The sequence below is a fragment of the Tasmannia lanceolata genome, unplaced genomic scaffold (assembly GCF_043159265.1).
Source record: "Tasmannia lanceolata isolate RefF3 unplaced genomic scaffold, GAP_Taslan_0.1 ptg000019l, whole genome shotgun sequence".
In the NCBI taxonomy this organism is placed as follows: domain Eukaryota; kingdom Viridiplantae; phylum Streptophyta; class Magnoliopsida; order Canellales; family Winteraceae; genus Tasmannia; species Tasmannia lanceolata.
In genome coordinates this window covers 13,312,362-13,365,662 of record NW_027518696.1, presented here as the reverse complement: position 1 = coordinate 13,365,662, position 53,301 = coordinate 13,312,362, and the positions used below count along the sequence as shown (strand labels likewise).

The 53,301-nt window shown below is 38.5% G+C and overlaps 2 protein-coding genes across 2 annotated transcripts; both read left to right on the top strand.

The window, feature by feature from the left end:
• Nucleotides 1–15,299: 15,299 nt before the first annotated feature.
• LOC143852843 (7-deoxyloganetin glucosyltransferase-like) lies at nucleotides 15,300–18,232 on the top strand. Its single transcript, XM_077362466.1, has 2 exons — nucleotides 15,300–15,995; nucleotides 17,111–18,232. Exons 1-2 carry the CDS (start codon nucleotides 15,482–15,484, stop codon nucleotides 18,031–18,033), a joined length of 1,437 nt encoding a protein of 478 aa, XP_077218581.1. The 5' UTR covers nucleotides 15,300–15,481; the 3' UTR covers nucleotides 18,034–18,232.
• Nucleotides 18,233–21,776: 3,544 nt separating this feature from the next.
• On the top strand, nucleotides 21,777–24,466 carry LOC143853451 (7-deoxyloganetin glucosyltransferase-like). Its single transcript, XM_077363217.1, has 2 exons — nucleotides 21,777–22,473; nucleotides 23,444–24,466. The coding sequence occupies exons 1-2, from the start codon at nucleotides 21,960–21,962 to the stop codon at nucleotides 24,319–24,321; spliced, it is 1,392 nt and encodes a 463-aa protein (XP_077219332.1). The 5' UTR covers nucleotides 21,777–21,959; the 3' UTR covers nucleotides 24,322–24,466.
• Nucleotides 24,467–53,301: the final 28,835 nt, after the last annotated feature.

Here is a 53,301-nt window from a genome sequence, read left to right as displayed (position 1 = left end):
ACTCAACTTTTCATGGGAAGTCTTTGCCTCTGAATAGATTGCATCTTCAAGATTTCAACCCAGCAAACCGCTACCCTTACTATCTGGTAAGTCAATCCCTTTGCTTGTTGACTTAGCAAGTGCATATCTCTAGGCCGCCCTTTCGGGTTTTCAACCTAGCGGGTCTTCAGACTCTCATTCTTTTGTTTTTCTTTTCATTGGTCTCGAACCTTTGCTTGTTTCACCAGAAAGACTTTCTAGGTGGGCTTGGGTTCAAAAGGGTTGAATACCTAAGGTTCTAAGGATTTGGACCGAATCTGGTCTAGCCAGACTACCTACGTACCTCAAAAATGGAGGATCAGGTCCGCGTAGTTCGCTCTGGGATTTTTCAAAGAATGGTTTAGCATTTAGCTTCAAAATTTTGAAAAGGGATTTTATCCCAAGGTTTGACCGAACTTGAATTAATCAAGTTGCCTACGTACCCCTGAAGAAATGGGGATCAGGTCCGACGTAGTTCGGGTACATAAATGCCCCGGGTTTATAATTTGTTTGAAAAGAAATGTTGGCTTTAAATTGTTGGCCCAAAGGGTTTACAAATGGATTTTAAAACATTAGGATTTTGGCTATAAAAGCTCAAACGATCAATGATGGCCTCCTGATGTATTTGATGTACAAGCTCGTTTGCTTAAGATTCAAAGACTTAGAATTTTCTAGGAGTCTGACGGCATGCCAAGCAAAACTTCAACCACTGTGCTCCGCTCCCATCTCAAAGATCTTGGTTATATGCTCTAGATTCCACAACTCCTTGTCTGAAAATCTTCTCTCAGTATCTCATCAGCTCTACAGGATGTCTGATGCTTATCTCTTTAAAATTTTACTCTTAAACTGGATGTCTAAAGCAGGTGAAGTCTTGCTTTGCTCAACAACAGGGCATTCCCCTGGTTTATCCTTATAGGATCAAGCAAGACTACCTCAAACCCTTATAAACAGGTTTATCAATTCTTTGCGCTCCTCAGGAGATAAAGTTTTGCCAATCCATCTTTCCCGAGTTTCGGATTTCGATACCACTATCAATGGCTTTGATTTCTTATTTAAGTGGCCATGCTCGACGTTCTTTCTCTCGTTTGACAATCTTTCAGATCTCGAGGTGAATTTCGTCTGCATTCTCATCCGAGAAGGGGGTCTTTAATTATTTAAGCATTAGATCCAAGAGTGAATCATAGAGTATCAAAGATATGAAATCAACCACTTTATAGAATTGAAGACTGTAAGTTCATTGATGATTTTTGACACGCCTCAATGGGCTCTTCATCAGTTCTGATAGAAAACAGAACACTGACTCTATATAAGAAAGACTGACAGATATGTCACTTTTTTTTTTAACATCTACATAACTGAACTTTTTCAACTTAGAGAGAAGAAAGTTGATGTACACTCAATGAAAGACAAATCTAAAAACACAGGACACTTCTTCAAAGGTAGTGAACTGACACTAAAAGTTTATAGGTGATACACCTTTTCTCATGATAATGATAACTATAAAGTTCAATCCCGGAGTAGGAATCCCAGAAAAGGCAATTCCGCAAGGTCTAGGTTAAATGGGGCAACAAAAGGCTTATGTTGACACTGTGGGTAAAACACTTGACTGCTGTATCGAATGAGTTCAGAAATGGTCGGTCTTTTGAAAGAATGGTCTTTCGCTAAACACAGACTGTTGACTTAGAAGCACACACACTAGATCAATAGTCATGGGATAAAGATTTTGAACAAATAGAGATAAGAGTATTCTTGAAACACACCAAAGGGTATTTTATTCTGAAAATCAAAGAAATACTGTCTATGAAGGTTAAAGAAAAATAGACAGTGATAATATGACCTACATCAACAGGGTCACAATGAATTCTCAATCCACACCTTTAAGTCTTTTTGAGTATAACTGCTCTTCTTTTGGGAATGAAAGAGTCAGGAACGATAAACATCCATGATCTAAATAAATTTCGATCTCAGCAATGATCATGCACTCAAAGAATACAGGTAAGATCAAACTTTTGCATTAATGTTTTTGATATGATCCAAGGGTAAAAGATATATGATAGGTAAACATGGATCAATGAAAAATCAATGGCTCAGATAATAAACCATGGCCATAAGAATGACAAAAGTAGGGTCAAGGACCAGATCTTAAATCTGAATGATGGATATCAACAACTGTATAATCAATATGATCAGAAATGATAGACCATGGTCATAAGGACAGCAAACGAGCTATCGGCCAGATCTCAAGACAAAACAGGTTGACAAATAAGGATCTAATCCTACTGAATGATGTATACATGGGAATCAAGACAAGGTAGATTGACTCCAAAGGATATCAATCATGCTTAACATGTTTTTGGATAAAATCCAGCAGCATAAAAGCTATACGAGGAGGTCAAGGTCCAGACTAAGTAAACCAACTCTAAAGAGTAGCAGTCATGCTCAAAATGTACTGCGAAAAATTCGACAGCATAACGGCTAAACAAGAAAGCCCATGGTAAGGTAAACTCATTGTTTAACTAACTCTAAGAAATAACGGTCATGCTCAAAATGTTCTGGATAAAATCCGACAGCATAACAACGCTAGACAAGAAAGTCAAGGTAAGGTAAACTCATGGTTTTCCTAACTCTAATAAACAGCCGTCATGCTCAAAAAAATATTCTGGATAAAATCCGGCAGCATGACAGCTATACAAGGGATCACCCTAGCTCAATCAAAGGTATATGAATGATGGTTACCAAAGAAAGGTGATCAACTGATGGACTAACCAAAGGTGAGAATATACAATAATAGGTCAAACCCTAAAATCAACAGATTAAGGACCAAACCTGGCCAAGGTAATGGCGGTAAAAAGCCACTGACCAGATCTAGATCTGAATAAGGAATGGATATAACCAACTGAAAGGAATAAGGAATCTCTGATTAAAAGAAGAACCCTAATATACATAATCAGTATATATAGGTATATACACATACACACAAATCCTAACCAGGGGCACCAGCCCTAATAAATCTAGCTGAGTCAAGAAAATCTCGACTCAAGACAGACTGATAAGTGTACTAGGACCGTGCTGTAGCCATGTAAAATGAGCTACCCTAGTTTACAAATGGGGCAAAGCTCCTAACTCTAGGCTCCACATGTGTGAGCAACACATGTTCGATCCTATATGAATGCAATATACTTATAAAAACACGGGTACTTCCTAGTTGGATTTCACTAGGTCAGTAAGTATATACATAATATATAAAAACAAAGTAGGGCTCCAGACTCAATCTAATGGGTACTATGCGTATGAAACATACTTAACATGTATAACACAAGTACACCTAGTGTTATACATAGTATGCTTCACTGCTCATCGGCTGCTGTAAACACAAGCACACCTAGTGTTTACGGCTGCAGCGCTGGCGCATAGCTTGGAAATAGATTCAACAGTACCATCAGGGTGTAATAACATCCCAGTCGGGTACGCATTGAATCTATCCCGTGGAGCCAATAATGAAAAACAATGAAAAACAATAATAAAAAAAATGACAATGCAATATATAGAAGGGCAACCGCTGCGAGGTCCACCTGGCCAGGTGCATAGTTACTTGTATACTGTGACATAGAGTCCAGTGTACGAACTATGTCCGTTTTACACACGAAGTGTCCAGGTGCTGAGTATACTACTGGTGCGGTGGCACTAGAAGGCGGGTATAGCCCTCACGGCTCCTACTCATAGTATCTCGAATAGGTCATCTGATAGTATATTCACAGCAAACCATAGCAGAAAGTAACCACAAAACAGATAATACATGCATGGTTGAAAGTGGTGTGTGAACCCTTGTTTTAATTATGCACCTATCTGGTGCCCCTGGATTCTAAGCGAAAAGGTTCCCATTTAAAATGATTTTAACCCAAATTTCTCCAAAGTTAGTAAAAATGGCATTTTAACAGAGTTAGGCAATGTTTCAAAAACTCCCCAGCAGAGTCGCCAGCCTGTAGACCCCGATCCGAGATAGGCGAGGGAACGAGTCCCCTAACACCCTCTGGATCATCCACGTGTGAAGGAGAGCTCTACCAGGGAACTCTCGAAACGGATGCCACCCTCATAGCATAGCACGAGTGGCGATGTAAAAAGAAAGAGATATGTCTTGATCCGGAACCGAGGCTCGAAACCGAGACATACCTAAAATAAACTCAGAGTCGCCATCCATGGATATGCCATGGAACTCTAAAATCAAATCCTCTGTGCAATGGATAACCATGAATATATATGGGTTCGTGCCTGGTTACGAATGGGGAAGGTCTGAGAGCACCCCCAATTCGTCCGAGTGCAAGCACTTGGTCTCTTATGCCATTTATTATTAACTCCAAAGAAGTTTGGGTAAAAATCATGTGAAATGGGAATAATCCCCAGGAGTCGTCTACCTAAGCATGCATTTCCTGAGGATAAAAATAATAAGCACACATAAAATAAAATGAAAGATGTGTCACCTAAGCATAGCTAGGTTATGGGTGACAAGCCTAATGGGTGTCTAAGTTCTGATGTGCAAACACATGCAAGCTATAGCTAAAGGTATAAGATCAGTACGATAAAGTAAGAAAACACATCGAAACATATAATAACAATACAACAAATCCTAAGACTCTAAATTATTAGCCCGAGTCCTCGGATGGTCTGGTATTCATCCAAAGAAGCCTACATATCCCCGCCTCCACGAGAATCAAGGCAACGTAATTCTTCGCGCCTATTATAAGCTATGATGCCTAAGACACCTAGCCCTCTATCCTAGACTCGATCTAAAAGACCGGACTAGTTATTAAAGTTTCTTGTACGATTATTTAAATTCCAGTGAATTGTGGATTTTAGGACACCCTATATGCCCTAACTAAATGCAGATTAGCCCTAAGCTAATGCAGGTGGTTCCTACAACCTATGTGTAACTAGGCTGTATTTCCTAAGGAAAACCAAAGGTGGACTAGCGTATCCTACTCTAGTCATCACTCGGCGATATGTATCGCCGACTGACCGGACGGAGGCGCTCCTATAACTCTAGGACAGACCCCTAACTCTAAAACAAACACACAGCAAACAAACAATCAAACAACCTATCAAAAGAAAAACCCTAACTCTAAAACTCTCTATCTAGGAGAAACTCCTAACTCTAGATGAAGATCTTTTGAAAACAAGATTTTAAAGGTTTTTGAAGAAGGTTTAAAACATTTATTTACAAAAAAGTTTGGCTGGACTTGGGATGTAAATCCCAAGCTGCGCTACATACCTCGTGGAAGAGGATCAAGCCAACGTAGTTCGAAACGAACTCTCCTAATTGCTACCTCTAAAACATTCAACACTTTAGATTTTTGATATTTTTTTTATGTTTTTGATGTTTTTAAAGTTTTTCCAATGTTTTTGAGTTTCAAATTTCTAATGTTTTTTGGGTTTTAAAGCTTTTCAAATGTTTTTGGATTTCGAATTTCTGATGTTTTTAGATTTTTAATTTCTGATTTCACCCTTTTGGTCAAAGACCTAAGGGAACACACAAAGCAAAACCCTAGGGCTAAACCCTAGGGCAAACAGGGGAAACCCCTAAACCAGGCAAGCTAACTATCAAAGATGACAAAAGGATCTAAGACCCAGAAGGTAAAGCTCCAATGAGACTGGGCAAGTCTCCAACAAACAAGAGTAATGACAACACTAAGGAGAAGCTCCTAAAAACAACTATAGAAAAAAAAGGGAAATGAGTCAAAGACTCTCTAATACTGCTATCTAAAGGACGAGTGAGTCAAAGACTCTCTAAAAGAAAAGGAATACGAGTCAAAGACTCTAACAATACCAATTAAAAGGATAAATGAGTCAAGGACTCTCTAAAAAAAATGGAAACACGAGTCAAAGACTCCAATAACACCAACTAAAGGATAAATGAGTCAAAGACTCTCTAAAAGAAATGCAAACACGAGTCAAAGACTCCACTAATACCAACTAAAGGATAGATGAGTCAAAGACTCTCTAAAAGAAAAGGAAATACGAGTCAAAGACTCTACTAACACCAACTAAAGGATAAATGAATCAGAGACTCCCTAAAAGAAAAGGAACATGAGTCAAAGACTCCACTAACACCAACTAAAGGATAAATGAGTCAGAGACTCCCTAAAAGAAAAGGAACAAGAATTTGCACATTTGGCAGAGGTAAAACACCCAGCCGGGCCGGACAGCTACTTAGCCCTAGGGTGCAACAAATGTGCGCCCAGTACCCCATAAGGGTAGGAGTATGAAGCAAAGCCGAGTATGGTGTTCTCCCAAAAACCAAACGACGCACAAAGAGGAGAACTAGCGAGAGAATGAGACCGGGCGGGTCTCCCAAACACACACAAAGATGGGCTCCAAGTAACCTTATCATTGCCCTTGCAAGGGGTAAGCAAGGCTAAGACAACTAATTGACCAAATTGGTCTCTAATTAACAGAGGAACAAATTGAGGTGCAACCTCAGAGAGGATTCTACAAATGAGGCAAAGCAGGCCTTCTAAAGGCTAATTACTTACAAAGCCAAGACAGATGACTCCCTAATAACATCAATAAAGATCAAATGAGTCAAAGACTCCCCCGATAACATCACCACACAAACGAATGATTCAAAGGCTCTCTAAATGAGGCAAGGCATGCCTCCTATGGGTACACCATTTATCAAAATCAAAGCAACCTCCTTGAGGTTAAGCTAAAAATGAGGCTTGCCTCCAAATGAGGATTTCCTAATGAGACAGAATATGCCTCCTAGTATAGGTTCTAGTATCTAAAGAAGTCTAGAAGACTGCGCTAGTCCACCAAGAGAGCAGAAAAGAGCTACTGGGCAATCTCAAATTTCCATTCAATTCTTATATAAACAAATCAAGTACTAAGCAAAGAAAGACTTATAACTAAAGAGTACACAACCTGTAATAATAGCAATCATAGCATGATAAACAACATTAATTAGCCCAGACCAGCCGCTAGGTAGCCTAATGAAGTAAAAACAATATCAAACACTTCAAAGCCAACCACAAACCCCAATACGGGGACTCCAATGAAATCAGATGATGCCAAAGTAATCATCTGATTTCCTACACGTATAATATTTCTACAAACCGCCTTGAAATCAGACGATATTCGTGTCAAGGACATCGAATAGTGCAGATCATCTGATTTCCTTCTTCAATTAAACCATTTATTTAAAATAAAAAAATAAGTATGATAAGCTTTCAAGATAGTCTCACCTGAACAGTCCATTCATCTTCAGAACCTAACTCAAAACTTAACATAAAAGAAGAATCTTAAATTTTCTACAAATTATACAAATGCATGCAATGATATTTCTGATTTTTATAAATTTTGGTGCATAACAGGGGGCATCAACTTGTGCAGATTCAAGTGCAAAAAAAACGGTGAGCCACAAAACACAAAGACGGGCTCCAAGTAACCTTATCATTGCCCAGAGAAGGGTTCTTTTAAAAAAAATGGTTAAAAGAAATCCAAAAGGTTGGGTAGGCCTACTAAACAAAAGAGGGGAGCGCTACTTGGATTGAGAGAGTCACCTAAAGATGGGCTTGGGCTATCGCCTTCATCGCCCTCATCTAAGCAAGCCTAACACTTCAAAAAGCTTCGTATCTTGAAGCCAAAGATGCGATCTTCTACTACTTTTTCAAGCCACAGGGAGGCCTCAACGACAAAGGCCAACTTCACAATACCCGAAGTGGCTTGCTAAATTCTTAACTCCTACTGGAGTAGTCGGTCTTAACAGAAGTGTAACAGAAGCAACTTCAACACCCCTTCTTTCTTTTTTTTACAAGGATTTTCATTCATCTATAAACTATCACCTATAACAATTCATTATTCTAACGGGTCACAACACTCATGATCATTCAATTAAACCAAAAGGAAAACAACAATATGAAAATCAGTAAAGCTCATAAAGCAATTAACTATAGTTGTGCTAGTATCATTTTCTAGAAACAAAAGCAACTAATGGCAACTAATGCAAATTAAAAAAACAGAATTAAAGCTGGACAACACACAGATGAACTGACATCGTTAAGATCTACACATCTTGAACAAGGGTACTAAATGAAACAAGCAATGGGAATAACAAGATTTTCACTATATTTTTTTTACTTGATCGGCATATTGATTTTGTAATTAAGGCTCAGTATGATCATCCAAATCTTTAGCTGTGCATAACAAAGTCCAAAATTGAAAATGAAATGAAGAACATATCATGAACAAAGCGCTAAGAATCAGCAAGGTCTAGCTTATACTATCAACCACAAGCATTAATTAACTCTAAATTAAATAGATCTTTAGGAATTAACTGGAACATCATAAATATTTCCTTTAATGACTGACCTTTACCACCGTTTGAGAAGAGTATACGATTAGATTTCAGATGACGATCTCATCGGAATTTTTAGGAGCTTGCAATGAAATCTGCTTGAGCAAATGAGATTCAGAGAATTTAAAAATGTCTATGATAGCAGATCACCAGATTCCAGCGAATCTAGCCTGAAAGAAAGATCTCAACCCTGTCCAAATCTCCTTATATAATCAATCTCCTCTCAGATCTGAGCTCTTGTAAGGTTCTTACAGAGATAAACTAAGACAACAGAAAATTCGAGCAAATAGGGTAAAAGAAGTGAATGATGCTCGAATTAGGGCTTAAATCTAACCGAAAAAAAAATCTAGATTTGGAATTTCCGAACAAAAAAAAAATCTAAGGCAGGGGAGAGAAACTCAATTTTAGATCTAACAGCAAAAGGTATGTATCTATGGTTTAGGTACGTAGATCTATGGTTTTTAGAGATAGAACGGATTTAGGGTTTCTAAGTGATAAGAAAACAGCGATATCTGCTACGAAGGATGAAGATAAGAAGAGATCTATAACGGTTGAGTGAACAAAAGGCTTGGCCAGATCTTAACAGAGATCAAACGGAGAAAAAGAGTTCTTACCAGAATTTTCGCAGATCCAACTGGAGAAGATGATAAGGTTTAGGTCGGTAGATTAGTCGGTGAGAAGAGAATGAAGGAGACGATCGGAAGCGGGTATGAGTCAGATGCCCGGCAGATTTGCCGGATTCCGGCTAGAAGCTCGCCGGAAGAGATGATCGGCCGGATCTCTCTCTCTCTCTCTCTTCTCTGTTTAGACGAGAATGAACAGTTTTTTCTCCCTTTTTCGATGATTTTTATATATATTTATATGATGGCTGTTGATATCGGCACTCCCCATTTGATGGGTGCGCAAACATTGATGGGCGCGCGAATCGAGCGCGACCTGAACGGGATTATGTACCCCCCTTCTTCATATAAATGATATATTTAACTCCCTTTTTCTCACGGACAACCCCCTTTCAGATGTTTCACCCTCCTTCTGGTCCGTATTGCGCTTACTCTCTTGACCTGTTCACTGAGCAAACGCGCTCGGATCTCGACGAAATTTTACGGAGACCTGAGGGAGACCTTAAGCTATCCCAGGGTTCAATTTGGGACCCCAGCTCACTGATTTGACGAGGTTTCGCACAAGCAACACGAACTTGGGTCCAGTCAAAATGGGGTGTCTACACCTATCTCTTCTCCCAACCTTCTCAAATGGTTATTGGATTGCCATTCACACCTAAAATCCGGGTTTTTTTAACACATCTTCCACCCATAAAAAATAATCGCATCTCCAAGTAATACCATCCTACGCATTATACAGATGTCAGTTCAACCTCTAAAATTGCCTACAAATAAAATATCACTGAAATCATCTTTACTTACGTTGAAATGACATGAGTAGAAGACCCGTTCTTGATTACCATGCACATTAGTCTCGGCTATTTTCAGAGTAGCTTTCTTCTTACATTTACATAGAAGCACGGGGACTCTGAACAGGGTTGACCTTCCATCACTATTGGAAGATGAAGCCATCAATTTCTTTTACCTAGTTGCAAAAAATAAATTAAATATTAGAAAATGAACCCTCATATAATAATTGTTCAGTACAAATTTTCCTTAAAAAATGAACCCTCAATTTCTAACAAATACAACCACTAACAATTGTTATGTACACATTTTCTTAAAAAAAATAAAATTCGTCTTTCATCTTTAATGTTTCAATGTAAACATTAATAGAGGCATTTGCTGAAGGGAACAATGCTTATAGAGGTACTTGATTGAAAAAAAAATGATAAAGAGAATTTATTAAACATCTTTAGAATGATGAAGTTTCTAGCATCATGATACCTCAACTTTATCTGGAAGCTTGACAACACCATTATGAGGGAAAAAAATCCATTCAAAAAATCCAATCCCATTACCAGAAAAAAACTCCATTAAAAAAATCCAATGGCATAAGCAAGAAAAAGAAATTCCAGCCATTTATACAGGCTTTAAATGAGTTGTTTTCAACTTTTTTTGCACAAAATAGCCCAACAATCCCCAAAATGGCTGAATAATCCACTGCCATAACCAGGATTTTCGAGGGATTGAAGAAAACCCATTTACAGATTTTCGAGGGATTGAAGAAAACCCATTTATAGATTTTCGAGGGATTTTCAGAAAACCCATTTATACATTTTGATTTTCAGAAAACCCATTTATAGATTTTAGAGGGATTTTCAGAAAACCCATTTATAGATTTTAGAGGGATTTCCAGAAAACCCATTTATACATTTTGATTTTCAGAAAACCCATTTATAGATTTTCGAGGGATTTTCAAAAAACCCATTTACAGATTTTCGAGGGATTGAAGAAAACCCATTTATAGATTTTCGAGGGATTGAAGAAAACCCATTTATACATTTTGATTTTCAGAAAACCCATTTATAGATTTTCGAGGGATTTTCAGAAAACCGAAACTCCATTTTCGAGGGATTTTCACAAAACCCATTTATACATTTTGATTTTCAGAAAACCCATTTATAGATTTTCGAGGGATTTTCAGAAAACCCATTTACAGATTTTCGAGGGATTGAAGAAAACCCATTTATACATTTTCGAGGGATTTTCAGAATAATATCCACCCATTTATACATTATAAAGGAAAAATTAAGAAACTTACAGAGAGAGAGAGAGAGAGAGAGAGAGAGAGAGAGAGAGAGAGCGGTCCGTCTCTGAGGGTGGAGATGATGGCTGCTTCGTCTCTGAGAGGGTGGAGAGAACGAGAGAGACACAGCTAGAGAGAGGCTGAGATGAGGGTTTTTCTCATTTGAGTTACAAAATGGGTTTTTGAACCGTATGGCTAAGAGAGAGGGTAGAGAGAACGAGAGAGACACAGCGAGAGAGAGGCTTCGATGAGGGTTTTTCTCATTTTGAGTTACAAAATGGGTTTTTCAACCGTATGGCTGAGATCAATTCCATTTTCATCGAACGGTGTTTTAAGCGGGAGGAGTAGAAAACGTTTCCTAAGGGGCGAGGTTTCTGAGTTACAACTAAGATAGCTTATCTGAGCAAGCCACTATAAATACACCATCTACCATGTTGTTTGACTCATCCAACCCGTTCATTCCATAGAGGCTGACATAGATAGGTTGCTCCTAGACCAACCCATATTTATAGAAAATGCCTTCTAGAGTTCCAACCACAATAGAACTCTATTTGGCTTAATTTATCCAAACTTAACTATAGATGAATTGGGCTTCACACTAACCATCTCTATCTCAATAGGGTTGAGATACACTGATTACCCTTACACCCTTTACTAATGTCAATTGATGACTCTAGTCATTTCACTCTTAAACCTCGCCCCCCCCCCCCCCCCCCCCCCACACACACACACACATATATATATATATATATATATATATATATATATGAGAATAGAGTTCCTAACGTGTCACCTCATATGGCTTATATGAGGTGGCGCTTTAAAACATAAGGGGCCCATTTTGTTTGGATGATCCAAAGCATTCATTTGATAGGCCCTCACATAGATAGGGTGTGCCCAAAAAATTAACTTCATAGGATCATCCTAACCCTTCCATTTGTGGAGGTTGAAATGGATGGGTATAAACCTCCATAAATCTGCCCATTTTTAACCTCCATAAATGGAAGGGTTAGAATGATCCTATGGACCTGATTTTTTGTAGGCACCATATCCATCTAAGGGCCTTTCAAATGAGTGGTTTGGATCACCCCAAAAATGTGGGCCCCTTATGTTTTGTGAGCGCCACCTCATATAAACTATATGAGGTGATACCTTAGGAACTCTATTCTCTCTCTCTCTCTCTCTATATATATATATATATATATATATATATATATATATATATATAGAGAGAGAGAGAGAGAGAGAGAGGCTCTGTTCACTTGTTTTCTAGCAGCAGGAAAAGAAAAGAAAGGAAAAGAATCTGACGTGGAAAACCGGAAAAGAAAGGAAAAGAAACTGTGAGAAAATTCATTTTGTGAGAAAATTCCATTGTTCACTTGGCCGAGAAAGGAAAAGAAAGTATGCAGGCAAAGTGGTTTTCTCAGGAAAGTGATTTTCTCACCCTTTTGGTGAGAAAATTTAGAGGGAAAGTGCAAGAAAGTTCGTTTTCCACGTCATTATTTATATTTTCCACCTGTGTAATTATGCTTTCCCGAGAAAATAAGTGAACGGCGGAAAATGTCAAATCATGTCCAATCACGGGAAAATTTGGCTTACTTTCTTCTCCTTTCCTTTCTCAAGAAGGCAAGGGAACAGAGCCTAAGGGAATTATTTGAATTTCTCTTAAAAATCTGTGAGAATTACACATCACTTTTTTTGACTTTTTTTAACAAAGGCACCCATTCAACCCACATATTTACAATCCTACCCCCTCCTTTATGCTTTCTAACAAAGGCACCCATTAAAGCCACATAATTTCAATCCTACCCCCTCCTTCATGCTTTTTAACAAAGGCACCCATGAAAGCCACATAATTTCAATCTTACCCCCCTCCTTTATGCTTTTTTAATAAAAAATCTATAGGGTGATCTTAACCATCCGATGTAAGAGGAACAACATATTATGGAAACCTCTATCGATTGGAAGGCTAGGATCAGCGTATGGAAATGATTTCTGGGGCACAACCTGTTGATGTTGTGTTCCATCACATGGGCGGCTTGGATCAACCTGAGATGTGGTCCGTACAGTTCTTGGGGCGGGCACGGGTCCAAGATTCGTGACCCGTAAATTTTTCCGGGTCATTTTGACCTGGCCCGTGTCACTCGGACCCTTACGAGTCGGGTCAAACCCTGCCATATTTTTCAAAATCTTTTTGATGGGCTCAGAAATTAATCTCTTCAAATATTTGAACTGGTCTATCCCCCGCAGTTGGTGGGCCCAAATATTAATTTCTTCAAATCTTTGAATGAGGTAGGCCCCACCTGTATTTTTCAAAATGAATTGTACGCACCGCCCCATGATCCAAACCCTCCATTTGATAATCATAGCCCTCCGATCTAACGAAAAACTGCATATTAGGGAAACCTCTATAGATTGGAGAGTTGTGATCATCCAATGGAAATGATTTTTGGGGCACGGCCTATTTCCATTGTGGCCCATCAATGAATGGTTTCGATCATCCTATGGTGTGGGTCGTGCATTAACATTAAGGCCAAATTGTAGGCCCACCCAGATTTTTCAAATAAAGTTTGCGGTCAACGCCATAGGGATCCAAGCCATCCATTTGATGGGCCGCGACGCAAATAGGTTGTGCCCCCAAAATCATTTCGATGGGATGATCGCAACCCTCTGGTCTATAAGGTTTCTGTCATATGCAGTCTCTCTATTATCTATCATGAGAAGCTAAATATAATGTTTTCCCACTCCCCGTGCATCACATGGGATGTCTCACTAGTGTGTGTGTGTATATATATATTACTCAAATGGTATTTATTTGATGTGTTTACTAAACGAGCTGAACCCGCACCCAACCAAGCTCGAGCCTGGCTCGGCTCGGCTAATTAAAAGCTCAGCTCGGGCTCGTTCGTTTATTAAAAGAGCCGAGCTCGAGCTTTGTTGAATTTTGGCGAGCCAAACACAAGCATATAGTATAAAGCTCGTCACGAACACGAGCCGATGCTCAAACTAAGCGAGCTGAGCCCGAACACACCAAAGTTCGGCTCGGCTCATTTGCAATCCTAATCAAGACAACCATTCTTTAATAATTGCACATACACAGCTTGTCTTCTTCTTTTTAATCAATTTGTGAGAGCTTTTTGGGAATTGTAAGAATGGTTGTGCTTGTGCTGATATCATTTCCCAATTTTGAGTGTATTAAAGATGTTTTTTCATGTTTCAATGTATTTAATTGTTTTTACTGAGTTTTTTGTTTCAATGCCGTACCCAACTTGAATTTTTCCCATCCCGTTTTTTTACTGAATCACATTTTGCCACCTATGTTTTTTTTAGGGTTTTGCTAACGAGTGGCCTAAGGGCACTTGTTAAGCATCATTTAATTGCCCTCGGAAAATTAAATTTACGCATTCTTTGAGGTAAAAAGTCTCAAAACATGTGTAAAAGTCTAACAGGTACTGTTTCTGCCTTCGTAAGGGTTTGGCTGCCCCTAAAACCGACCTTGGTTAGCTCGGTCCCAGAAATATTATGCACGGAAAAAGATGTTTGGAATTTAGGAACTGTATTGCTTAACAAGTGCCCTTAGGGCACTCTTTAGCAAAACCGTTTTTTTAATAGGTAACCTGTGGTTAAGGTGGACCCTTACCGGTGTATTAGAAAGAAAGAGGTATTACGATCAAGAGAAAAGGGCACCAACCTTATCCCTAGATTCAGTTTCTAAGATAGGGGAATACAAATGATCTTAGAAGAATCAACTGCTTCTTCATACCATGATGGCCCAATGATCTTAGAAACAGAAACTATTGAGATGGCCCAATTAATTGTTAAAATCATCCATGCATGATGCAAAGTAGCTCAACACGCAATTGGGACTTGAGTACTAGGATACATAAATTGGGATTTTTGGACCTTCGTCGGTAGCGAGTAGGGGACATTTTTTCTCTAAACCTCCTGCCATGGCTCGATTTTATTGTTTGCTTCACTTTCTTCATTGGGATCTTCCTCTTGTGAATTTTTTTGGGGACATTTTGTTCAAAGAAGATTTCTATGGTGCATGTATCCTCTTGATCTCAGTTATGCAAGAAAACAAGGAGAAGAGGACGAATCCCCATAAGATGCCAAAACACAGTGAAAATGACAAAACCATAGGTCATTTTCACTTTCGTCTTTATTTTATGAACGAGCTAATCTGGGTTAAAAGTGAAGGTTAACAACAACCACACTCCAATTTCGGTACAGATGGTAATGATAAGAACTTAGTTTGGGACAATCGTGTCTAGTTGTCATTTTCCTCGTCTCAAACGTATGGCTTTTACACCTTATCTCTTCTCCCCCCTTCTAACAAGAAGACGGCATAGTGGCCTACTCTTTAGTTATCTCTCTTGAATACTTTCTTTTTTTCATATTTCACAGACTCTTCTCTCAATCTGAAACATGGAATTGGAACCTCCTGTAACTGAAAAACAACATGTGATTTGCGTTCCATTCCCAGCACAAAGCCACATAAACGCCATGATGCAACTAGCCAAGCTCCTCAATTCAAAAGGCTTCTATGTCACCTTTGTCCTCACTGAGTTCTTCCACACACGTTTGATCAGATCTCGAGGCCCAGATTCCGTTAAAGGAACCGACGAATTCCGATTCGAAACGATAAATGATGGCATGGAGTCATCTGAAGAAGACACCACACAAGATATTCGGAAGCTCTGCTTTTCCACACAGAAGAATTGCCTCGCTCCATTTCGTAATATTGTAACGAAATTGAATCAGTCAGGGAACTTTCCTCGAGTTAATTGCATAGTCTCCGACGGGATCATGACGTTCACTCTACGAATTGCAGAAGAATATGGCATCCCTGGTGTCGTGTTTTGGCCCATCTCTGCTTGTAGTCTCATGGGGTTCATCCATTTTCCTGAGATGATCGAAAGAGGGATCCTTCCGCTCAAAGGTATCTTGTGATGATTTTGCCTTGTTGGAATTGAGAAATCTGCAAATTTAGGATGTTTGGTACCTAAACAATACACGAAACGCTCCATAGTGGATGGAATGCATTAGGCTAGGCCTTTTGCACCTATCCCATACCAGGTTGGGTTCCACCTGGTCCCATACCTTGGCATGAACACTTGACGTTGTTGCTGCCAATGTCCTATAAGCTCTCTCTCTCTCTCCAAACAATTATTAGTAGCTCATTTATAGTTTAATGTGTACCACATGAATGATTTAGATCAAATAGGAAACATTATAAGATCATGTGTCATGATTCATGTGATCATTTCTCTCTCATATATTATGTATGTTTTGGATTTGAGAACCGATTTTGAATCTAGAACTAATTATTGAACTCAAAATTATGTTTAGGCCCTGCTTGTTTTGGATTTTCATAATCCATTCTAGGTATGAAACTGATTATTGGACAGGAGAGGCCAAAAGTCCAAGTGGGGGCCACCATTTATCTCTTATACTTTGGTTTAGCACGGTCTGTATTCACGTACAATTAAGGTGGATTTTGCTTGAAGGATTGAATCGTCCAATAAAGGTAGATTTTGCTGATTTGAAGTAAATGGTTCGAATAATTGAGCAAGGATAAATGTAATTAAGAACTAAGTAGTTGAGGCTCTAATAATTAATGCTCTATAAATTTAGGGAACTGATATCAGCACAGCCCTATTTTGATACTTTCACAAACCCTTCTGTCTTTTAGTATTAAAAGAGCAGTCAAAAGGTTATTACATTTCCCAAAAAAAGCGTCTCACCAGCCAATTACTTAAGAAAAGACAGCTGGGTTTGTGCCAATATCAAAATATGGTTGTGTTGATAACATTTCCCTAAATTTATAATCTCTAAATATCTTTTTGCGAAATATGCAGATTATTTCTTATACTGAATATAAAAATCCAGCAGGTTCCGATATTTACAGGGCAGGATAGGTGTCCAACGCCAATGAGGTCCTCTTTCAAATGTAGATAGAAGTGCTCAGAGTACAAAAATAGCTATCTCATGCATAATTTGTTTCGTGCTCAAAATTTTAACCCAACTCTTCATGAAAATTTTATATGCATGCAGATGAGAGTTTATTGAGCAACGAGACCATTGATTGGATACCAGGTATGAGAGGTATCCGTCTCGTGGATTTCTCACGATTGACTAGAACGACAGATCCTGCCAACACTATACTCAAATTCATAACAGAGGAAATCCAGAATAGCTTCAAGGCTTCAGCTATAGTTCTAAATACATTCGATGACTTGGAAAATGAGGTATTAAGTGCTATGAAATCCATCTACCGTCGTGTTTATACCATAGGCCCATTGACATCGCATTGCCATCAGATGCCTGACAGTCATTTGAAATCTTTTACGACAAACTTGTGGATTGAAGAGACAGAATGTCTCGAATGGTTAGACAATCAAGAGGCTGCTTCGGTCGTTTATGTAAATTTTGGTAGTGTTACATTCATGACAAGCCAACAGTTGAATGAATTTGCTTGGGGGCTTGCGAATACAAAGCACCCTTTCTTGTGGATCATAAGGCGTGACATTTTGACCAATGGTCAAGCAAGTTTGCCAGAAGATTTCATGACAGAGATCGAAGGGCGGGGTTTGTTAGCAAGTTGGTGCCCCCAAGAGGAAGTGCTCTCCCACCCTTCCATAGCTTGGTTTCTAACACATTGCGGATGGAATTCCACATTGGAGAGTATATGTGGTGGTGTACCCATGATTTGTTGGCCTCAATTTGGCGATCAACCGATTAATTGTCGTTATACATGCAACGAATGGGGAATTGGCATCGAAATTTGTAATGATGTAAAAAGAGAGGAAATTGAGCACGTAATTCGAGGAGTGATGGAAGGAAAGAAGGGGGAGGTGATGAGGTTGAAGGCTATGAAGTGGAAAGTGAGTGCAGAAAATGCTACCGGACAAGGAGGATCTTCGTCTACTAATCTTGATAGACTAATTTCTGAGGTGCCTCAACTAAGCTATGACTGACTGAACTGCAGTAGCATGTATGACTATTTGAAGAATAGTTAAAAACTTGTGGAGTCAACTCTAAACTAGCCCAATTCGAATAGTTTCATTAGCAAATTGAATAGACTTGCCAAAAACTCCTAAGTAAAAGTTGAGCAATTGTTCCGAGTCTGCCACTTCTATTATGTTGAAAATGAAGCACCATTAACTGTTGCACCTAGTAGTGTTTGTATCTTTTAAAATATGAAATATAAATATATATCTTTAATGGATATATGGTTTGTGAGCTAGAGCTCAGCCTAAACTAGATCGAGCTCACAAACAAACCATATATCCTATAGTTGGTTTAGTCATCCAACCCATTAGTTTTATAGGTTATAGTTATGGTTATGGTTTATAGTTAGGGTTATGATTTGTGGAGGTTTAAAATGGGTGGTTAGAAATTACGCTCCTATAGATCGGATGGTTAGGATTATGGTATGGAGATGGTTTCTTAGGAACATCTTATCTATGTGAGGTGCTATAAAATGAATAGGTTGGATGAGTCAAACACCTATGGGAGATGGGGTATTGTAAGCTCTAGCGCAGGCTGAGCTCTAGCTCACGAACCACGCCCCCATTATAATATTCTTTTATTAGTATGAAAAAGTAATCCCATTTCGAGAAATGAGTCACTTGTTTGGACGTGTGGTTTTCTGTAATTTTTGTGAAAGGTGTGACATATACCACATACGGAACCACCTCCAGCCAAAATTTGTGTGCCAAAGTTTGATTTTACATGTGACATGGTTGGGTCTAGCATATCTACCAGCATCAAAAGGAGAGGGTGGCCTATTGACGATCAATTTTAAGGTGCAAGCGGGACCAATGATTTTACTCTTGGCGTGCTTGGTAGCCCACCATATTTGCAAGCATCAACATTAGATGGTGGTCCCACATTCTTGGGGCCCTACCTATAAAAGAAAAGGGAAGTGATATATTCATCCACTTTTCTTCCGTGCGCCACCCCCATCCATCTAGTGTATTTATTATTTCTCGTTTTACGCCAAACCCCTGATCGTTTCCGATTGTGGCAACGGATGATGGTGAGGGCCCCAACCGATTATTGGCGTTGGGGCCCTCACCATCGATTGTCACATTCTGAAACGAACAGAGCGGGATGGCCTGGGGAAGAAAATGGGGCGAATATACAATTGGTCACGTGCAGGGTGGCCTGGGGAAGAAAAAGGGGCGAATATACAATTGGTCACGTGCTTGGCATCGAGTACAATGTAAGCTAAATACAAGAAAACGAGTGCGCAAGAAAACAAGGTAGAGATGACGAATCCCCATTAGAGGAATACTTTAATACGTCACATGCTCAAGTAAACAAGAGAAGACGAATCCCAAGAAGGGTTAAAATGACAAAACTAGCCCTCCAATGCCATGTGGCATGTGGGGATTTGTTGGGTTCCATTCTCAGTCTCCCTAGCAGTGCTTTTAATTTGCTGAAAGTTACCAATGGGGGCGCCCTTGAAGATAGTTTTTGCAAGGGTGCCCTTCATTGAGTTCATTCTATCATTCCTAATTTTTCACATGCCTTGATAAAAAAACACATATTCTGAGATTTAATCTTCAAAACATGTGTAAAATTTCATTTCAAAAACTTTTTGCTATAATACCATGTGATACAGCCAAGCTTTTGGAGAAATTAGTTGTTTCTCACTCCTATTTTGGTACAAATGATAAGATTAGCAACTCTGCTTGGGCACACAAGCTTGTCCTGGTGCCATTTTCCTTATGTCAAACGTACGACTTTTACACTATCTCTACTCACACATTCAACAATTAACTACAGGCTAGAAAACAACTTGAGCATATTTTTCTATTAATACATAAAAAATACAAGTTGTATTGGCTTGGTTCATTTTGTAAGATCTTGTGTGGGCAATTATTGATCTAAGATCGATAATCTAGATTAAAGAAAGAGATTAAGAGTGAAATGACTAGAGTTATCCATTGACATCAGTAAAGGGTGTAAGGGTAATCAGTGTATCTCAACCCTATTGAGATATAGATGGTTAGTGTGAAGCCCAATTCATCTATAGTTAAATTTGGATATATTAAGCCAAATAGAGTTCTATTGTGGTTGGAACTCTAGAAGGCATTTTCTATAAATATGGATTGTTCTAGGAACACCCTATCTATGTCACTTCTATGGAATGAATGGATTGGATGAGTCAAACAACATGGTAGATGGTGTATTTATAGTGGCTTGCTCAGATAAGCTATCTGAGCTGTAACTCAAAAACCTCGCCTGTGTGCACACACACACACACACACACACACACATATATATATATATATATATATATATATATATATATATATATATTACTTAATGCTATTTATTAGATGAGTTTACAAATGAGCTGAACCCGCACCCAACCAAGCTCGAGCCTGGCTCGGCTCGGCTCATTAAAAGCTCAGCTCGGGCTCGTTCGTTTATTAAAAGAGCTGAGCTTGAACTTTGTTGAATTTTGGCGAGCCGAACACGAGCCTATAATATAAAGCTTGTCACGAACATGAGCCGATGCTCAAACCAAGAGAACTGAGCCGGAACTCACCAAAGTTCGGCTCGGCTCGGCTCATTTGCAGTCCTAATCAAGACAACCATTCTTTAATAATTGCACATACACAGCTTGTCTTTTCCTTTTTAATCAATTTGTGAGAGCTTTTTGGGAATTGTAAGAATGGTTGTGCTTGTGCTGATATCATTTCCCAATTTTAAGCGTCTCAAAGATGTTTTTTCATGTATTTAATCGCTTTTACTGTGTTTGTTTTTCACTGCCGTACCCAACTTGAATTTTTCCCATCCTGTGTTTTACTGAATCACATTTTGCCAGCTATGTTTTTTTAGGGTTTTGCTAACAAGTGGCCTAAGGGCACTTGTTAAGCATCATTTAATTGCCCTCGGGAAATTCAATTTTCGCATTCTTTGAGGGAAAAATCTCAAAACATGTGTGAAAGTCTGACAGGTACTGTTTCTGCCTTCGTAAGGGTTCGGCTACCCCTAAAACCGTCCACGGAAAAAGATGTTTGGAATTTAGGAACTGTATTGCTTAACAAGTGCCCTTAGGGCACTCTTTAGCAAAACCCTTTTTCTAATAGGTAGCCTGTGGTTAAGGTGGACCCTTACTGGTGTATTAGAAAGAAAGAGGTATTACAATCAAGAGAAAAGGGCACCAACCTTATCCCTAGATTCAGTTTCTAAGATAGGGGAATACAAACGATCTTAGAAGAATCAACTGCTTCTTCATACCCCTAGAAACAGAAACTATTGAGATGGCCCAATTAATTGTTAAAATCATCCATGATGCAAAGTGGCTCAACACTCAATTGGGACTTGAGTACTAGGATACATAAATTGGGATTTTTGGACCTTCCTCGGTAGCGAGTAGGGGACATTTTTTCTCTAAACCTCCTGCCATGGCTCGATTTTATTGTTTGCTTCACTTTCTTCATTGGGATCTTCCTCTTGTGAATTTTTTTGGGGACATTTTGTTCAAAGAAGATTTCTATGGTGCATGTATCCTCTTGATCTCAATTATGCAAGAAAACAAGGAAAAGAGAACTAATGCCCATAAGATGCCAAAACACAGTGAAAATGACAAAATCATAGGTCATTTTCACTTTCGTCTTTATTTTATGAACGTGCTGATATGGGTTAAAAGTGAAGGTTAACAACAACCACACTCCAATTTCGGTACAGATGGTAATGATAAGAACTTAGTTTGGGACAATAGTGTCTAGTTGTCATTTTCCTCGTCTCAAACGTATGGCTTTTACACCTTATCTCTTCTCCCCGCTTCTAACAAGAAGATGGCATAGTGGCCTACTCTTTAGTTATCTCTCTTGAATACTATCTTTTTTTTCATATTTCACAGACTCTTCTCTCAATCTGAAACATGGAATTGGAACCTCCTGTAATTGAAAAACAACATGTGATTTGCGTTCCATTCCCAGCACAAAGCCACATAAACGCCATGATGCAAGTAGCCAAGCTCCTCAATTCAAAAGGCTTCTATGTCACCTTTGTCCTCACTGAGTTCTTCCACACACGGTTGGTCAGATCTCGAGGCCCAGATTCCGTTAAGGGATCCGACGAATTCCGATTCGAAACGATAACTGATGGCATGGAGTCATCTGAAGAAGACACCACACAAGATATTCGGAAGCTCTGCCTTTCCACACAGAAGAATTGCCTTTCTCCATTTCGTAATATTGTAACGAAATTGAATCAATCAGGGAACTTTCCTCGAGTTAGTTGTATAGTTTCTGACGGGATCATGACGTTCACTCTACGAGTTTCAGAAGAATATGGCATCCCTGGTGTCGTGTTTTGGCCCATCTCTGCTTGTAGTCTCATGTGGTTCATCCATTTTCCTGAGATGATCGAAAGAGGGATCCTTTTGCTCAAAGGTATCTTGTGATGATTTTGCCTTGTTGGAATTGAGAAATCTGCAAATTTAGGATGTTTGGTACCTAAGCAATACATGAAACGCTCCATAGCTGATGGAATGCATTAGGCTAGGCCTTTTGCACCTATCCCATACCAGGTTGGGTTCCACCTAGTCCCATACCTTGGCATGAACACGTGACGTTGTTGTTGCCAATGGTACAAAATCTTAAGTACCTAACCAATATGCCAAGATCTCCGAGCTGTTGGAAGATGTTAGCCTAGGCCCTTTAAACCTATCTCATACCATGTTTGGTCCCACCTAGTCCCGTACCTAGGCAGAACCCCACTTGGGACCGTAACAAAGGCCGTGTTTAGATCATAGTTCAAAAACTGAACGACTTACTCCAAATCCCGAAGTGGGTCGCGTCAACTTGAAGAACATGCAAGAAAATAACACATTTTTCTATAAACACATAAAAATATGCAATTTATAGTGGCTTGGTTCTTTTTATTCAATTTATAATCTGTAATATCTATAATCTGTAATATCTTAGTGCTCAGACCAGACACTAACATTGTTCCAGTTGATAATTTATGCTATCTTATTTTTAATACTTAATATATAAATTAGGGATATGCTAGGCAATTTTGCGGAAAGCCATTTCGCGGCTGACTGACACACAGGCTCACTTTTCAGCATATTTTGTCTTGTTCATTTGATGTGGCTGCTTTCTAATTCAAACGTCATCTTGAAATGGCTTTCCACGAAATTGGCTAGCAAATCCCTAAAAATTACAGTAGAGGCAGGTATCCACAGCCGAATCAGTGCCTAACACCACGGTGGTACTCTTTCTTTCAACTGTAGAATGAAGTGCTCATAGAGTACAAAAATAGCTATGTCAGGCATAAGTTGTTTCATGCTCAAAATTTTTCGACCCAACTCTTAATGAAATTTTTTATTGAACAACGGAACCATTGATTGGATACCAGGTATGAGAGGTATGCATCTCAAAGATTGCTCAAGAATGAGAACAACAGATCCCGGCAACACTATGCTCAAATTCATGGTAGAGGAAATCCAAAATAGCTTCAAGGCTTCGGCTATTGTTCTCAACACATTCGATGACTTGGAACATGAGGTATTAAGTGCTATGAGATCTATCTACCATCGTGTTTATACCATAGGCCCATTGACATTTCATTGTCGTGGGATGCCTGAGAGTTCTTTGAAATCCACTAGGACAAACTTGTGGATTGAAGAGACAGAATGTTTGAAATGGTTGGACAAGCAAGAGGCTGCTTCGGTCCTTTATGTGAATTTTGGGAGCCTTGCATCCCTGACATGCCAGCAATTAAATGAATTTGCTTGGGGCCTTGCGAATACAAAGCATCCTTTCATGTGGGTCATAAGGCGAAACATTGTGATTGACGTTCAAGCAATTTTGCCACAAGATTTCATGACAGAGATTGAAGGGCGGGGTTTGATAGCAAGTTGGTGCCCACAAGAGGAAGTGCTCTCCCACCCTTCGATAGCTTGGTTTTTAACACACTGCGGATGGAATTCCATAGTGGAGAGTATATGTGGAGGTGTACCCATGATTTGTTGGCCACAATTTGGCGATCAACCGACTAATTGTCGTTACATATGCAATGAATGGGGAATAGGCGTCGAGATCAGTAATGATGTAAAAAGAGAGGAAATCGAGCACGTTGTCCGGGAAGCGATGGAAGGAGAGGAGGGGATGGAGATGAGATTGAAGGCTATGAAGTGGAAGGAGAGTGCAGAAAATGCTACCAGACAAGGAGGATCTTCTTCTACCAATCTTGATAGACTAATTTCCGAGGTGCTTCAACTAAGACATGACTGACTTAACTCTAGTAGCCTGTATGAATATTTGAAGAATAGCTAAAAACTCTTTGATTCAGCTCAAAAGACAACCAATTTGAAATCTCATTAGCAAAATGAGTAGACTTGCCAAAAACTAGTGAGTAAAAGCGAGTAATTGTTCTGAATCTGTCACTTCCATTTTCTTGCAAATTAACCAACCTTTTTTGTCACGCCCCGACTTCACTGTGTAAATATTGTTGGGTTCTAGGTTTTCCCATCCTCTCTGATTTTTCTTACCAGCAGCATTAACCGTGCCCAACCCACTCCTTGGGGCCCGGCCCTTGGGGTTGCTGAAAACGCGTCTACACTGGGAGAAGGAGAATTCACATATATAGCCCGGAACTTTCTCTCCCTTTCCGATGTGGGATCTTACAATCCACCCCCTTAAGGCCCAGTGTCCTTGCTGGCACACCGTACTACATAGTTACGGCTCTAATACCATTTTGTCATGCCCTGACCTCACTGTGTAAATATTGTCCACTTTTGGATTTCCCACCCTCGCTGGTTTTGTTTTCCAACCAGCATGCTAACCGTGCCCGGCTCACTCCGTGGGCCTCGCCCCTTGGAGATGCTGAAAACATGTCTACACAGGGAGAATGAGAGTTCACATATATAGCCCTGGAACTTGCTCTCCATTTACGATGTAAGATCTTAGAACCTTAGCTGCTACACCTAATATTGTTTGTATCTTTTAAAATAAAAAAACATAGATATAGGGAAATGATATCTACGCCGAAGTGTTTTGATAAACATGAGCTCCACTTGTTTGACGTGTAGTATTGAAAGGAGGATCTTCTTCTACTAATCTTGATAGACTAATTTCTGAGATACCTCAACTAAGATATGACTAGCTTAACTATAGTAGCATGTATGACTATGTTGGCATTTTAATGAAAAAAATAAAATATTTTGAATTTTTTACTTGTATTTCTAAAAGTTTGTTTTATTTACAAAACTGCCATACTGCTTTTGAAATATGAGTTTTCATTCTTCCCACCAAAAGTGAATAATCCCACATTGGAAAGCAGAATAAAGGCTCATAGGTATATATTACTTTTCACTGCCCTAGTCTTCTGAATGAGAAGAGGAAAAATGGATGCCTACGAGCATGAGCCACCAAGTGGATCCGGTGGGCTTTTGGCTATACTAGATACACGCACTGCCTGGCCCGGCCAGACTCGGCCGGCCGCACGTTTGACCCGAAGTTTTTCCCCTTATTTTTTTTATTTTTTTATTATTGTCTGTTTAACTTCTCCCTTCTCTTTGCCATTTTATGAGAAGAACTTCGCCGTTATTGGATAAAAAACTTCGTCGTTCTTGGTGCTTTTTTCCTCCGACGCCAAAATAATTTTGCCATTATTTTGCATCGAGACCGTTCGGCACGCAATCTTTCACATCTGTAACGTCCGGAAAATGGCACTTTTTTTTAATGGGCGTTTCAAGAGTGTCTTTACTAATTTAAAGGGTGCATTGAACGGACACTTCCCTATATAAAAATAAAGTTTCATCTACGTTTTCCATACACGCCAGAATACAAAAAAATCTACCAGAAACAAAAGGCTCTCTATTTTGTTCTTTACTGTTATCCTTTTTCTCTTTCTCATTGTTTTTGAGCAATCAGAGTGTTTGTGTGCTTCGAATCTCTTCGAACATGCAGATTCTTAAAGATAGACTGTTGTATTCAGGGGGTGATTGTGTTCTACTGCACCGAAATTAGTTTCCGTAGAAGTGCAAATTCACCTTAAAGAGAGCGACCTAGTCCGTGCCTCATCTCGCCGCATCGAAGAAAAGGTTTTACTAACACTGTTTTTTTTTTTTTTGTTTCTCAATAGAAATTTGGGACTGTTAGTAATAAGTCCACCAGCAAAAGAAAAGATATAACTTATTAAATGAGCCCTCGTTCTCTTCTCCCATTTCATCAAGCCTTCACCCTGCAACACCTCAACACTCCAATTTTCATGATTCTGATCCTATCTTGATTTGAGCCATATTTTACAATTTAGAGCAATAGACTATTTGAAGAATAGTTAAAAACTCCTTGAGTCTACTCTAAACTAGCCCAATTCGAATAGTCTCATTAGCAAATTGAGTAGACTTGTTGTGAATCTTACATAAGTAAAATCTCGGTAATTGTTGTGAATCTTCCACTTCTATTATATTGCAAATTATGACAGTAACTGCTGCACCTAGTAGTATTTGTATCTTTTACAATTAAAATATAGACATAAATCTACAATATCCTTTTATTAGTAAGAAAATGTGCTCCAAAATAATCTCATTTCGAGTGATGGGTCACTTGTTCGAGGTGACTCAACTCAACCCACTTTCGAGTCTAACTGAAATTCAAGCTTTTAATCTATGATTTGAAGTCATCTAAACCTGAGTTACCAGGTTTAAAATAAAATAAAATGCCCATGCTTCAATAGATGCAAATATCAATGGCCATACTTTAGTCAGCCAGTACTATACAAACAAAAGAATTGTGTAAACGTGAAGGAATGAGGACTTAAAAAAATTGACCATCTGATAATTAATTTGAATCAACAAATTACTCCAAAAGCTTAAGATGTTAGAGTTGGTATTATTTAATCATTTGTACTTCAACACTCCCCCTCATGTGTGGCCCCTCCTTTTTTGAGGGTCGGCCATACACATGGATTTTTAATATCATGGAGTTGCTGGGTTTCGAACCAAGGACCTAGGTTTTGAGCCCAAGACCTACCATGAGGCAGTAGCTATGATACCATGTGAAACGACCAGTGACTCCAAAATCTTAAGCTGTTAGATTAAGATTTTGTTGGTGTTATTTAATCATTTATAAGTCAACAATTAAGATGAGATGCCTTTCTAATGTATCTTAGTTTCCAACGGCCATGACTTAGTGTATACGTGACATATGTAATTTGGTGATTGGGAGCATTTGGGTCACACACCAACAAAATCTGTGTTTGGTTGCCAATATAGCATCGAAATCCCCGGAGATCCTACCAAGTATGTCTCTTGGTTAATCATTGCATGCATGCTGATGCGTCACCCTTGTCTCCTCCCAAAGAAATTCATTCCAAAAAAAAACAAAAAAGGTGGGTGTTGGTTTGGATTCCTAGGGAATGCTTCTCTCTCTCTCTCTCTCTATATATATATATATATATATATATATATATATATATATATATATATATATATATATATATAGAGAGAGAGAGAGAGAGAGAGAAAAGTGTAGCTACACATACGTGTAGCTAACTTAGCTACACCAACGGCTTAAATTACAGTGGGCCCCACATTGTTTGGGTGATGCAAACCATTCATTTGATGGGCCCTCACATAGATAGGGTGTGCCCAAAAAATCAGCTCCATAGGTTCATCCCAACCCTACGATTTGTGGAGGCAAAATTGGACGTGTAAAAACCTTCACAAATCTATCAATTTTTGCCTTCACAGTTTGAAGGGTTGGGATGATCCTATGGAGCTGATTTTTTGGGCACACCCTATCAATGTGAGGGCCTATCAAATGAATGGTTTGGATCACCCAAATAATGTGGGCCCACTGTATTTTAAGCCATCGGTGTAGCTAAGTTAGCTACACGTATGTGTAGCTTCACTTAACTCATATATATATATATATATATATATATATATATATATATATATATATAGAGAGAGAGAGAGAGAGAGAGAGAGAGAAAACGGTTCCTACACATATGTGTAGAGAGTTCTCTACACACTAGCTTAAAATACAGTGGGGGCCGACATTGTTTGGGTGATCCAAGCCATCCATTTTAAAGGCCCTCACATAGATAGGGTGTCTACAAAAAATCAGATCCATAGGATCATCCCAACCCTACGATTTGTGGAGGTAAAATGGATGTCTTTAAACCTTTACAAATTAGTCCATTTTTTGCCTCCACAGTTCGAATGGTTAGGATGATCCTATGGATCTGATTTTTTGTGGACACCCTATCTATGTGAGGGCCTTAAAAATGAATGGTTTGGATCACCCAAATAATGTGGCCCCCACTGTATTTTAAGCTAGTGTGTAGATAACTTATCTACACATATGTGTAGGAACCTATATATATATATATATATATATAGAGAGAGAGAGAGAGAGAGAGAGAGAGAGAGAGGTTCCTACACATATGTGTAGAGAGTTCTCTACACACTAGCTTAAAATACAGTGGGGGCCCACATTGTTTGGGTGATCAAAGCCATCCATTTTAAAGGCCCTCACATAGATAGGGTGTCTACAAAAAATCAGATCCATAGGATCATCCCAACCCTACGATTTGTGGAGGTAAAATGGATGTCTTTAAACCTTCACAAATTAGTCCAATTTTTGCCTCCACAGTTCGAATGGTTAGGATGATCCTATGGATCTGATTTTTTGTGGACACCCTATCTATGTGAGGGCCTTAAAAATGAATGGTTTGGATCACCCAAACAATGTGGGCCCCCACTGTATTTTAAGGTAAGTCTTAAAATACAGTGGGGGCCCACATTGTTTGGGTGATCCAAACCATTCATTTGAATGCTCCTCACATAGATAGGGTGTCCACAAAAAATCAGATCCATAGGATCATCCTAACCATTCAAACTATGGAGGCAAAAAATGGACTAATTTGTGAAGGTTTATACACGTCCATTTTACCTCCACAAATCGTAGGGTTGGGATGATCCTATGGATCTGATTTTTTGTGGACACCCTATCTATGTGAGGAGCATTCAAATGAATGGTTTGGATCACCCAAACAATGTGGGCCCCCACTGTATTTTAAGGTAGTGTGTAGGTAACTTACCTACACAAGTGTGTAGGAAATGTTCTCTCTCTCTCTCTCTCTCTCTCTATATATATATATATATATATATATATATATATATATATATATGCACAAAGAACTGTACGGACAACATCATAGGTTGATCCAAACCGTCCATGTGATGGAACACAACATCAATAGGTTGTGACCGTAAAATCATTTCCATAGGTTGATCCTAGCCCTCCAATCTATAGAGGTTTCCATAATCTGTTGTTGTCTGAAGGTGCCCGAAAATTGTAAATATTTTTACAGGTGTGCAGAATTCGTAATATCCTCAAAAAATTAATAAGGAAAAGTAGTTTTTTTCGTAATTGTCATATTTTGATACCTCTTATTTGTAGTTTTTTCCGTAATTGTCATATCAAGGTACTCGTTGTTCGTAATTTTCCTCCCAAACTTTACTCCGTAATGATTATTATTGCTAGCTTCTTTCTTTACGTAATATTGCTAGCAACCTTTCAAGAAATAGTATTTCCGTGCAGTTTTTCATCACATCTAATAACACAAATCTCTGAATACATACAATTGCAAAGGATGGGGGGAGACATAGCGTTTGGAGAAGGTGGCTAGCAAATCAAGATTCGAAATTACCAGAGAGGTGCTAATGCCATAGATTTTGCAAATAATTCCGAGCATTCATACCATTTTTACCCTCACATAGATAGTATGTACATATATGTGGGGAGGGCAAAAAAGGGTAAAAATCATCCACATTGATGTGTTAAATGGACAAAATTCTCTCATTTTCTTTTATGCTATATAGTAGTAGATATATACTAGTAAAAAACTCCGTGCAATGCACGGGCCGACAAAGAATTGTACGGACCACATCATAGGTTGATCCAAACCGTCCATGTGATGGAACACAATATCAATAGGTTGTGCTCGTAAAATCATTTCCATAGGCTGATCCTAGCCCTCCAATCTATATAGGTTTCCATAATTTAAAAAGCATAAAGGAGGAGGGTAGGATTCAAATTATGTGGCTTTAATGGGTGCCTTTGTTAAAAGCATAAAGGAGGGGGTACGATTGAAAATATGTGGGTTGAATGGGTGCCTTTGTTAAAAAAAGTCAAAAAAAGTGATGTGTAATTCTATTAGAATTTTGGGAGAAATTCAAATAATTCTCTCCTTTTCTTTTTTGCTGTATAGTATACTAGTAAAACACCCAAAAAAAGGTATGATTAAATTTTTTTTTTACAGAAGTATTCAAAAAGGAAAATTGAAGAGGTCAATAACCAAAAAAATGAAGAGAAAATGAAGTTCAAAAGAAGGAAATATTTCTGAAATTAAACCACAACAAATTAAATCCAATAGAAACTAACTTCTTTCGGTAAGCTATGGTAAACAAAACACCCAGAAAATCTGTTCACTGAGCAAAAAAAAAAGATGCATCAAAATGTATAAAGAAATGTGGTTGAATTGGAAAATCTTAATTTAAGCATGAGATAAAATGTGCTTCTGTGAGATGCAGTCCATAGCAATTGCTTCATGTGTTCATTCATATTCATTTTTATTTATTGTTAACTGAATATTGGACTACATTATTTTTTTTTAAATGGTTATATTGGACTAAAAATTAAATTCAATATTGAGCCCAATAATCAGTTTTGGACTGAAAATCTAAGGCCGTGTTTGTTGTGGAATTTGAAACTGTGTTGTGAGTCCAAAACTGAATATTGAACTCAAATTATATGTCAATTGGATCATCCTATGGTGTAGGTTGCACAGTCCATTTTTCTAAAATACGGGGTGAATTCATCCTAGAAGGGGGTGAATTTATCAACTCCCAAAAAAACATTGCCGTAGTCAAAGCTAGTTTGAAGCTCCATCAAATGGACGGTTTGGATCATCCTATGGTGCTTTATAAAAAAGTGCTCTGAAGGTCCATCATATGGACGGTTTGGATGAATCCTATGGTGGTTTCTCAAAACAACTTTTCAAAACACTTGTTTGAAGGCCATCAAATGGACAGTTTAGATCATCCTATGAAGTTTCATATAACATTTTTGTTTATCTTCTCCAAGGCTACTTCTCGCCCATCCTTTGCAATTGCATGTGGTCATGTGATGTTAGCCCAATGCTGTTGACTTGTTAAGATATTTGTCTTATTATTATTGAAGTGTGGAAACTGCAAAGATTGGCAGAAGTATTTGTGCATAGGTGGCGTAGCAATAAATCATAATAGGCGGTAAGTTTTGTAGACAAATTACGGTCACATGGTACCAAAGTAGGAAAATGACGAAACAAATACCGATAGCTTGTGCTAGAATATGACAATTACCGTAAAAACTACAAACCATATGACAAAGTGTAACAATTACGGACAGAGAGAGAGATGTGGCCGTCATTTAGCAGTGATAGGGGGAGTCATTTTGGAGAGACCATAAGGGCATTCATGGTATTTTTGGAGAAAAATCATTAAAGGTGAAGGTTGGGATGTCAGAAAATGTAAATATTAATGCTGACATGTAAATCTCAGATAAAAAGAAAAAAAAAATATTTTTCCTCCTGCTATATTGTAGTAGATATTGTAGTAAATAGATATAGATACATAAGATTCTATCGAAGGAGCTTGTGGTTTCTGTGAATTTTGTGAAAGGTGACATCCATTGAATCCGGACCCACCGGTTAAAATTTGTATGTGAAAATATGCCAATTTATATGGTCGCACATGCAGCCCAAAAAACAGTGGGCCCACATTATTTAGGTGATCAAAACCGTTAATTTGTTGGGCCATGATGTAGATAGATTGTGCCAAGGAAATCTTCTCGACAGGATGATGATAACCCTTTGGTCCATGGAGGTTTTTATGCTTGGAGGTAGTTTTACACATGGCCCACATGGCTTGCATGGGCCACGATGCACAACCATCAGGATCGACGGTGACAATAAATTTTAGGGTTCCTAATTGGGACATGTATGTCCAAGCTAGACCTGGCAAACGGGCCTGGCCGGGTCAAACTCGGCCCGGCCCGTACGGGTCCGGGTCAAACGGGCCTGGTCAAAATGACCCGGAAAAGTTTACGGGCCCGTAGGGCCGGGTTGACCGGCGGGCCACCCGGATTTTTGACATATTTTTTAAGATTTTTTTTGTTTGTATAGGGATTTGCTAGCCACCTTCGCGAGCCATTTATGTTCACTATTTGAGAGATTTGTCTTATTGTCGAGGTGGTGCAAACTGCAAAGATTGGCAAAAGTACGATTTGTGAAAAGGTGGCTAGCAATAAATAATAATCATGGGGTACTAAGTTTTAAATGAGAAATTACGGACAAATGGTAGCAAAGTAGAAAAATTAAGAAAAAACAACCGAACTAAGATATGACAATTACTGAAAAAACTACAAAGAAAAAGCAAAAATTATGACAATTACAGAAAAAAAGTCAAAGTTGCCAAAATAAAACCTTTTGCACTTCTCTACGGGCACTCACTGGTCCACCCGGCCTGGCCCAGTTTTGATGGGCCGGGTGGACCCGCAGGTCAATTTCAAACAGGTCAATGATTGGTGACCCGGACACGTAATTTATGGGCAGGCCGGGCGGACCCGTGGGTACGGGTCACTTTTTGCGAGGTCTAGTCCAAGCAAGACCCATTGATTCTAGTCATGGAGTGCTTGGTCACCCACATATGCACATGAATCAACATAAGATAGTGACCCCACAAGCTTAGGGCCCTATCTAAAAGAAAGTATATTAAGTCATTTTTCTTACTCTGGTCACCTATTTATGACTAGTCACGGCAGAACAAGGAACTGTAAATGATCCATAAAAAAACATGCAGATATAGAAAATACAATGATAAAATTATCAAAGTTCAAAGCTAACACAAATTCACAAAATAAAGATCCAATTGTTATTAAAAAAAAAAGAGAGAAAAACTGTGGGAATTTGGAGGAAATGAGGAATGTAATAGTAAAAAATGAGAATAAAATCAAAGCCTAAATCAAAGTGTAAATGAAATACGTACAAAGCAGTGAATGAGCATTTTTTCTACTAATTAGATAAGTAAAAAATGAAGAAAATATTTTCATTTTCCATTAATCAAATAAATTACCCTAGTCATTCCTCTGAAAGTTAATGGGAATTGATGTGGCCCAACAAAACTCAACACAGTGTTTCAAAATGAGAAAAGAAAAGTTGTGTTAGTGCAATTATCAAAACATGATAGTACTAATTTCAGCTTATACTCTCTAAAGAAGAAACTTAAATAAATAAGTAAGAATTATCCTAACAAATTAACTGGAATATGCAGATAAACTCAAATAAGTAACTTCCCTGTTTCTTCTGACTCGTATCATTCCCACAAGCTTGAAAACAAGCTTGTCCTCAGAGTCGGAACTCAGGAAACCTCTGTTGACTATTAAACCAACTTTCCCAAGTTGCATCTTCAGGAAATGAATTGGACCATTGTTCCAAGACCAAGTCCTTAGAAAAAGGATTATTTATTTAAATCCCAGCTGTTATTTTGATTACCAAACTTATGAAGAAAAACCTAAATACTATAATATCTAATATCCCTCTAAATAAGCCATAAAAACATTACTTCCTTCTAAATTATGGCATAAAATTTTCCTAGGAAAAAATTCTCCTGTAGTCCAATACGGACTACTACTCATGTCAGTTTGTGTCTCCCTACGGGCAGAACAGTCAAAGGCATCATTGAAAAGTTTTTCTTAGGAAAAAAATCCCTTGCAATCCTAGACGGCCTAAGTACTCATATCAGTTTGTTCCCCCAACACGTAGAAAAGAAAAAAGCATGAGAACTATGTTACCGATCCAAAAAAAAAAAAAAAATGCATGAGAAACTCAAACAGGTGGAGATGCCTAAACCATTTGAATTGAGATGCATGCCATATGATAGACATTATCATGCATCTGATGGACATTACATGGATGGATGCCATACTCTGTAACATCCATCATACCATACTCTGTAATATGCATCTGTAATAATCATGTATCTGTAAAAGGTACTTTTTTTTATTGATAGAAGTTGGAAAAAATTCAGAAATTCTCATACCGAACTTGAGAAAATAAGGTGATTTGATTGATCTCTGCTCTATAGCAAAATAGTAGATCGGAATCTCTATATGGAAATGAACATTGGGAAATCTCAAAAAATCATAACTTGTCCACAAGAACTGCTGTACCTCGAAACACATATTGGGGGTTGGATTTTTCCGGAGAGAACATCAGTGATGGATTCCCGATCTCTTTTCTCTCTTTTCAATAGACTAATAAAAAACATAATAGACACAGACCCAACCCACAAAATAATTTGCCATGATTTACCAAAACCCCACTTATCTAACTACTTTGAAATTCCTAACGTCAAAAATGGAGAAAAACACTTACCTTCATAGAATGGAGGGAGAGGGAGTGCTAACAGCCATGGCAAAGGAAGCTCCTTTGCAACCTTTCTGAAACGGCTGATAGGGAAGAAAGAAGGATTCCCGTTTTAAGTAGAAAGTAGAAACACTTACTGAGAGAGAGAGAGAGAGATTTTAGGATGCCTTCCAATATAGAGCCCATTATAAATGAGAAAAATCAGGTTGATCCAAACCGTAGATTTGAGGGAGGAAGGAGGGCTGTGCCACATAGCAGTGAACAGTAAACCCCCTTTCCTCTTTATATATACTAGTAAAAAACCCGTGCGATGCACGGGCCGACAAAGAACTATATGGACCACGTCATAGGTTGATCCAAAGCGTCCATGTGATGAAACACAACATAAATAGGTTGTGCCCCAAAAATCATTTCCATAGGCCGATCATAGCCCTCCAATCTATAAATGTTTCCATAATTCCTCTTATCTTAAATCGGATGGTCAAGATCACCTTATAGTTTTTTAATTAAAAAACCATAAAGGAGGGGGATAAGATCGAAATTATATGGCTTTAATGGGTGCCTTTGTTAAAAGCATAAAGGAGGGGGTAGGATTGAAATTATATGATTTAATGGGTGCCTTTGTTAAAAGCATAAAGGGGGGTAGGATTGAAATTATATGAGTTGAATGGGTGCATTTGTTCAAAAAAGTCAAAAAATGTGACGTGTAATTCTCATGTGATTTTCAAAAAAATGGAAAATATGACATAAATAGGTTGTGCCCCAAAAATCATTTCCATAGGCTGATCATAGCCCTCCAATCTATAGAGGTTTTCATACTTCCTCTTAAATCGGATGGTTAAGATCGCCCTATAGAATTTTTATTACAAAACCATAAAGCAGGAGGGTAAGATTGAAATTTTGTGGCTTTAATGGGTGTCTTTGTTAAAAAGGCACGGGGATTTATAACATGGGTTTGAAGTGGTTAGACCCAACCTTATAACACATGATGCGGAAAAGGTGGCTCCTATCCAATACAAAAGCCCATGTAAAATGGTAGGCCGATGCCATCCATGGTTGGGCCCCGGGTCACCCGTGCTATGTATGGGTTTAAAGTGGTGAGATGCAAAGTAACAAAAATGATGTGCAAAAGGTGGGCCCTATCCACTAAAGAAGCCCATGTAAAATGGTAGGGCCATGCTATGCATGGGTGGACCCGCAGGCCACCGTATGCATACTATGCATGGGTTTAAAGTGGTGAGATTACATGTTTTCGTCGATAGTTTGATAGGTGCCCACAATCCGTATTTAAAATAATTGGATTTCATCAATATTTTGAAAAGCGTCCCAATCCGTAATATTGTGTAATTAATACAACAGTTTCGTACTTGTGCATTAAAAAAGCAGCCCCTATTGTTGACTTTTGAGAGGGGATTACTTTCCGGGAAAAACGTTTCCTGTTTGGCGGGAAAATACGAAGGCCATTTTGGACGGAAAATATTGTACGGGATAAACTTTTCCTGGAAAAGACAGAACTTGTCGTTGAAATGACGAATGACATTTTGGAAAGTTGATAGTTTACAGGTGAGTATTTTGTGAGAAAAGCAAAGACAGCTAAAATCCACAGATTTTACAAACAAATCAACATTGAATGGTGCTTTTGTTAAAAAGCATAAAATCGAAAAAAGAAGTCATCATTACGATTTTTTGTGATTTGCTAGCCACTTTCTCCAAGGCCACTTCTCGGCCTGTGGCCATCCATTATTGCAAAGATTGGCAGAAGTGCAAAGGTGTCTAGCAAAAGCATGAAATCGAAAAAAAAAGTCATCATTACAATTTTTAGGATTTTTTGTGATTGACAGATGTTAAGTTTTAAATGAAAAATTACCTACAAATGGAGATAAAGTTGGAAAATTACCCCAAAAGTACGAATAGGGTATATTAAGATATGACAATTACCTAAAAAAGTATGAAAAGGGTATGTCTTCTGCTTTTCGGGGCAAAACCTATCTCCCAAGCCAAAAAAACAACTCCTGTTAAAGAGGGAAATCAAAATTTGTTGGAGGGCTGAATCGTAAAGAAGCAGACAAAAAGCAGCTGGGGGAGGAAGAGACGATGACACGCGGCAGGGGTGAACAGTAAAAAAGCTTCCGGCTTATTATAGTAGATATATATATATATATATATATATATATATATATATATATATATATATATATATAGATACTAGTAAAAAATCCCATGCGATGCACGGGCCGACAAAGAAACATCATAGGTTGATCCAAACCGTCCCAACATACATAAGTTGTGCCCGTAAAATGATTTCCATATGCTGATCTTAGCCCTCCAATCTATAGAGGTTTCCTTCATATGTTGTTAAAAAAAAGTCAAATAAAGTGATGTGTAATTCTATTAGAATTTTGGGAGAAATTCACGGGGTGACAAAAATCCATGGGGGACGAAAAAAAAAGTTTCATAAAAAGGGTGTGTGTCGAAACTGTTTGAATCAAATGTAATAAAAAAATTGGATTTAACAAAGTAACATATTTGTAAAAGCTTAACCCGACCCAACTCAAATTCGGGTTGAACCCGACCCGTGTGGGAACATCCACGTAACAACGATGGTTTCAAATTATATATAGTGCTAATGTTCTCAGTACCATATTTTATAATGGCACTACTGGCCGTATTTTGATGATCGCACTCCTCACTGTATTAAAATGTACGGTATGGTCCGTACCATAGGATGATCCAAACCGTCCATTAGATGGGCCACTGCCGAAATAGGTTGTGCCCCAAAAATAATTTTCATAGGTTGATCCGAACCCTCCGATCGATATTTTATAATGGCACTACTGGCCATATTTTGATGATCGCACTCCTCACTGTATTAAAATGTACGGTATGGTCCGTACCATAGGATGATCCAAATTGTCCATTAGATGGGCCACTGCCGAAATAGGTTGTGCCCCAAAAATAATTTTCATAGGTTCTATCTCTATGTTACCTTCTTCTCTACATCTTTTTCTTCCTTTAGGTTCTTGATTTTCTGTATGAGGAATACCACGACTACTAGATGCAACTTCTGTTTGAGGTATTAGAGATTGACTTACACTAGTTTGTTTAAGAGGAAACACCTCCTCAAAAAATTCTTCATCTTTGGATTCTAATATAGTGTTTACATCTATGGAATTATGTTCAGATTTTACCACCAGAAATCTATAAGCTGCACTATTTTGTGCATACCCTATGAATACACAATCCACTGTTTTAGATCCTAACTTTGTTTTCTTAGGGGGAGGTAAGCTTACTTTAGCTGAACACCCCCACACTTCAAGGTATTTAAGACTTGGTTTTCTACCTTTCCCTAACTCGAATGGAGTTCTATTTTTATTTTTATAGGGTATTTTGTTTAGTATATGACAAGCCGATAATAAGGCTTCCCCCCACATGTTAAGTGGTAGCCCTGAACTAGTTAGCATGACATTTACCATGTCAATTAGAGTCCTATTTTTTCTTTCTGCAACTTCATTTTGTTGTGGAGAATAAGGTGCTGTCACCTCATGAATAATTTCATATTTTCTACAATATTCAGAAAATTCATTTGAGGTGTATTCACCACCTCGATCTGATCTAAGTATTTTAATCATTTTTTCTAACTGATTTTCCACTTCAGTTTTATATGTTATAAATTTTTCTAAAGCTTCATCTTTAGATTTAAGAAGATATACCATTGCAAATTTTGATTTACCATCTATGAAGATAATAAAATATTTATTTCCTCCTCTAGTAATAGTGTTTTTTAGGTCACATACATCACTATGTACTAGTCCTAGGATTTCTAAATTTCTTTCTATTGATTTAAATGGTTTTTTGCTAAATTTTGATTGAACACATATTTGACACTTTGGTTTTTGATCAATAGAAACATTTGAAATCATACTTAAGTTCACCATTCTTTTTATAGATTGTGAATTTACATGTCCTAATCTACCATACCACATATCATACGATTCAATAATATAAGCAGAAAAATCAGAAATTTTATTGATTTCATTCATGGATACATTGAGCTTGAATAAACCTCCACAAGCATAACCCTTTCCCACAAACATCCCACCCTAAGTGAGAATAAACTTATCAGATTCGAAGACGAGCTTGTAACCGTGCTTGTTCAACAAGTAGCCAAAAATTAAGTTCTTCCTGACTTCTGGAACATAGAGAACTTGGTGCAGTGTGAGAACCTTGCCGGAAGTGAGTTTGAGATCAACCTTCCCTTTCCCCATGACCTTAGCCGTTGAGGAGTTACCCATGAAAAACATTTCGCTTTCATCTACTTGATGATAGGTGACGAACGCACTTCTGTCACAACAGACATGTATAGTGGCTCCAGTGTCTACCCACCAATCACTCACATTGAACACCATGTTCACTTCAGAGTCTACGGTTATAAGCTTCTTCACTTCGGTTCCGTGAATAACAGTTCCGGATTCCACCATATTGGCTTGAGGAGCGGGTTTCGCTTGAGAGTTTTCGACATTTTGGGAAGTGTCTTTCCCCTTTCGATGTCGACATTGTCTAGCATAAGTTTTTCACAATTGAAACAACCCTCTTTTTTCTTATTTTTGTCTATCTTTTTGTTACTTTTGAAGTGGTTTCGGTTCTCCCTCTTCTTCTTGTTTTGATGAGACCCAAAGTTTTTATTTGTTTTCTTCTCACTAGTCTCAACAAGATTGGCCTTAGAAAGGAGTTCCGATTCTTTATCATTTTGATCACGATTCCTATGTTCTTCTATTCGAAGTGTTACTAGGAGATCTTCTAAAGATAATTCATCTTTTCTATGTTTAAGACTTTTTCCGAATTCCTTCCATGAAGGTGGAAGTTTATCAATAATGGTCGCCGAATGGAAACGGTCATCCATTTTTATTCTTTCTGCTAGGATCTCATTCAATAGGAGTTGGAATTCATGAACTTGTCCTAAGACGGGTTTTCCATCTACCATCTCAAATCTAAGATAGTTTCCAACTACATATTTTTTCACTCCGGCATCCTCGATCTTATACTTTTTATCTAAAGCTTCGCACATTTCTTTGGCGGTCTTCATTCCACAATACATGTGTGGACCCCGATCCGACGATGACGGTGAGGGGACAGGCCCCCACACCATCCTCTCTGGATCATCCACGTGTGAAGGAGAGCTCTGCCAAGGAACTCTCAAAATGGATGCCACCCTCATTGCATAGCACGAGTGGCGATATAAAAAGAAAGGGATATGTCTTGATTCGGAACCGAGGTTCGAAACCGAGACATACCCAAAATAAACTCAGAGTCGCCATCCATGGATAGGCCATGGAACCCTAAAATCAAATCCTCTGTGCAATGGATAACCAGAAATATATATGGGTTCGTGCCTGGTTACGAATGGGGAAGGTCTGAGAGCACCCCCAATTCGCCCGAGTGCAAGCACTTGGTCTCTTATGCCATTTTCATTAATTCCAAAGAAGTTTGAGTAAAAATCATGTGAAATGGGAACAATCCTCAGGAATCGTCTACCTAAGCATGCATTTCCTGAGAATGGAGAAATAAACACGTAAAATGAAATGAAAAATGTGTCACCTAAGCAAAGCTAGGTTATGAGTGACATGCCTAATGGGTGTCTAAGTTTCTGGTGGACACGCACATGCAAGCTACAACCAAAGGTATAGTATCAGTACAAGAAAGTAAGAAAACATATCAAAACATGAGACACAAATCTATGCTATGTATGACGGGACAAGACAAGTCCTAACTCTAATGCAGGACTGGACTCGGACCAGAATGGCCATCCATCCTAGCTGCGCTACGTATCCCGGCCTCGGGAAGAATCGGAGCCCACGTAGTTCGATGCCCTATTCTAAATTATGATGCCTAAGACATCTAGCCCTCTATCCTAGACTCGATCTAAAAGACCGAACCAGTTATTAAAGCTTCTTGTATGATTATTAAAATTCCAGTGAATTGTGGATTTTAGGACACCCTATATGCCCTAACTAAATGCAGATTGATTAGCCTTAAGCTAATGCAGGTGGTTCCTACAATCCTATGTGTAACTAGGCCGTGCAACCTAATGAAAACCACGGGATGACTATATGCCTAGTCTAGCCATCGGTTCGACTAAATGTCTAACCGATCGACTCGAGGCCTCCTAACTCTAGGGACACTCACACGACAGGACATACCATATCAATACAAATCAAGACAAACTCCTAACTCTAGAACACAACCTAAACAGCTAGGACATACTCCTAACTCTAGAGGAAGATCTTTTTGAAAATGGTTTGAATATTTTTGTAACTTTGAAAGATTTAAAATTTTTATTTTTAAAGGTTTGGCTGGACTTGGGATGTGGATCCCAAGCTGCACTACGTACCTCGTGGAAGAGGATCAAGCCAACGTAGTTCGAAACGAACTCTCAAACTACGCTTATAAAAGAAAACACTCAACACTTTAGATTTTTTTAAGGTTTTTGATGTTTTCAAATGTTTTTTGAGTTTTAAATTTCTAATTTTTTTTGGATTTTAAAGCTTTTCCAATGCTCAGGACCTTAAAATATTTTTAATCTTAAAAGGAACACGCAAGTAATACCACAAACTAGGGCAAAGCCCTAAAGCAAAAGGGGAAACCCCGAATAAGCAATTAACGTCTCAAAGAGACAAACCACAACAAGAAAGATAGCGTCCCAAGAAGAGAGAAAACGATCCAAGATCCCAAGCAAGCAAAGCTCTAATAAGACTGAGTTAGCCTCTAATCAAAAGCGAAGTAATCAACAACTCTAAAGGAGAAACTCCGAACTAACAACACTAAAGAGGGGAACAAATGAGTCAGAGACTCTCTAATACTACAACTTAGAGGAGGAATGAGTCAAAGACTCCCAAATAACGCCAACAGAAGAACCAATGAGTCAAGGACTTCCTAGTAATACAACAAAAGAACGAATGAGTCAAAGACTCTCTAAAAGAAATGGAAACATGAGTCAAAGACTCCAATAACACCAACTAAAAGATAAATGAGTCAAAGACTCTCTAAAGGAAAAGAAACACGAGTCAAAGACTCCACTAAAACCAACTAAAGGATTAATGAGTCAAAGACTCTCTAAAAGAGATGAAAACACGAGTCAAAGACTCCACTAACACCAACTAAAGGATATATGAGTCAAAGACTCTCTAAAGGAAAAGAAACAGGAGTCAAAGACTCCACTAACACCAACTAAAGGATAAATGAGTCAAAGACTCTCTAAAAGAGATGAAAACACGAGTCAAAGACTCCACTAACACCAACTAAAGACAGATGAGTCAAAAGACTCTCGAATCAGATGGAAACACGATCGAATCAGATAATAGAAGATTGAAAATCTGTGATCAAGATGAGATGAGATAGCATAAGATTGCTTTCAACGGATGGATCATGAATGACTAATCCTATGAGATCTTTGAAAATGAATGGGATTTACATCCTAACCCCAAAGGAAAAGTTTTTTAATCTTCGCACATTTTATCAGTGTTACCTGAAGGCATCAACCCTAACCATAATCTAGCGGAGTGGAGAAAGGATCTCGACTCATGACTTTGTTTGTGTACCTAGGACCGATCGTAGCCATTGGAAGATGGACTACGGCCTAATCTAGACACAAATGGGTAGGATATCCTAAACTAGGCTCACACACGTGATGCACATGTGTTCGTATACTACATGCATGTGTGGGTTAATCTAGGGGTAAGGCCAAGAGTTCCCTTAGCGCGAATCCATGTTCGATATACTGTACCAGTGTCCGGCGTATCAGTACGTGAACAAGAGATCCGTTTACGTACCATAAAGGTACTAGGCTAAGGGTGGAATGCTTCTCTAGCACAGAGGCACCAGGTGATGAAATCCCAGTCAACCATGCTAGATAACACTCCGGGTTCCTAAAATAGGACGTGTGTGCTTGTGAGATGCAGGGGTTTAGATGCAAGTGATGTAAGTGTGTGCAATAAGTTCGCGCAATCTATGATGCCTTCAGGTTTTGTTAGATTAAGTTTGAGTAAATGTGATTTTATCAATGGATTTTATCAATTTTAATTTCGAATTTCGAATGTTGAAAATCACTTGGTAGTAATTAATTTCGAATTTTCAATGGATTGTATCAATTTTAAGCATATGAATGATTTTACAAGTGAAATTATTGCAAACGAATTCGAAATGAGTTGAAATTTCTACAGCAGCAAGATGGGAATGTATGTAGCTTAATAGATGAGTTTTGCAGATTTTTACATTAAATTCATATTTAATCTTGATTTAACAATTAAATGACCAGATTGCCAAATTAACACAGAAACTACAAGAAATAGACATATAAATTCTATGAAATTTCTACAGAAATAAGATATCAATAAAATGAGCATGCGGTGAGAATTTCATAAATTATAAAGACTATTTACTACCGATTTCGGATTTTACAATTTTCAGACCAGATTAAGAATTAACACTACATCCCATATGAAAACAGATCCAAATCACTCGAAAATTTTACAGTAACAAGAAATATGGAAGATAAGACTACTGTAAAAAGTTTAAGAATTTTAAGGGTGATTTGATTTCAGTAATAAGTCTCACAAAATCTGATAATTTTCAAAGAAAGCATTAAATAATATACCAAATAAACTCCAAAAATCCTTAAAAATTCATGGTAAAATGAATCAGTACCATATTAATTTCCCACGAAATTGCATTAAATTTGGAATCTGTTTGGTATATAATTTAATTTTTTTTCGTCAAAAGATGTTTTTTGAAGAGTTTTCTATTTTTAATACACAATTTGCGGAAAAAATCAGAAAAATTCGGAAAAATACAGAAATATTTTGAGAAAAATGCACCTACCTGTGGTGAAGATCTTGCCGCCGCCGATCCGATCCGCCGTCTTTCGCTTTCTCTTAGAGGGAAGGATTGAGAGGTGATTGGGAGAGATAATGGAAGAAGAATATAGGGAAAGGGATTTGAGGGAGTGATTGGAAGAGATAATGGAAGAGAAAGAGATAATGGAAGGTAAATCTCCTTTTTTTCTCCTCCTTTTTTTATGGATGGGAAGGAAGATATATATAGGGAGAGAAAGAGAGAGAGAGAGATGTGTTGGTGGAGAGCTCATCATGTTGTCCCTCTTAGTGGAGAATCCATCATCATTCTTCTTAGTGGAGGGCCCATCATGTTTCTTAGTGGAGAATCCATCATCATTCTTCTTAGTGGAGGGCCCATCATGTTTCTTAGTGGAGAATCCATCATCATTCTTCTTAGTGGAGGGCCCATCATGTTTCTTAGTGGAGAATCCATCATCATTCTTCTTAGTGGAGGGCCCATCATGTTTCTTAGTGGAGAATCCATCATCATTCTTCTTCATAAGAGGCCTCACAAGAGGCCCTACTGAGGCCCCACAATGTGGGCCCCACAACGCGGGCCCCACAACGTAGGCCCCACAATGTGGGCCCTCGGTTGATTCGAATTTTAAACAAATGTTCAATGCGGGCCCACCAAACGGGTCCAAATTCTCCCTCGCTTGGATTCTTATGAATAATCTCTCTCAACCTCTCAACACTAAACGGAAAAATGCGAAACATGGCGGAAATGATCGGATGGGGTTTCTCCCAAGCATAGCGAACTTGGGTCCGGTCAAAATGGGGTGTCTACAGATGCCCCTCTTTGGCAGAGCGTGTGCAACACGCGAATGGCAAAGCTGAATAGACGACACATTTTGACTGACCCGAAAACAAAGCCAATTTTTAGGTTTTCAGTTTTAAAACGATATTCACAAAGATAAAACTCTACCAACAATAGGGAGATAGCCTCTCACTGACTCTTAACTCTGTAACTAAGACATCTCAAAGAGATAGTCTCTCCCTAATACTCATGACTCAACTATCTAAACTAGTTAACAAAAGACGAACGAACGATTGCAAAAAACACAAACACACATTTTTTTTTATCAGGCTAAGCCAAAGTAAACATAACAATTGCTCAAAGAGCATCAACCAAACAAACAAAATAATCATTTTAATTACTCAAAGAGTTTCCATTTTTTTTATATCAGGCTAAGCCAAAGTAAACATAACAATTGCTCAAAGAGCACAAACCAAACAAACAAACCAATCACTTCAATTACTCAAAGAGCTTTCATTTTTTTTTTCTTAGAAACCACGTTGCAATTTGTCTAAGACAAGCACAAACTCAAACACTTAAAGAGTTTTTCCTTTTTAGAAACCTGCAAAAATAGGCCAAAGACCAATGTATTGAAACTCGTCCAAAACAAGTTCAAAACCAAACACTCAAAGAGTTTTTCCTTTTTAGAAACCTGCAAAAATAGGCCAAAGACCAATGTATTGAAACTCGTCCAAAACAAGTTCAAAACCAAACACTCAAAGAGTTTTTTTCTTTTTAGAAACCTGCAAAAATAGGCCAAAGACCAATGTATTGAAACTCGTCCAAAACAAGTTCAAAACCAAACACTCAAAGAGTTTTTTTTTTTTTTTTTTTAAATCATGCCGATCAGTCAAAGACTCGAACAATTATTAGGGTAATCGAATATTCAAGCTAAACTCAAACTTCTAATACCCGAGGCGAGACTAAGTCTCAAGCCCAGCGATAGTTATACAGATCATTGCTGAAAATAAATCTGTGTAACTATCCGAGTAACTCTGACTCCTCTCTTTCAAGGTAGCGAATCACTCCGGATCATGCGGTTCTGCTAAACAGTTCCACGTAAATCCAAATTCGTAGGTCCTGCTAAACAGTCCCCTACAAACCTCTTCGCAGATACACATGACTCCTAACACGTTAGGAAGCTGCACATTGCGGGACGATGATTAGGTAAGTCACCACTTGACATTACACTACTAATCATCTGGGTACTAAGTACCAGAGGCGAGACTAAGTCTCAAGCCTAGCGATAGTTATACAGATCATTACTGAAAATAAATCTGTTTAACTATCCGAGTAACTTTGACTCCTCTCTTTCAAGGTAGCGAATCACTCTGGATCACGCGGTTCTGCTAAACAGTTCCACATAAACCCAAATTCGTAGGTCCTGCTAAACAGTCCCCTACAAACCTCTTCGCAGATACACATGACTCCTAACTCGTTAAGAAGCTGCACATTGCGGAACGATGATTAGGTAAGTCACTACTTGACATTACACTACTAATCATCGGGGTACTAAATACCCGGGAGAAGGAAGAAAAGACCAATCCGTGTAACACAGGATCGGAAATATTTTCCTTATTAAAACATTTCAAAAAGACCAAACCGTGTAACACAGGTTCGATAATTTCCATCTCTATTAAAATCTTTCAAAAGGACCAAACCGTGTAACACAGGTTCGGTAATTTCTATCTCTGTTAAAAACTTTCAAAACGACCAAACTGTGTAACACAGATTCGGTAATTTCAAACTCTGTTAAAATCTTTCAAAAAGACCAAACCGCGTAACGCAAGTTCGGTAATTTCAAACTCTGTTAAAATCTTTCAAAAGGAATGAAGAATTTACCATCTTTGATCAATTTCACTAATGGGCCAGTCATCTCTTACCAAGAATAACTAGGAGCGCATGATCTTTGCTGAAAGCAAAACTCAAATAGATTGATGAGATTTTCAGGTGCTGACTCTCTTTAACAGGTGAGAAGCATTCTGATGAGGTTTTAAGGATGCAGGAGTAGATTTTATACTCCGCTGGGAATTAAAGTTTCTGAAACTGACTCCAAAAGAAACAATTGGATCAAGGAATTCAACTCAAAGAGTATGTTCAAGCTTCTCTGGTTTCTATTTGCTAAGAATAGATATCCCAGTTATCATTGTGTAATATCTTTTATGACGCAAGTCATAAAAGATGCCCCTAGTATGATGTGCTTCCATGACAAAGTCTTAAGAAGGCAGAACCAAGGTAAGTAGAAAAAATTTGAGTTTGCATGGGTTCTTTCTTTGGTATAGTGGTAAAACCAACTCTACAAAGGCTGAACGTAAGAATTCTTCATTTTGCTCAGTGTTTGAGGCTTTGATGTTTCAGGCAGGTCAGAATAAAAAATCTCTTGCCCTTCTTTGATTCTTAAACCAGGATCTACTTTGAATTTTCTTTTCACTTTGGAAGGTATACACCCATTCTCTCCAGTGCCAAACACTTTTGATTCTAAAAGAAAACAATGATAAACAAGGAACAGACTCCTGAAGACTCTTTCAAAGAAGACTTACAATATTCAAATGATTTGACTAAATTTTGATTCACTCTTAAATCAAATGTATCATTTTTTAATGGTAAGGTCAGCCACTCTCAGAGTAGTCTAAAAAACTATGTCAAGATGGCCTAATTTCCTCCATCGGGATCTCCGTCATGGTTATTACCCCTTTCGGATTGCTCGGTCTTAATGCCCCTAGTTTAAAAAGGTGTCAAAATAAGTCTCGCTGACACTACTCGGATTCCAGGATTCTGCCCTGTGCAGAGGTGGCTTCTCCGTCTCCCTGATTTCTCTCTTCAAAAGAAGTCATAACTTTTGCTTTCCAAGCTTTCAGTCTGAAAGACCACTTATCTCAACTTTTGCTTGTACTCAAACTTGGGAATTCTACGTAACTGAGGAACTCCTTCTGCTTCTATTCAACTCAACTGTTCATGGGAAGTCTTTGCCCTTGACTGGATTACCTCTTCAAGTTTTCAATCCAGCAGACCACTACCCTGACTTTTTGCATAAGCTAACTCTTTTGGCTGTTAACTTAGCAAATGTATATCTCTAGGCCGCCCTTTCGGGTTTTCAACCTAGTGGGTCTTCAGACTCTCATTCTTTTCTTTCTGTTTTTCTTTTCATTCGCCTCGAACCTTTGCTTGTTTCACCAGAAGGACTTTCTAGGTGGGCTTGGGTTCGAAAGGGTTGAATACCTAAGGTTCTAAAGATTTGAACCGAATCTGGTCTAGCCAGACTACCTACATACCCCAAAGATGGAGGATCAGATCCGCGTAGTTCGCTTTGGGATTTTTCAAAGAATGGTTTAGCATTTAGCTTCAAAATTTTCAAAGGGGATTTTATCCCAAGGTTTGACCGAACTTGAATTAATCAAGTTGCCTACGTACCCCTGAAGAGGTGGGGATCAGGTCCGACGTAGTTCGGGTGCATAAATGCCCCGGGTTTATAATGTGTTTGAAAAGAAGTTGTTTTAATTTTGCTTTTGGCCCAAAGGGTTTACAAATGGATTTTAAAACATTAGGATTTTGGCTATAAAAGCTCAAACGATCAAGGATGGCCTCCTGATGTATTTGATGTACAAGCCCTTTTGTTTAAGGTTCAAAGCCTTTGAAATTTTTTTTTTTTTGAGGAGTCTGGTGGTTTTCTGGCAAAACTTCAACCACTGTGCTCCACTCCCGTCTCAAAGATCTTGAATTTATGCTCAAGATTCCACAACTCTGTCTGAAAATCTTCTCTCAATATCTCATCAGCTCCACAGGATGCCTGACGCTTATCTCTTTAAAATTTTATTCCCCAACTGGATGTCTAAAGCAGATGAAGTCTTGCTTTGATCAACGACAGGGCATTCCCCTGGTTTATCCTTATAGGATCAAGCAAAACTACCTCAAACCCCTCTAAACAGGTTTATCAATTCTTTGCGCTCCTTAGGAGATAAAGTTTTTCCAATCCATCCATCCCGAGTTTCGGATTTCGATACCACTATCAATGGATTTGATTTCTTCTTTAAGTGGCTATGCTCGACGCTCTACCTCTCGTTCGACCATCTTTCAGATCTCGAGGTGAATTTCGTCTGCATTCTCATCCGAGAAGGGGGTCTTTAGTTATTTAAACATTAAATCCAAGAGTGAATCATAGAGTATCAAAGATACGAAATCAACAATTTTATTGAATTGAAGACTGTAAGTACATTGATGATTTCTGACACACCTCAATGGGCTCTTCATCAGTTCTGACTCCATATAAGAAAGATTGACAGACATGACTTCTTTTTTCTTTTTTCTTTTTTAACATCTACGTAACTGAACTTTTTCAACTTAGAGAGAAGAAAGTTGATGTACGCTCAATGAAAGACAAATCTAAAGATACAGGACACTTCTTCAAAAGTAGTGAACTGACACTGAAAGCTTATAGGTGATACACCTTTCCTCATGATAATGATAACTATAAAGTTCAATCCCGGAGTAGAAATCCCAGAAAAGGCAACTCCACAAGGTCTAGGTTAAATGGGGGCAACAAAAGGCTTATGTTGACAATGTGGGTAAAGCAATAGATTGCCTGGATCAAGTATGATTTTGGATATGGTCAGTCTTTTGAAAGAATGGTCTTTCGCTAAACATAGACTCTTGACTTGGAAGCACACATACTAGATCAATAGTCATGGGATAAAGATTCTGAACAAATAGAGAAAAGAGTAATCTTGAAATACACCAAAGGGTATTTTATTCTGAAAATCAAAGAAATATTGTCTATGAAGGTCAAGGAAAAATAGACAGTGATAATATGACCTACATCAACAGGGTTTCAATGAATTCTCAATCCACACCTTGAAGTCTCATTTGAGTATAACTGCTCTTCTTTTTGGGAATGAAAGAGTCAGGAACGATAAACATCCATAATCAAAATAAATTTCGATCTCAGCAATGATCATGCACTCAAAGAATACAGGTAAGATCAAACTTTTCCATTAATGATTTCGATATGATCCAAAGGTAAAAGATATATGATAGGTAAACATGGATCAATGAAAATCAATGGCTCAGATAATAGACCATGGCCATAAGAATGACAAAAGTAGGGTCAAAGACCAGATCTAAAATCTGAATGATGAATATCAACAACTGTATGATCAATATGATCAGAAATGATAGATCATGGTCATAAGGACAGCAAGCGAGCTATCGGCCAGATCTCAAGATAACACAGGTAAGAATCTAATCCTACTAAGCCATGTATATATGGGAATCAAGACAAAGTAGACTGACTCCACAGGATAGCAATCATGCTCAACATGTGTTGCGAAAAATTCGGCAGCACAACGGCTATACAAGGAAGTCAAAGTAAGGCAAACTCATGGTTTTCCTAATTCTAAGAAATAGCGGTTATGCTCAAAAATATTCTGGATAAAATCCGGCAGCATACCGACGCTAAACAAGGAAGTAAGGTAGGGTAAACTCATGGATTTCCTAACTCTAAGAGATAGCGGTCATGCTCAAAATATTCTGGATAAAATCCGGCAGCATAACGGCTAGACAAAGGATTCCCACAGCTCAACCAAAGGTACGAATAATGGTGGTAAGACAAGCTCGAATTATGGTTACCAAAGAAAGGTGACCAAATGAAGGACCAACCAAAGGTGAGAACATATGACAACGCCTATAAACAACAGATCGAATAACAGATCATCGCCAAGGTAATGGCAAGCAAAAGCCACTGACTAGATCAATATCTGAACAGAGAATGGATATAACCAACTGAAATGAATAAGGAACTCTAACTAAGAGGAGAACCCTAATATACATAATCAGTATATATAAGTATATATACATACACATATATCCTAACCAGGGGCACCAGCCCTAATCTATCTAACGGAGTCGAGAAAGTCTCGACTTGCGACAGACCAGTGAGTGTACCAGGACCGTGTTGTAGCCACACAAGGTGAGCTACCCTAGTCTACAGATGGGACAAGGCTCCTAACTCTAGGCTTCACATGCGTGAGCAACACATGTTCGACCCTTATATGAATGCAATATACTTATATAAACACGGGTACTTCCTAATTGGGTTTCACTAGGCCAGTAAGTATATACATAATATATAAAACAAAGTAGGGCTCCGAACTCAATCTATCGGGTACTATGCGTATGAAACATACCTAATATGTATAACACAAGTACACCTAGTGTTATACATAGTATGCTTCATTGCTCATCGGCTGCTGTAAACACAAGTACACCTAGTGTTTACGGCTGCAGCACCGGTGCATGGCTTGGTAATAGATACAACAGCACCATCTGGATAATGATATCCCATGAGGCACGCATTATATCTATCCCGTGGAGCCAATAATAAAAAACGATAAAAACAATGAAACAAATAACAAATATGAAAATGCATGATGTGCAGTGTGTGAATCCCTTGTTTTAATTACGCACCTATCTGGTGCCCCTGGATTCTAACGATAGAATTCTCATTTAAAATGATTTTAGCTCAAATTTCTCCAAAGTTAGTAAAAATGGCATTTTTATAGAGTTAGGCAATGTTTCAAGAACTCCCCAGCAGAGTCGCCAGCCTGTGGACCCCGATCCGACGATGACGGTGAGGGGACAGGCCCCCACACCATCCTCTCTGGATCATCCACGTGTGAAGGAGAGCTCTGCCAAGGAACTCTCAAAATGGATGCCACCCTCATTGCATAGCACGAGTGGCGATATAAAAAGAAAGGGATATGTCTTGATTCGGAACCGAGGTTCGAAACCGAGACATACCCAAAATAAACTCAGAGTCGCCATCCATGGATAGGCCATGGAACCCTAAAATCAAATCCTCTGTGCAATGGATAACCAGAAATATATATGGGTTCGTGCCTGGTTACGAATGGGGAAGGTCTGAGAGCACCCCCAATTCGCCCGAGTGCAAGCACTTGGTCTCTTATGCCATTTTCATTAATTCCAAAGAAGTTTGAGTAAAAATCATGTGAAATGGGAACAATCCTCAGGAATCGTCTACCTAAGCATGCATTTCCTGAGAATGGAGAAATAAACACGTAAAATGAAATGAAAAATGTGTCACCTAAGCAAAGCTAGGTTATGAGTGACATGCCTAATGGGTGTCTAAGTTTCTGGTGGACACGCACATGCAAGCTACAACCAAAGGTATAGTATCAGTACAAGAAAGTAAGAAAACATATCAAAACATGAGACACAAATCTATGCTATGTATGACGGGACAAGACAAGTCCTAACTCTAATGCAGGACTGGACTCGGACCAGAATGGCCATCCATCCTAGCTGCGCTACGTATCCCGGCCTCGGGAAGAATCGGAGCCCACGTAGTTCGATGCCCTATTCTAAATTATGATGCCTAAGACATCTAGCCCTCTATCCTAGACTCGATCTAAAAGACCGAACCAGTTATTAAAGCTTCTTGTATGATTATTAAAATTCCAGTGAATTGTGGATTTTAGGACACCCTATATGCCCTAACTAAATGCAGATTGATTAGCCTTAAGCTAATGCAGGTGGTTCCTACAATCCTATGTGTAACTAGGCCGTGCAACCTAATGAAAACCACGGGATGACTATATGCCTAGTCTAGCCATCGGTTCGACTAAATGTCTAACCGATCGACTCGAGGCCTCCTAACTCTAGGGACACTCACACGACAGGACATACCATATCAATACAAATCAAGACAAACTCCTAACTCTAGAACACAACCTAAACAGCTAGGACATACTCCTAACTCTAGAGGAAGATCTTTTTGAAAATGGTTTGAATATTTTTGTAACTTTGAAAGATTTAAAATTTTTATTTTTAAAGGTTTGGCTGGACTTGGGATGTGGATCCCAAGCTGCACTACGTACCTCGTGGAAGAGGATCAAGCCAACGTAGTTCGAAACGAACTCTCAAACTACGCTTATAAAAGAAAACACTCAACACTTTAGATTTTTTTAAGGTTTTTGATGTTTTCAAATGTTTTTTGAGTTTTAAATTTCTAATTTTTTTTGGATTTTAAAGCTTTTCCAATGCTCAGGACCTTAAAATATTTTTAATCTTAAAAGGAACACGCAAGTAATACCACAAACTAGGGCAAAGCCCTAAAGCAAAAGGGGAAACCCCGAATAAGCAATTAACGTCTCAAAGAGACAAACCACAACAAGAAAGATAGCGTCCCAAGAAGAGAGAAAACGATCCAAGATCCCAAGCAAGCAAAGCTCTAATAAGACTGAGTTAGCCTCTAATCAAAAGCGAAGTAATCAACAACTCTAAAGGAGAAACTCCGAACTAACAACACTAAAGAGGGGAACAAATGAGTCAGAGACTCTCTAATACTACAACTTAGAGGAGGAATGAGTCAAAGACTCCCAAATAACGCCAACAGAAGAACCAATGAGTCAAGGACTTCCTAGTAATACAACAAAAGAACGAATGAGTCAAAGACTCTCTAAAAGAAATGGAAACATGAGTCAAAGACTCCAATAACACCAACTAAAAGATAAATGAGTCAAAGACTCTCTAAAGGAAAAGAAACACGAGTCAAAGACTCCACTAAAACCAACTAAAGGATTAATGAGTCAAAGACTCTCTAAAAGAGATGAAAACACGAGTCAAAGACTCCACTAACACCAACTAAAGGATATATGAGTCAAAGACTCTCTAAAGGAAAAGAAACAGGAGTCAAAGACTCCACTAACACCAACTAAAGGATAAATGAGTCAAAGACTCTCTAAAAGAGATGAAAACACGAGTCAAAGACTCCACTAACACCAACTAAAGACAGATGAGTCAAAAGACTCTCGAATCAGATGGAAACACGATCGAATCAGATAATAGAAGATTGAAAATCTGTGATCAAGATGAGATGAGATAGCATAAGATTGCTTTCAACGGATGGATCATGAATGACTAATCCTATGAGATCTTTGAAAATGAATGGGATTTACATCCTAACCCCAAAGGAAAAGTTTTTTAATCTTCGCACATTTTATCAGTGTTACCTGAAGGCATCAACCCTAACCATAATCTAGCGGAGTGGAGAAAGGATCTCGACTCATGACTTTGTTTGTGTACCTAGGACCGATCGTAGC

Excerpts from the sequence above, each read along its gene's own strand:
- LOC143852843 (XM_077362466.1), top strand. The coding sequence starts at position 15,482 with ATGGAATTGGAACCTCCTGTAACTGAAAAACAACATGTGATTTGCGTT. Across the intron at positions 15,996-17,110 it reads AGGGATCCTTCCGCTCAAAG|ATGAGAGTTTATTGAGCAAC; the intron begins GTATCTTGTGAT and ends ATATGCATGCAG.
- LOC143853451 (XM_077363217.1), top strand. The coding sequence starts at position 21,960 with ATGGAATTGGAACCTCCTGTAATTGAAAAACAACATGTGATTTGCGTT. Across the intron at positions 22,474-23,443 it reads AGGGATCCTTTTGCTCAAAG|GTATGAGAGGTATGCATCTC; the intron begins GTATCTTGTGAT and ends ATTGGATACCAG.